Genomic DNA, 72,089 nt, shown 5'->3' on the forward strand with positions numbered 1-72,089 from the left:
TAATATTTTTACAATGATAATGACTATATTTTGTGAATATACAATTGAAATATTTTATATTAAAAATTAAGCAACAAAATAAAAAAGAAGTCAAAATACTATTCTGAAAAAAAAACATAATGGGTATTTTGCGAATCTTTATTTAAAGACTTTAAAAACCTTTTTTAAAATTTCAATGTCATCCTAACCTCTGAGAAAAGATTCTAAATTAGCCTTTGTCTTTTTTGAAGAATCTTTGTCCCAACTGTAGTATGCAAACTAGTCTGAAGCCCTCCCTTTGTGAAATGATTTAATGTATTCATCAAACAAAATTAAGGAAATTCCAACTTTAGTAATAAAAGTAACTAGGAGTAACTGGGAGGAAAAAATTCTATTTTTCTTTTTTTTTTTTTTGGTGAATTACTTCTCTTCTGGGCAACCCGGGTGGCTCAGCGGTTTAGTGCTGCCTTCGGCCTAGGGTATGATCCTGGGGTCTCGGTATCGAGACCACACACTGCCTGTGTCTCTTCATCTGTGTGTGTGTGTGTGTGTGTGTGTGTGTGTGTCTCATGGGAAATAAATAAAATCTTTAAAAAAATTACTTCTCTTCTTAAGTTTTTGTTCTCAGAGCCTATAGGGGCAAAGAGAATCTTTATACCTTGTTTTTTTTTTTTAATTTTATTTATTCATAGAGACAGAGAGAGAGAAGCAGAGACACGGGCAGAGGGAGAAGCAGGCTCCACACAGAGAGCCCAACGTGGGACTCGACCCAGGGTCTCCAAGATCATGCCCCAGGCTGCAGGTGGCGCTAAACCGCTGCCTCTCTGGGGCTGCCCCGGCAAGGGAATCTTAAGCAGGCTCCACTCCCGTTGTGAGCCTTAGGCAGGGCTCAGTCTCACAACCCAGAGATTATGATCTGAGCTGAAATTAAGAGTCAGAAGCCTAAAAGACTGAGCCACCCAGGCACCCCTACCTACTTCTGAAGTTAATTCAAATTCAGGATTAGCCATCAGTATGTTTTAATTTTCATGGGAACTACTAACAAATATTAGAAATATAGTTATTAAGTAGAGAGTAATGTGGAATAATAAAAATAATAAATATAGAAAAGAAAATTTAACTGACAACTTAAAATATAAAATCAAAATGGCAAAAGCAAATCAAGCATCTAAACAATTACTTTCAATGTCAAAGACTATAATTATAAATAAGATTTAATATATACTGTACAAAAGTAGTAAAAAGATCATGCAGAGATGTTGAAGTATATGAAGGGGGAAACCTAATACTATATAAACTTTTTAAGGATAGTAATATATTATTTTTCAGATCATAATTAGCACTTAACTCAGTACAGATATTCATTGGTATCTGTTCAAATTTATCCAAAATTATTTTGGAAGTGTGAGTTCTAAGGTGTTTCTTTGGTCACAAATGTTAAATAGGTCCCATACGTGGGACTTGCCATTTAAAAAATTTCACTTTTAATGTTTCATAGTATATCTTTGTTTATTATGTATGACCATGCTTAAAATGATGTGCTCTTTTTAATTTTATGTATTTAAAATGTACAGCTTGGTGATTTGATGTACATGTATATTGTGAAATAATTGCTACAAGCAAGCTAATTAGCATTTCCATCACTTCACATATTTACCTTTCTTTTGTATGTGGTGAGAATACTTAGGATCTATCCTTTCAGCAGATCTCAAGAGTACAGTACAGTATTGTTATCCATAGCCATCATGCTATATAGTAGATCTCACAATGTATTCATTTTGCATAACTGAAATTTTTTACCCCTTGACCAACATCTCTCCATTTTCCTTTTCCCTCGGCCCCTGGTAACTACCATTCTCTACTTTCATTTTATTTAACTTTATTGAGGAGTAATTGGCAAATATAATTGTATATATTTAAAGTGTTAACATGATTTGGTACATGTATACATTATGCAATGATTAACAAGATGAAGATAACTAACACATCCAACACCTCACATAATTAATGTGTGTATATGTAGTGATCTTGAGTAGATCTTAAGATCTACTCTCAGTAAGTTTCAAGCCTATAATGCCATATTATTAACTATATTATTAAACATATTCTTAACTATAGTCGCCATGCTGTACATTAGATCCTCAGAACTTATTCTTCTTAGCTGAAACTTTGTACAATTTGACCTACTGCACCTGATTTTCCCTTCCCCTCTGCTTCTGGAAGCCACCATTGTATTTTCTATTTCTATTAAGTCAGCTTTTTTTTTTTTTTTTAGATTCCATACATGAATCTAAAAGTATTCATTGTTCTGGAACCTGCCATTTTGTTCTCATGAATAGTATCCTTGATACTCAGCATAAGTGGATATCCTTATTTTCAGTGCAAATTAGTAAAAATGTTACTATTTTAACATTCCTGTGCTACATAGGAGTTTATAATTCTTATTCACATCAATATTTTAGAAGAGAAATGTAAGAACTTTTTTTATTTTATTTTATTTTTGTCAGAACTTTTTAAACTGCAGATTTCCGAAGTGAAGCATTATTTGTCTTACAGATGACATTCTCATTATTATTTGATACATCAATATATTATCAGTGAACATGTTTCAGTAATAACCTGATGAGCACACTTCACATTATTCCAGAATCACATAGTACAGTGTTTCACAGTTCTTATTTTTTTTAAGATTTTTAATTTAATTTTTTTTTTTTTAATCGTGAGAGACACAGAGAGAGGCAAAGACATAGGCAGAGGGAGAAGCAGGCTTCCTGGGGGGAACCCTATGGGAGACATGACCTGGGCCAAAGACAGAAGCTCAACCACTGAACCACCCAGGCGTCCCTTCTAGGGTATTTTAAATGATTTATTCTTTCCTTTCATTCATTCAACCATTCAACAACATTTTAATATATCAATGGTACAAAATAAGATATAGTTTCCATTCTGTAAGTCCAGAGGGATCATTCATATCATCTTTATGAGATCAATGTCCCTAAGGTTATACAGATTATGACCTGCATGACTATATAATAAACACCTAGAGTAGCATCATAGTCATTTAATAGATATTTACTAATATGACAAATAAGAGAGTGGAAGAATACAAGATGCAATAGAAATGAAACGCTTAAACATAACTTTATTTTTAAAAAAATAAGTCTAGTGATACTCCTGGGGAACTTTAAAATGAGTAGGAAATGAGAAAGCATGGAGAGAGAGATGGAGAAAACTTTAGAGGCAGAAACAAAAACTTTGAAAGAGAATCTTAAAGGAAACATGAAAAATAAAGTCTAGTTTGGCTGAGACTCAAGGAAATTCAAAGGTGAGTTCTTTAGCACAAGATGATACCAAAAGGCTAACAGGGACCAAATTAGAAAGGCATTTGCTTTTGGCACTTTGCAAAGGCACTTTGGACATTGCATTTACTATTTTCTATAAGAGATAATATAGATCTTAATTCAGGCATACTTTATTTTCAAATCTTGGTGATATAGTAGTTAAGTGAATGAAACATGGAGCCAGAGATGTCTAGATTCAGATCCTGATGTTACTCTTCATTGACTATAAATTTTTACAGAAATTATTTAATGTCTCAGTCTCTCTGTTTCCTTATATGTTTAGTGATTATTTTCTGTTTCCAGAAGCTGTTTTGGAGATCAGTGGGAGAAGGAATTTTTATGCACAAAGTCTAGGTTCTAGAAAATGATGATCTCTCAGGGCATAAACATAATACTTTTCCTTAGTTCTGTGGTTTTATAATATTTTTCCTAATAAATTCTACAAATATATTCCATGTCAAAGCACTCAGCAGACCTTTGGGAAATAATAATGTTCTTTTTTATTATCCTAAGGGATAGTAAATAGTAATTGGTATACCTAAAAGTAATTTTGGTCTTGTAATTTGGGAAAAGGCCCTGTATCCCAGAGGACCACTGATTTCCCTGTAATCTACACCTTTAATCCAGTAGGATTTAGAGTTGGATGTAATTCCAGCTCATGTTCACTGAGCACACTTCTCTCCTAGAATCTACTCCCTATAGAAGCTGACTCTTTGGATGACTCTCAGCTTTCAATTTGAATGAGCCAAAGATAGAGATACAGGGCAGAGAAAGAGAGGAGAGGGCTACATTCAAACATCTGCATTTATAGAATTATGAAATCCTTGAAAAGGTAATGTTTACCTCTTTAATACACTTAGTAAAATTAAGAATAAGGTTATTTAAGTTAAGAATAAAGAATAAAATAAGAATCATAGACATGTGATATACTTAGAAGGAGGAATGGACTTTTTTTTCCTCCATAGATGATATAAATACAGTTACTATTCATTAGCTCTAAAGTATAGGGAGCATAAGATCATAGATATTCCAAATTAAAATTAAAATAGCATTAAAACCTGATTGAACAGGACCAGGCTTTGAGGTCAGAGACAGTTGTGAGCAAAGAACAGCCAGTGTCCACTCACTCAACATTAGACATTGATCAGTCATGGCAACTCTTGTGGGAGGAAAAATATTTTGGGGTAAGGTTAAAACAGTCTGTTTATTGAAGTGATCAACTGGGCAAAAACAAGCCATAACTAACTTTTCTCTATATATCCTTTATTTTCGAAACACTACAGACCTTTACATCCTCTTAGTCACATTAACTACTGTAATATTTGGTGTACTTAATCCTCACACTAGTTAATCTGCACAGATAAGAGAGAGCACAAAGTATAGAAAGACTTCCACAGTAAAACTTTGTGGGACATAAAATTTTCTCCTAGTGGATTTTTTTAAAAGAAGAGAGCTGACATTTCTGTGTACTTAGATTTTGATTTCTAGCCTAATAATTCTCAGAAAAAAATGCAGGGTGTGTTTTAGTAGGTATAATAGCATTTTGTTTGTGCTTTAAAATATAAGTTTATTTAAATATATCCATGCATATTTGAAAGCACTTATTTGAGCATTAATGTGGTAAGCTTGAAGGAATCTTTATGTTGTATTCAAAAAATTAAAGAGTCCTGTGTATCTGCATCTCTGGCTATAGTATACCATAACTTATGACTACACAAGAGAAAACTTAGATGTACAAGACACTGCTTGTTCACCTGTTTAGGCATATGTGAGTACAGATATCTAGGTCTTCTCTCAATGAATTTTTAGTTGAAAAAGTGTTAGGGTCCAGTAGAGAATGTGCCTAGCTTTATATATTTCTTGGGAAGTGGAAATGTAAGTAATCAAGATCTTCAAGCCCTCAGATGAAGCAGTAATTAAATTGAAGTCCACTTTTCATTAGTTGCCCTATCTCTCTATACCTGGAGTCCTGTCTTACAATCATGGAAGTGCAAAGCAGTAAAAAGATCTACCAAAAAGCAAGGATATTTCTTTTGTCCTAACTCTGATATCTAGGTATTTTGTGGAAATCTCAATAAATATCTCATTATTGGGCTTTACTTACATCAAAATTATACTTCAGTTGTTTCTATGTAGATGTATGTATGTAGATAAATGCTTAATAATAATAAAAGAAATGCACTATAATGATTATTTTAAAGTGTTATCTGTAATAATACAATACAGATTATCAAGTTTAAATGAAGGGGCTAATTTTTTAGTCACTTGTCTAAAATCATCTTGAGAAATTTGAGTTAAAATCATGAAAAATATTAGTAGGTTATAGTTGATGACTTTAACATCTGTGACAAGAAATATTGAGTGTAATATTGTGAAAATAGTGTGAACTTGTCACTCATGCTGAGTTGTGTCAAAATTCTGGTGTCTTGGCACTCCTTCCGTTATGCCATTGCACTGTTAACACTCTGGGCTTCTATTTCCTAATTAGTAAAATGGGCAAAACAGTATTTAGTTTGCATTGCCCTCCCAACAAAAATAAACATTTATAAGGATTCCAAGATAATGCCTTTTTCTTGTTAGGATCAACAAAGTATTACATTTCTTCCATACTTCACATTAAAAAATGATACAAACTGAAATCACACTAATAGTGTATAAATCAAAAGAGATACCAAGTGCATGGATCTCTGTAATGACTGGTATGTTCAAATACAAATGATAAAAGTTCAGAATAGGATACAATGCATACAGAACAGAGAACCTACAGGAGGCATGAGTGTTAAACCCCAGACTTCTTGAAAACTATGCAGAAGACAAGTGAGTCTGTAACGCTCCAGTGGGAAGACTCACACCATCCGGCAGCTTCTATGACAGGACTAGAAAAACATGGAATTGACTGCCTGATAAATGAGTAACTATACTTGAGAAAAACTCAGACATCAGCTAGAAAAATATATTTCAGGATCACGTTAAGAAGGAAGTTGGCATAGATGAATTCTAAGATCTGTTTTCCCTATAATACCTGACATTGCTAATCTGGCCCTATGAGTGAGTCAGATGGGAAATTCAGGTGATATTGAATTTTCTTGCACAGAGATGTTTCAAAGTTGGGTTTTCGCTGTTTTCTTTGGAACAAATTTGTGGAATTCATGACTTGTTTGAGAATAAGTGCTTTGTGTTGGGTTGCATAGCTTTGCCCAGTGTCACTAAGCTTTTTTTTTTTTTTTTTACTCTAAATTACAACCTTGGTGTTTTCTAATGTGATGTTTTGGGGTCTTCTAGATTTGCTTTTCATTTGTTGCCAGATTTGGTTGTGATGAACTTGCCAGAAAACTTTTGCCCTAAAAAGGAGGATTACTTCCATAAAAGACAGAGAGCAATAGCACAATGGGACTAGCCAATAAATCTCAAACATCTCCAGACACCTTCTTGCTGATGGGCATCCCAGGACTAGAGCACCTGCATGTATGGATTGGGATCCCCTTCTGCTCCATGTACGTGGTGGCTGTGGTGGGGAATGTGACCATCCTGGCTGTGGTGAGGGCAGAGCGAAGTCTCCATGAGCCTATGTTCTTCTTTCTCTGCATGCTCTCCATCACCGACCTGGTCCTCTCCACATCCACGCTGCCCCGCATGCTCTGTCTCTTCTGGCTTGGAGCCCATGACATTGCCTTCGATGCCTGCCTGGCTCAAATGTTCTTCATTCATAGCTTTACTGCGATGGAATCGGGCTTTTTCCTAGCCATGGCCTTTGACCGTTATGTGGCCATTTGTCATCCACTGCGCCATACCACGATTCTCACCCATGCTCGCATTGCCAAAATGGGAGCTTCTGTGGTACTCCGGGGAGTGGCCTTCTTTTCCCCACATCCCATCCTGCTCAAACAGCTGCCCTACTGCAGAACACGAATCATTGCCCACACCTACTGTGAGTTCATGGCTGTGGTGAAGCTGGCGTGTGTGGACACAGGAGCTACCAAACGTTACAGCCTCAGTGTGGCCTCTGTCATTGGTTCCTGTGATGGCTTTTTCATCGCTGTCTCTTATGTCTTAATCCTCCGTGCAGTCTTTCGCCTTCCATCACGGGAAGCAAGTTTTAAAGCTCTAGGCACCTGTGGCTCCCATGTCTGTGTCATCCTTGTTTTCTACTCTACAGCTGTCTTTACCTTCCTCACTCACCGCTTTGGCCACAATGTGGCTCCCCAAATTCATATCTTTATTGCCAATATGTACCTCCTGGTACCACCTTTCCTTAATCCCATTGTTTATGGTATTAGGACCAAAAAAATTCGAGACCATGTCCTTAGTTCTCTAAAGGTAAAAGGCACTTGATTATCCTGAAATTGTTTGCAAAGATGATATCTATCATAATAGGAAGTATGGAAATAATTGATTCCATTTTTGTAACTGACATGAAAATCATCCCTCCCTCTGATATCAGATATTTTGGTGGGGAAGAGTGACCACATATAATAGAAATTCCCTAACTGTAATGAAACTAGAGGGCATGAGATATTTTGTGCACACCTGGATTGAAGGGAACTTACTCAAACCTTGCTGATTGGAAAAAGATTCCATTCTGCTGCTTTTTTTTTTTCCATTTTTTTTCCATTATCCTTCTTGCTGCTACTGATCTTCTGTGTTGTAACTGAGGCTAGCAGTTTCTTTTCACATAGGGAGTGATTAAAAACATGAAGAAACCCATGGAACCTCAGAAAATTCCATATGAAGTATCTGCAATTGAAAAATTAATGATCATGGGCAGCCCCAGTGGAGCAGCAGTTTAGCGCCGCCTGCAGCCTGGGGTGTGATCCTGGAGACCTAGAATCGAGTCCCATGTCCAGCTCCCTGCACGGAGCCTGCTTCTCCCTCTGCCTGTGTCTCTGCCTCTCTCTCTCTCTCTCTCTCTGAATAAATAAATAAATAAATCTTAAAAAAAAGAAAAATTAATGATCACTGTCAATATTCTACAGAAGAGGCAATATAACAGGGCTGGTGTCCTTTTAATACAACAAATAATTATGTTTTATTCACAAGAATGGACACATAGGACAAGTTGTCAAACAGAAATGTGGAAAAGTTCAATATTGCAATAATCAAGACCACAGAAGTTTAAACATTGTATCGCTCATGGAATATTGTGTCTCCACAAAGAATGACTTGTCCATGCTATTTTGTTACCTGGACTAACACTAATTATCTTTAAAAATATTCTCTTTACCTTCATCACAGAGTGTCCTGAAAATAGAAACAACATTATGCTTGATGCTACATACTTGGGAATTTTCCCAGAGTTTAGGAACAAGCCCACTGAGCTAGACTCAGCTATGCTGGTTTTCAGATATTATGTCCTTGCTAAAGAAGGGAATCTATTATTAAAATAACTCAATTTCCACAATAGCCAAACTGTGGAAGGAGCCTCGGTGTCCATCGAAAGATGAATGGATAAAGAAGATGTGGTCTATGTATACAATGGAATATTAGTCAGCCATTAGAAACAACAAATGCCCACCATTTGCTTCAACGTGGATGGAACTGGAGGGTATTATGCTGAGTGAAGTAAGTCAATCCGAGAAGGACAAACATTATATGGTCTCATTCATTTGGGGAATATAAATAATAGTGAAAAGGAATAAAGGGAAAAGGAGAAAAAATGAGTGGGAAATATCAGGGAGGGAGACAGAACATGAGAGACTCCTAACTCTGGGAAATGAACAAGTGGTGGTAGAAAGGGAGGTAGGCGGGGGGGGGGGGGGTGACTGGGTGACGGACACTGAGGGGGGCACTTGATGGGATGAGCACTGGGTGTTATGCTATATGTTGGCAAATTGAACTCCAACTAAAAAAGTAAAAAAAAAAAAAAAAACGTAAAATAAAATAAAATAAAATAAAAACTCAATTTAATAAAAGTGATTATGCTACTAGTGATAATTAAAAATAAAATTATTAAAAATGATACAAGTATTTTATTGGAAAAAATATGAGTATTTTCTCTTTAAAAATATGACTCTTTCCTTCACTTCTTTGCTTATACAAAATGGAAATTACTCCAGAGTCAATAAATAATATCCTGAATTTCATTGAATTGATGTTCTCTTTTTGTGATTTGTTACTTGTAAAGTATTATTTGTGTCTTCTTTCTTTTCTCTGTAATTTCCTTCTATTTAGTATAAGAGATTCTTAGAGGTAAATATTGGGGCTGCTTCTCCCCATTCCTCTTCCTTAGACTCTACTAAAACATGATTGTTCAAGGTTTTATCATTTCCCAGTTGGGCTATTTCAACAGTTGCCACTGACATTTTCAAGGCATTAGCTTTTAATTACTATGCCCAACACACCCTTCACATTGAGATCATAGTTATCCTCCTAAAAGTTAAAAAACAAACAGAATTGATATGTCAGACCCATGGAAGCACCAGGATAGCAAAGCAAAGCTTAATGAAATTCTTTCTGCTATTTCTCATTCTTATATATCCCTTGAACTCATTGCCAGTTCATGAAGACTCCCACCTTCATTGAAATAATAGATCTTTGGGGTGCTTGAGTGGCTCAGTTGATTAAGCATCCAGCTCTTGATTTTGGTTCAGGTCATGGTCTCGGGGGCTCTGCATTCAGCAGGGAGTCTGCTTCTCTCTCTCTCTCTCTCTCTCTCTGCCCACTCCTCCAAAAAAAAAAATAAATAAATAAATCTTAAAAAAAAAAACAGAAAACTCTCAAATAATAGGTCTCTCCATATCTTTATGTTTTGCTCAAAATATTTCTCTCTGACTCATCCTCTTTTTTACCTGGGAAGAGTTTAATTATCCTTCAAGATATAGGTCTTATTTAAACTCCCCTACTTTATCAGAAAGATTAAGTTTCTTTTCTTTTATTTTGCTTAAAATTTTATTTATGTATTTGACAGAGAGAGACAGAGAACACAAGCAGGGGCAGCAATAGGTAGAGGGAGAGGAAGAAGCAGGCTACCTGATGATCAGGGATCCTGATGCAGGGCTAGATCCCAGGATCCTGGGGAATCTTGATCCCAAACTCCTGGGATTAAGACCTGAGCTGAAGGCAGTTGCTTAACCCATTGATCCACCCAGAAACCCCAGAAAGATTAAGTTTTTTCCCTCAGGGCAAACTAACTAAAAATTCTCCCTACCTTTATTGTAGAAAATGTCATGATACATTTTAGTTAAATTCTTAATATGCCTTTTGCCAAGTAAACTCAGTATGGTTTGAAGTTAAGTGCACTGGCTCTAGAAGCAGAGTGTCTGAGTTCATTATTCATCTCTTCCACTTTCTGCTTTTGTGTGCTCAAACAAGTTGCTGAAACTTTCCGGGCCTTGTTGTCAAAAATCAATAAAATAAGGATCATATGATTTCCTGCCTCAGAGAGCTTAAAGGATTAAATAAATGAAAACATATAAGACACTTACAATAGTGCCACACACACACACATATAAGACACTTATAATAGCATTTATTAGTTAACACATGGATTATCATAACAATTTTGTGTATTTATTATAAGTCAGACTTTGTAAGACATAGGTATACATTTGCATATATATGTGCATAATGCATAGCTCTATATATACACATGCAAATAAAATTTTATAATTATCACCATAATCACTGGATTGTTGGTCTTGATCTAACATGTAAGTAATTTAGATTCAGAGAGATTAAATAATATGCTCAATGTCATATATTGACTAAGTGGTAGTATCTGGATTTAAATAAAAATAAAAATAATTAATCCCATGTTTAAGTCCCCATTTACTTTTATTATTTATGTTTTAATTTAATTTATTTTTTTAAAGATTTGCTTATTTTAGAGTGGGGGAAGTAGCAGAGGGAGAGAGGAGAATCTTTAAGCAGACTGTTCTCCATCACATGACCCATGCGATCGTGACCTGAGCAAAAACCAAAAGCTGATGCTCAGCCCACTGAGCCACCCAGGTGCTCCTTTTATTTTATTTTAAATTCTAGTATAGTTAATATGCAGAGTTATCTCAGTTTCAGGTGTACAATATAGTAATTAAACACTTCCATACATCACCCAGTGCTTAATTCTGAAGAATTAAGAAGGGTGGGCAAAACAAAGTCCACGTCTCAGGGACTTTACATTCTGGTGGAGGTGAAATAATCAAGTGATGCCCAAATGCATAATTACACTGGCTATTATGTGCTGTCAAGTGGAAACAAAGATGTCTAGTCTAGGGCAATCAAGGAAAGCTTCCCTAAAAATGACATTTACTTGAGTCCCAGAAGGCACATAAGCAGCTGAGAAAAGAGACAGAGGTCATGAAATGGGACTGGTGATGTTACAGGGAGAGAGAACAGGATGCGTGAACATGTGTGGATCTTAAGGTAGGAAAACTGGACCAGAATCCATTTTGTGGCTGGAGGACAGAGAAGGAGGTGAAAAGTGGGTGCCTCAGACTGGGACAGTAGCACGCAAAAGTGCATAGGCCATTTTTTGGGTTCTCAATTTTATCCTAAAAATAAGAGGGAGACTGTGAATGTTTTATGCACAGGAGTGACATACTAGGTTTGTGTTTTTAAAAAGATCATTGTGGAGTGCCTGGGTGGCCCAGTCAGTAAAGTAGCTGCCTTCCACTTATGATCCCAGGGTCCTGGGATCCAACTGCATAGGGCTTACTGATGAGCAAGGAGTCTACTTTGCCCTCTCCCACCCCTTACCCCCCACCCCCACTCACACATGCACTGCCTGAGCTCTCTCGTTCTCTCTCTCAAATAAATAAAATCTTTTTTTAAGTGAAAAGATCATTATGGCTGCAGTGAAGAAAATGGGATGAGACAAGAATGGAATGAATAAATGAATGCAGAAGACCTTTTAGGATGTTATAAAAGTTACCTAGAACAATATGATAACAATCTGATCCAAGTTGGTAGAAATCACAAGAGAATTAAATTGATTTGAGTACCCTGAATATACTTTAGGCTGGGGGAACATGGCTTACTGAAGACTTAGATAAGCTCATTGGAGTATGACCATTGCTTCCCCTTGCAGTGTTATTATTGGCCTAAAGTCTAGAGTGGATGCTTGATGAAGACCTGTGTAGGGGCAGGGTGTAGGGGCAGAGATACACATTTATTCATATAAAAATATTTGAAGACCTACAACTTACCAGGCACTGGGGAAATAATAGTGAACAAACAAGCAAGGGCCAGTCACTATCATTAGAATGTTCACATTTGACCACTGGCAAAATAGCCTGCAGTTCAGATCCCCTTTTACCATTTACTTTCAAATTGAGCTTGTCACTCCCACCAACAGTTTTCTGAAACTCAGTCTCTCCTAAACCTAATATTTTACAATATTTTCTTTCTAGAATTCCTCTCTTGTTCCTACTTTTATCTCACCTCTTGATGTTTCTTTTTATATATCTTACCTACCATACTATGGTCTTAATTTAATCAATTAAGATTTTTCATACTTTTTTGAAGTATAATTAATGTTCAGTGTTAATTGGTTTCAGGTGTACAATATGATGATTCTTTACATTTTTCAGTTCTCATCAAGATAAGTATGGTCTTAATTTCCCTTTTTTTCATGCTTTTTATTTTTTTATTTATTTTTTTATTTTTTGGTTTTTGGTATATGTTTTATTATAGTTTGGTTTAATATATTAAGGCCAACATATTTAATCTCCCTTTTTGCCAGCTTCTTGTGGATTTTGATTATATCTAGGAAATCAAGATTCTTTTTTTTTTAACATTTTACTTGTTTATTTGAGAGAGAGAACAAGACGACAAGCAGAGGGAGTGGCAGATAGAGGAAGGGGAGAAGCAGGCTCCCCACTGAGCAGAGAGCCTGACATGGGGCTCCATGCCAAGACCCTGGAACCATGACTTGAGCCAAAGTCAGATGCTTAACTGAGCCACCCAGGCACCCCAGAAATCAAGATTCTTAATTTCAGCTTAAGTTTTGTACATGGAGTCTCCAAAAGTCACTGGAACTGAAAATGGTTTATACTATTGGTTCTTAACAAGGGAAATCAATTTTTATACAACTATAGCTGTAGCAGCTCTGCTACCTGTTACTCCAGGTGTTCTTTAATTTCCATCCTAAATGAGTCTCCAGTCCTTACTCTTTCTCCCTAGGGCTCCTACACCATACCAACACTTAGATCTATAGTGTTCCTTAATATCTGCTCTTATCCTCAGGTGGTATCATCAATGATTGTCTCTATGATTTGTTTCCCGAATATCCAGGCTAGTAAGTCACTTTGCCCAATATAGAGGCCACTAGGGACCCAGAAAGATCAGAACAAACCAGCATAAATCTGCCTCCAACTTAGACACTCCATCTTATTCTGGTCGTCAACAGATCTTCCTCATACCTCAAGCAAATGGGTGCTCTGCTGGCCCCAGCCCTACTGTGACCAGATTCAAAAACCATATACAGGTAATACTCTAGGAAAAGGGAGAAATAGGAGAGAAAAAATCAGAAAATCCTGGGATGCACAGTCATGTAAGGAAAAAGAGATTTTCAAATCTTTTTAATCCACATACTACCATCACCAACACTTATAGAACTGTGGTTGGGTCTTCAATCTTGAGAATTCCCAGTAACATTCTGTAGAAAAATAAGTACATTTCTAATTTTTATGTTTAAACTGATGGTCTTTACTTATAATTAATGTTGATATACTTGTTCCTGGCAACTGTTCCAGGATCACTCAGACAAAACTTTACAATGTTGCTTAAAACTCTAATGTCCTAATATCCCCATCACTTGGAGAATTTTCATCTACATTATTCCTCATAGATCATTATTCAGTTTCTACCTGGAATCTCCCACTGGTAGTGAGCTTTTGGTTTCACAGGGTAGTCCTTTCTGTTTGAATTTGTGAAGGATCATTTCCCCTATTGAACTAAAATGTACTTTTAAAAAAATTTTAGTGTCCTTTATTAGGCCAGATGTCTATTTCTGGTGACACTAAGTATTTTTTTGCTCTCTAGTATCTAATGAGTCTAAAAATATTTGAGGATAAAATTACAAGGGCCATCAAATATTCCTCTTTATAGTGTCAATTCAAGACTGTTCATCATCTTAGAGTTCTTTCCAAGAAAAAAACAAAAAGAACATCACTTTTTGAGTATCACAAATAAAAGTTAAACTTCAAAGAAAAAGAAAAAGATTTACTATTATAGGACACCAAAGCATGTTGCATATTTTATACAATGTTGGAATTTAATAATGGATTCTATCCTCACTGCAAGCTTTGAAAGGTAAACCTCATCCCATTTTTGAGATGAGGAAATGAGACTTCAAGTCTTAAGCAGCTTGGTCAAGTCACTTAAGTGGCAGGACTGAGATTGTATCCCCAACATGTGTTATCTCAATGAGTTGACTGTTTTCATTGTATCATGTAATCTTCCAGGATCTGCCTATCATTGGGCTATGGTGTGTTTTTGCCAAATGCAGTTGATATATTAAATACTTAGATCTAAATGACTCAATTTATGATATATAAATGATACAGTAGTATTTTGGCAGATATGCCACTCTATTTTGGGCTCCTAAATATTTAGAATAAGTTAATTAGCAAAAAAAAAAAATACAAATAATCCAAATCCATTGACAACTAAAAACATAAAAGGAGGGATGCCTTGATGGCTCAGTGGTTGAGTGCCTGCCTTCAGCCCAGGGCATGATCCTGGAGTCCTGGGAAGGAGTCCTGCATCAGGCTCCCTTCATGGAGCCTGCTTCTCTTTCTGCCTATGTCTCTGCCTCTTTGTGTGTGTGTGTGTGTCTCTCATGAATAAATAAATAAAATCTTAAAAAAAAATACAGAAAAGGACACAGAGTTAATATTACTGCAATTCTCCTTTTAGAGCAACTTTATATGAGTTTTTTATCTCTTTGCTTTTATAGAAACTTTATTTCTTCTGTGATTATCTTTTATAAATATATAGGTGGAATGTTTCTAACAAAATATGGAATCTAAACCTTAATAGTGGAATTTAATTTCAATCATAGTAATAAGAAAAAAGTCTTATTCCTTTGTTATTTTTGTATGTATTATACATTTGTTTGGCTTCTACTTCTAATGTATTAAGTATACTCTTTATAACTTTCGTCAAATTATTTATAAATTTTTAAATATGTATTTTATAGAGACTTTATTTATTCATGAATGAGAGACACAGAGATAGAGAGAGGCAGAGACACAGGCAGAGGGAGCAGCAGGCTCCAAGCAGAGAGTCTGACGTGGGACTCGATCCTGGGTCTCCAGGATCACACTCTGGGCCAAAGGCAGTGCTGAACCACTGAACCACCCAGGCTCCCCAATTTTTAAATATGTATTTTGATTCAAAACAGTTGTAGGTTAAAATATTTAGCAAATGCGATAGTCTTAATTTATATAGAAATATGTATTACCATTAATCTTAACTATATTCCTTACATAAATACACATATATACAGAGGATTAATAATTTACCTTTACTTTTGTCCACTCACCAACCATGCTTTATTGAATAATCTGGAATCTTAATACTAAATTATTATCAACTGAGGCATTTTGGATTCCACATTTATCATCCAAAATATCAGTTATTTCTCCAGAATAACATAATGCTTTCCAGGTATTAACTCAGCAGAATTTCTAGGTTCTCTGTCAAAATCAACAGAGTCCAGAAAAGAATCCTAAGCACCAAGGTCAGTCTCAAGAACTAAAAAGTAGGATGAAGAAATTCAACTTCCTCAATTTTGAATGAAAACCATGCTTTATAGCTTGTTCTTACCCCCACCTTTTGCCTATAATGTTGAAAATGTTTGGTCTCTTGTCAAATCTTGTATTTCGGAAAAAATCCCACAGGACTGCACACATTGATTATTAAATTGGATCAGGGCCACAGGAGAATCTCAAGTATGCAGTTGATATGTCTTTATTGAGCATTTATCCCTAAGACTGCTTCTGCAGAGAGAGTAGCCTAGGATTATCTCCCTCCACACTCTAAGTAGCTGAAGCATTCATTTGATCATTAGTTTGTATCATATAATTATGCTTATCACCATACGCTACTAGAATACCCAGCATTTTAGTTGCAAATGATTCAGTGACTTCAAAATGTCCCTGTTTCTTTCTCCCTAGGAATCAGACTTTGAAGAGCTCAGGTTAGGGATGACCTCTTGCAACAACTCCATTCCTCAACCTTTGATATTTGTTCTGGCTGGAATTCCTGGCCTGGAATCTTCCCATGGCTGGTTCTCTGTGCCTTTTTTCTTGGTCTTTGTTGTTACAATTTTTGGGAATACCGCCATCTTATGCATCATCCGAGTAGAGAAGAGTCTTCATGAGCCCATGTTTCTCCTCCTGGCCATGCTATCTGTTGTTGACCTGTCCCTGGTCAGTGTCACTGTGCCCCGCATGCTGGATATCTTCTGGATGAATGCCAAAGAAATCAGCTTCAGTGCCTGCCTCACACAAATGTTTTTCATCCCTTCCTTTTACGTCATGGAGTCTGGGATCCTCCTAGCCATGGCTTTTGACAGATTTGTGGCTATCTGGTTTCCTCTGAGATATACAACCATCCTTGCTAACAAGGTACTTGTGAAGATGGCACTGACTGTCCTGGCAAGGGCAGTGGCAGTGCTGACTCCAGCACCCATCCTGGCAGAAAGACTGGAAAGGTTCCAAACCCACATCATCGCTTACTCCTACTGTGCCTATATGGCTGTGGTGAAGATAGCCTGTGGAGACATCTCCAACCACATTTTCTATGGCCTCATGGTTCTTGTAGCATCCGTGGGACTTGATCTATTTTTCATCATTCTGTCATATGGGCTGATCCTTCATGCTGTCTTTCAGATACCCTCTTGGGAGGCACGGGGCAAAGCTCTCAATACATGTGGCTCCCACCTTTGTGTCATAGCTCTTTTTTATTCTCCTGTTGTCTTCTCTGTCCTGGCCCAGATTTTAGGCTACCATATGGCTCCTCATCTACAAATTATCATTGACAATCTCTACTTCCTAGTGCCTCCCATGGTCAATCCCTTGATTTATGGGGCCCGAACTAAGCAAATGCGGGAGCGGATGCTGCGGATCTTCCACTGTCATAGAAACTGAGAGTGAATCCGAGGTGGACAGGAAATCTGTGATACAGAGCTGGAAATCTTGTTAGGTTGGAGGAAGAGATAATGTCAGGCAGATCAGGGGCTTCATGGAAATAGGAATAGCCAAGACAAGAGAAGGACTAGTCAGTGTGGGAATGTAACTGGGGCATGTTCTCTCCATCAGAATGTGGTTATCATTGTAAAACCTACATGAGCAGAACCTTCCCCAAATGTTTATGCAAGTAAATAAAATAGGAGAATATTTTATCATTAATTTTATTATTTAATTCCTTCAAATAAATTGTAAGCACATTTTTTCAAATGATATAAAGTGAAATCAGTCATAGTCTCAAGACCTATCAGCAAAAATAATTATCCAAATTTTTTATTGATTTCATCATTTTCCTTCCACAGTTATTTTTCAGATATTTCACCAACATGGAATCATATAATGGAAAATAATCCTAATGAGAATAAACATGTGTAAATATCTATGATCATGTCTATGAGTAATGAGCTCCTTTTTGGTCTGATGGGTTTAATAGAGAAGAGTCATCTTTAGGGAGGTAGTATGGATATGGTTACAGACTATGGAACTGATATACAGTGGATTAGGCGTGATAGGTAAGCATTTTACAAAGGAAAAAAAAAGACCTAGTAAAGATACTTTCTTCACTAGCTTTGCTTTTCCTTTCCACCTATCTGACCTCATATGCTTTCACATATTTACAAATTTACAAATCTGTATCTTAAACTCTGAATCATCTCTGTATTCCAGAATGTTTTAATTATTTTATTCATTTCTGTATTCCAGAATAATAGCCTTAGGAACCAGTCTACATATACACCTTAAATTCAAACCTTCCCAAACTAAACCCTTAGTCTCCTTGCCAGCTTGATTACCCTCTGCATTCCCTATTTTTTTTCTTTTGACTTGAATTAAGATAAGTTAAAAATCTTGAAATTACTTATTTTTATTTTCCTTCATCCATCCTATGACCCAAACTTTCCTGCACATTTCCACTCCCTTCTTTCTATCTCATACTTTTATCACTGTCAGTCTCTATACTGCAGATTCTAACTTTTCCATGCCCAGTATATCTCATATTCAAAGTTGTCATTAACACTGCAACATTATTGTCTTTCCCAAGCAAATATATCATTTTGTCCACCTAAATCTTCACACCCTATTCCTCAAGATAAAGTCTTCACTCTACAGCATGGCACAAAAGTTATTGCATGACTTGACTCCAGTCTGCCTGGCCAGGTGCTTTATGATCACTAAATCATAGAATAGGCAGCAATCCAATTAAACCTAGCTGCTTTACTTGCCAAAAAACCCTCCACATTCCTTGTTATGTTAGCTGATTCTTCATGCTATTTGGGAGCCATTTTCCTTTGATCTTTCTTACTCAAAATTCTTCCCACCTCAAGAGACCATTTCTTCAATTTGTTTTCCTTAATACCTGTCTTCAAATGATATAAACCAGTCATTTTCCGTATTGCCAGGCACTTTAGGTTTCTTTGACATTCATTTGTCTGTGATCTGTCCTGTACTTCATTTTTTTAAAGATTTTATTTATTTATTCATGAGAGACACACACAGAGAGAGGCAGAGACACAGGCAGAGGGAGAAGCAGGCTCCATGCAGGGAGCCCGATGCAAGACTAGATCCTGGGACCCCAGGATCACACCCTGAGCTGAAAGCAGGCACTTCACCACTGAGCCACCCAGTCATCCCTTCCCTGTGCTTCAGATGCCAGTCTGCACATCTTGCCATTATTCTTACACCAACATTCCTTTAAGGACATGCTGAGAAATTGAATTTTGCACTGCCCATAAGCAGGTTGTAATTCTCCTTGTCTTAGTTTTTCACAAATGGTATTAAAACATCAACTCATAAACCAATGGATGACTATACATGTAAATCAGACCCATCTTTCTATCTCTAATGTTCATAATCTAAATTATCCCTAAGTCTACCCAGAACAAACATCACATACGTGATATTTATTTTGCACAAACATATACAAATATATATATTCTTTCATATACATGCTTCCAATCATCTTACTTGCCTATAAACATCTCTTTCTGTCTGTCTCTCTCTGTAACGTGCTATCATATTCATATTTACATAATTCATATATCGTACCTAAAATACACAAGCATTCACAAGAACATGTATGTGCATGTATACATTATGTACATTTCATTACCTCTATAAATATGTAAAATCAGGGCAGCCCGGTGGCTCAGCGGTTTAGTGCCGCCTTCAGCCCAGGGCATGATCCTGGAGACCTGGGATCGAGTCCCACATCGGGCTCCCTGCATAGAGCCTGCTTCTCCCTCTGCCTGTGTCTCTGCCTCTCTTTCTCTGTGACTCATGAATAAATAAATAAAATATTTAAAAAAAATGTAAAATCACTATTACTCTCACACTATTACTCACCTCACAATTGCCTGCACCAGTTTTCAAAAACCTAAGTTTGCTCAAGCAAATTAATGACTCCTCTCAGAATGACTACCTCTCACTACCACATGCTCTTTATCAACTTTTGGGACTTATCTTATGCAGTACTTTCTCTGTGAGTTTTTCCTCACCTCTCTACTCTTTTCCTCCACTTTATATTGGGCTCATTTTCAGTGGCTGTCAATGTTACTCGATCCTTTCTCAATCATAACACATATCACTGAATATGATAATTGCCTCTTTAGTAATCTTTTTCTATACTGAAATGAATGTTTTTCTCTAAACTTGTTTCCATAGTATCTAGAATTTCCATGTTAGTTTAATAAATATCTATCTAATAAATTAAGTCTTATTTCAAAAACTGTCTTTGATGAAGCAACAAGATCATAAAATAATGCATAGATGTATGCATTCAGCCCATGACTAAAAATTAAATAAAGGAAGGGACGTTGAAAGGAGGAAAAGAAAGAAGGTAGAGAAAAGGGGCAGGAAGTGGATAATGATTAAGAATGGAAGGGTAGGAGAAAAGGAGGGAGGAAGGAAAAAAGCATTTCGTTTGCCTGGCCAGGATTCTTCTTCATTGAGGATCCTTTCATAGTCAAATCTCTTTGACTCTAGTTCTGAATATTATTTAGAGCATGTTCTTTCACCTCAGTGGATGGACATCCAATATGGCTTCACTGACAAGGCTGGTACCACCATGCTCTTCCTCCTGGGCTCTCCATAAAATTAGCCTGCTATTTTTACCTGGTGTTTCAGGGCTTCAGGAGGTAAAAAGCAGAAGTTGCAAGGCCAGGTATGTTCTATACCCAAGTCTTACACAACATCATTTTTGTAGTATTTTATTGCTTGAAACAGTCAAAGGATTTGACCAAGTCAAGGGGTTGGAAAGTAGACTTACTCCTCATGATTATATTGCAGAGGAACAGGGAGTTTAGAAAATACTATTATAGCCATCTTTGACAGGTCCAGTATGGTACAGTTTCCTCTCTAGTTACAATAGTTCACATTCCTTTCATTTGCAACATATACTTAACACCTCCTCCAAACTTCCAGGTCTCATCTTGTTTTGATATCTATCCAGAATTTCATCATGTAAATCATATCCAGTTATAGGTGAGGCTTCATAGACCTGGTTCCTTAGATATAGTTGAGTATGGTTCCTCCTTCTCTGAACACCTATTAAATAAAGAGATACGTCTTCTGCCTCCTACACTGCCAGTGTATAATGTTAATACAGTAATAGGATAACTGCAAAACCATTCCCATTCCAAAAGAGGAAGAAATATGGAGCATGGTAGTTGCTGGTCCATGGCACACTGAAATCTTTTTCTTTTTTCTTTCTTTCTTTTTTTTTGTAGATTATTTATTTATTTATTCATGAGAGACAAAGGGACAGAGAGAGGCAGAGACACAGGCAGAGGGAAAAGCAGTCTCCATGCAGGGACCCTGACATGGGACTTGATCCCAGGTCTACAGGATCACACTCTGGGTTGAAGGCAGCACTAAACTGCTGAGCCACCCGGCCTGCCAGACATACTGAAATCTAAGTACATGTTCCCAGCTTCTTGATTAAGGCATTTTCCTGCTCCATGTGGATAATTCCATTTCTTTGTGGTTCTTGGATTTACTTTCAGAAACCTAAGGTCTGTACTCTGCATAATCATTCATTTTCTAAAAGAAGTAGGCCAAGTTTTCATTTATCTTTCTAAGCCTATAGGTTGGGGACTCCAATGGTACTTTTCATTTTGAGCTGTCTTTGTTCTTTTCAGTCTAACCAGGCAGTTCTTCTAATAAAGGATTTTAAAACTGCACACTGTTATTTAGAAGCTAGCTCTTACTTTAGGAGTATATAATGTATAGAGAAAACATGAATGAGAAAAAATTTTGTGTTCAAGATCATAAATATCCAAAGCTTTTATGGTTTTTATAAGTACTATTTGAAAGTTAGACCCTTATTTAACTCCTTTTTCTCTATATATATTTTACTACAGGTGGCACTTTCAACATTAGCTGAAAGCTCCTTCATGAAACCCATAAATTCATTATGTATATTTTTTTAATTTTCTACCTTAACAAAAGTGACAGTTTTGTCAGTTTTTCCACCATCACAAAGCAAAAACCCTCTCTTCTCTGGTACACAGTAACAACTCTGTCATTCTATTTAAAGCTGTTACTAGAGACGCCTGGGTGGCTCAGTGGTTGAGCATCTGCCTTTGGCTCAGGGCATGATCTCAGGGTCCTGGGATCTAATTCTACACTGGGGTCTCCACAGGGAGCCTGCTGCTCCCTCTGCCTATGCCTCTGCCTCTCTCTCTGTATCTCTCATGAATAAATAAACAAAATCTAAAAATAAATAAATACATAATAAATAAATAAAGCCTTCATTAACAGTATTACGAGTACCTTCAAGCTTCTGTCCATGCACTCAGAGCCAGTGCTTCACGTTTTGGGTTTTTATTACTGCAGAATCCAACTTTTAATGCCATTTTTTTCTTATATTTTAGCTAGTGTTTTATAATATAATACTCTAACACTCAGTGGCTTTAAATAATATTTTATGATTTTTTCTCAAATTTCTGTTGATTGCCTGGACTCAGCTGTGTAGTTTTCACTTGGTACCCTCAAGCAATTGCAGATAGGAATCTAGGACTAGATATTCAAGCCTTCTTCTTCACTCAGATGTTATGCACCTCAGTCTACCTCCACACTGAATCCTATTCCATCAGATTAGAACTCAGGGGGTTCTTACACATCATAAAAATAGGAAAAGTTGTGATATCAGTTAAGGACTCTGCCAAGACCTGACACAGTTTGACTTCTATTGTGCTCATGGCTGTTGAAGGGTCTCAAACATATTCAAAGGTTTTAGGAAGAGTCCATTCTTGACTGACGAATGGCAAAATCATATAGTAGAAAAATGTGTGAAATAGAAGATACAGTTATTAGCCATTCTTGGAAAATAGAATTTACTATACTCAACTTTCTTTCATTTCCATCATAAATGTTTCTTCAGTTTCTACTTCCTCTCAAAAGTTCTATATTATGTTCCCAAACATTTCTATCATTTCTCATTCATAACTATTTTCCAGTGCTTCCCATGTTAACTTTCATACACCTAGTTAGTCTATCCTCAATTTTGTGAATTAGTTTTATTCTCTAGATATTCCATGGTAGCCAAAACACTTTGGCTTATGTATACAGAAATTTATAGGGATTCATGAAAGCCAGCACACAGCAACACACATCTCTTTCTGAGATAGCATGCCTTACTCTGCACTACAGCAGTCTTCTTCCCATAACTCAAGAGGTTAGCTTCTCTCCCTGCTCCACTGTGAAAAGATTTACAATCAACTTTAGGTTCTATTCCAGAAAAAAAAGTTGGATTGAATATAGATACAGAATGTAAAGTCATATAGAAGAAAGAAGTACTCAGATATTCTCACTAATTAAATATCCCAACAACCATTCATTCCCAGTGCAAATAATCATCATTCCTTGTAGCTCTGACTCAACTCATCCAGTGGCTCTTAGAGCTTAGAGCTACTGTGATTTTCTTCCAATTCCATCTACCACATGAACAATGTCCATTCTTATAGAGGATTATTCACTTGCTATTTGAAAATCTCCGTTGATAGATTTTTTTCCCTCACACAATGGCACTATGTGGCACAATTTACATTATTTACATAATTCACACTCTGGTTGTGTGTTTCCATGGTGTTTGTAGCAATGGAGACCTAAAATTTACCTCTTTTTATCATCCACTCCTGAAATAGATAAATTCTGGTGGCCACAAAAGAAATATAAACTTTGTCCAGCAGATTCTTTTATTAATTGAATAGACAGTTGCCAGAGCCTTCAAATTCTGCTTTCATAATGTTAAGAATTCTAAGTTGTTTAGTAACATTAATCACTTTCAATTCCAGTTTATTTAGTTTGTTTAGCTTGCACGTTACACAAAGTTTTCCACCTCAAAGGGAAGAAATAACGTTTGTACTTTTTAGTACCATTAAGGGACAAGACTAAGTTATGCCATTTAGCTGTCTTATCATGATTGCAAGATTTGTATTATTTTTTTCATCAGATGAGGAAATTAAAGCATACAGCTTAAAACAACATGTCCAAGGTCATATCTAATAAGCTCTGAATGTATCTCAAACATGCAATATTTCAAAGCCTTTTATCTGGGCTATCCCTACAACCTTCTTACCTGCATTATCATTTAGCTATGATTTCCCTTGTACAAAGTACAACTAGCATGTAAAGCACCTTTATCTGACTGATGTCATCAACCTAGAATAATATTGTATTAATCCTCAAACATCTGGGACAAATAAAGTTTGATTCTCAAGCAGTTTGAAATCAACTAGAGAGAAAAAAGACATGTTTTTACCAAAATATGTATAATATGATGCAACTTTTGTTATTTTTAAATGAAAACATGGTGGGGGGGGCGGGGTGCCTGAGTGGCTCAGTCAGTTAAGTGTCTGGCTCTTGATTTCACATCAAGTCATGATTTCAGGTGGGATTGAACCATGTTGGGCTCTGCACTTAGTGGGGAGTCTGCATGGGATTCTCTATCTGCTTCTCCCTCTGTGCCTCCCTCTCATTCTTTCTGTATCTCTCTAAAATAAATAAATAAATCTAAAAAACAATAAGAGAATAAAAATGAAAACATGGACTGTCGGTGGGAATGTAAATTGATATAGCCACCATAGAAAACAGTATGGAGATTCCTCAAAAAATTAAAGAGAACTACCATATAATCCAGTAATCATACTTCAGGATATATAACCAAAGGCAATGAAAACAGAATATCAAAGAGATATCTCTACTCCTATGTACCTCTTTGAATCTATATTTTTATATCCATTGGGTAAAAACCTAGTAGTACAATTGCTGGATCATAAGGTCTATTTTTTAACTTCTTGAGGAACCTCCAATCTGTTTTCTAGAGTTGTTACACCAGTTTACATTCTAACCAACAGTGCAAGAGGGTTCCCCTCTCTCTGGATCCTTGCCAACATCTGTTCCTTATGTTGTTAATTGTAGCCATTCTGACAGGTGTGAGGTGGTTTTGATTAGTATTTCCCTAATGATGAGTGATATTGAGCATCTTTTCACATGTCTCTTAGCCATTTGTATGTTTTCTTTGAAAATGTTTCCATTCATGTCTTCTGCCCATTTCTTAACTGAGTTATTTGTTTTTTGGGTGTTGAGTTTGGCAAGTTCTTTATAGATTTTGGATACTAACCCTCTATCAGATATGTTCTTTGCAAATGTCTTCTTCTATTTCATGGGTTGCCTTTTAGTTTTGTTGATTGTTTCCTTAAAATGTTTTTAAATAATAAAAAATAAACAAATTTGCATTACTTTAAGTATTCTTTAAAAATAGTATTCTTATTTTAATTAAGAACAAGAAGCTATATATCAAGACTAGAAAAGGAATATAATTTTTTTAAGATTTTATTTATTCATGAGAAACACATAGAGAGGCAGAGACAGGCAGAGGGAGAAACAGGCTCAGTGGGGAGCCTGATGTAGGAATCGATCCCAGGACCCTGGGATCACTACCTGAGCGAAGGCAGACGCTCGACCACTGAGCCACTCAGGTGCCTCCAGATTTTAATATAGCAAGATTTTCTTTAAAACATTAAAATTTTTCAATGAAAGCAACAAAAAATACACAGTGTTTCCCTATTCCCTCTAATTTTTTTTAAAGATTTTATTTATTTATTCATGGGAGACACAGAGAAAGAGAGAGGCAGAGACACAGGCAGAGGGAGAAGCAGGCTCCATGCAGGGAGCCCGATGGGGGGACTCGATCCCAGGTGTCCAGGATCACACCCTGGGCCGAAGGCAGGCGCCAAACTGCTGAGCCACCTGGGCTGCCCTCCCTCTAATTTTTCTTTTTTCACACAGCTATTGTAGAAATTACTCTATTGTATTTTATTTTATTATTTTTTTAAGAGTTTATTTATTCAGGAGAGACACAGAGACACAGGCAGAGGGAGAAGCAGGCTCCATGCAGGAGCCCAACGCAGGACTCGATCCTGGGTCTCCAGGATCATGCCATGGGTCAGAGGCAGGCGCCAAACCTCTGAGCTACACAGGGGTCCCTATTGCATTTTATATTGCATTTTTAATGCCTGCCTCATTAGTATTGTTAACAATTTTAATAATGATAATAACTATCTTTTAAGCACCTTATCATTATGTGCTATACTTAAAACACATCTTAAATTGCTATGTTCATACAATAGTCCTTTTAGGCAATTGTTATTGTCCCAATTATAAAGATGAGGAAAACGATGCTCACTTTAAATATTTTAGCTTTCTTTTTGAAACACACAGTTAATAGTTGAGTCAGAAGTTAAGCCTAGATCTGTCCTATCACAATATACATGTTTTTAATCTTTTTATCATACTATTTTCCTTAAGAGAATTTCTTGTTGGCAGAGACTGCATGAACATTATTTTAGTCTTTCAGAGCTTTTCATACTATGTGCACAATATAGATACTGAGTTAAAGCAAAGTGAATGAACCAATAATTGGAGAAATGATAAATAGCTCTTATACCCATTTTGGGTGTTGATCAGAGAGGGGGAGGAGGATTGAAAGTTTCCTTCAGTCTTATATTGCATACTTTTGTTTGAAGACAGCTACTTTACCTTATTTGGCAATCTTACTCTTTTGGTCTATCTTTTGTATATTTTTTCTTTTAAAAGGCTGTAGATGGAATTCTAGTCCCATAAAAGGTATACAAGAATCACAAAATTACTATAGGATAAGAATTTAATGCAATATATATCAGTATTTATGGTGAAGACAAGCATTATAAAAAAAAATAAAAATAAAAATCATCCAGTGAGCACTATGTTGTCTGCCTAGGAAACTAAGGATGCCCCCTCCCTCCTAGTAGAAAAGGCTATATTAACCAAACTCAATTTCTCACTGAATCAGATAATGGGGAAATTCTCCATGTATTGGAAAGCTGCTGTTTCCAGTTGCTCTTCTAAACAGTTGATACTTCAATTAGAATCCTTGTCATGAATATGAGACTGCCTGGTACTTGATGCCAATGTATTAATTCTCCCACAAGTCTATTTCATAGGGATTCTTTCTCTGGACTATAGTCCATGCAGCATCCATCAGTGTTCCATTCCCTGCCTACCTCTCTGACATCATGAGGGGACTTAGAACTTAGAATGTCTTCTGTGCTTTATTTATTTTTTTGCATGCTTATCCAAGAAAACTTTTTTTGGCTACATTTAAAAAGACTACACACATACTCTAACCTGTCCCATAAATCGCCTATAAATAGTCTCTGTTCATCCAGTTGATTCCCATGATTCTGTCTGAGACCTGGGAGCATGCTCTGTCCATGAGTGCTACATGTGAGAAATGTCAGAAGGTGATATTTCAGGAGTTACCATCTAATAAGAGATGGAGATTGCTAGATAAATACACTGTTTCTAGCCCCTCAATGGGACAGTTTTGAGGTGTGATCCTTACCTTTTTCTAAGTACCTCCAACAGGAAAGAGCTCTGTAGTCCATAGCAGTAATTGTTTAGCCATGCACACATTATTGGCTTTCTTCCCTTCACTATGTTTCTTGCTCAGTCCCTTACAAAATTTTTTCTTGAATCAATTCCCAAATATACCACATACACTAATATTATTGCTTTGGTTTGCTTTTGGGGGAACCCCTGATAGGACCTCTTATATCATATTCACCTGTTTAAAAATTGAGATGATCATAGGGTAAACTTTAATCTTCTCTTCGTACTGTAAGTAATATTATAAGTCATTAGCTGGAACATCAAGAGGAGGGGGTTAAAACACTGTGGTAAATAGAGAAACGGACTGAATTAAGATTATTGGTGTCCACGTGGTAATAATGATGGTCCATATGCTCTCAAGACAAAAAGACATTGAACAAAAAGGTATGATATGAAGAGGGAACTAAAGGAGATTTGGCTAAACATTTTTAAAAAAAATTTTATTGGAGTTCAATTTGCCAACATATAGCATAACACCCAGTGCTCATCCCACCAAGTGCCCCCCTCAGTGCCCATCACCCAGTCACCCCAACCCCCCACCCACTTCCCCTTACACTACCCCTTGTTCATTTCCCACAGTTAGGTGTCTCTCATGTTTTGTCACCCTCACTGATATTTTCACTCATTTTCTCTCCTTTCCCTTTATTCCCTTTCACTAAATTTTTTATTCCCCAAATGAATGAGACCATTAAAATATTTGTCCTTTTCTGATCAACTTATTTCACTCAGCATAATACCCTCCAGGTCCCTCCACGTAGAAGCAAATAGTGGGTATTTGTCATTTCTAATGGCTGAGTAATATTCCATTGTATATATATACCACATCTTCTCTCAGTGTCCATCGAAAGGTGAATAGATTTGGCTAAACTTAAAGCCTATGGATTTTCTATGCTAGCTTGTCAGACCTTTTGAAAGGTAAGGATAAGAATGGGATGCAAGAAGCTGTTTTATGTCCTCATTAGAGAACTTGCTCAAATTGATGGGTTATGCTTCAACACTTTCCAAAGTATCTCCTAATGACCTTTTTGGGGAAAAAAAAGTTCATAATGAGTTGCCACACTATACAGAAAATGAACTCCTTCCAAGGCCATCACTAGCAATGCTAGCTTATCAGTGGTAACTCTGAGAGTGGAGTTATTTATTTACCCAATAAAAGGACTACATTTATGCAAATAAATAAAACCATGTATCAGATATTGATATGTTGATATAGTATTCCCTACTTTAGAATGATTTGTATATTTTGATCACTGATGAAGGCACAGATGAGCCTGCTTTTTCCTGAATCCATTGCTTAAGGAGATTAGATTCACACACATCTGCATATACTTCTCTACACCTACATGAGTTCTAATGGTAGTGTTTTAAAAACTTGAAATCTTGGTTAATAACATTTCATCATTTTAAGTAAAATGCATTATTCAAACCTCACATTTTCCATAACTTCTTATACAAGGTCTTCCCTGATTTTTTTTTCTAAAATCTAAATTAGTTGCTTTTCACATGTGAAAATAAATCTTTTTCTATTTTATTACCATGGCTTAAATAACATTAAATTATATTTACTCAGTATTTTTATATCATCACTATATTGTGAGCTTTTTTTTGTGAGCTTTCTGACATCATGGAATATGTCTTTGTCACTGTTACACATCAAAAGATAAACTACCTCTTCGTATTACAGAAAGATATAAGAGATCTGTAAACAAGGAAGGATTAAAAAAAACAAGAAAGAATGATGAAAGGAAGGAAGACAATAAGAAAATATAAAGAGAGAAATGGGAGAGATGATAGGAATTTATGAGATATGTTTATACTTTTCATTCAAGTTTTTCTCACATTTTGAGTTCTTTGGAGAATATAAATTCTTAAAAAAAAAGAATATAAATTCTTTAGAAGAGATCCTTATTAGGTAAAAGTTTCACCAGCATAGACATAGTACAAGGAGTTTGCATCTTAAATGGGTAAATACACATTTTTCCTGTGTCATAGAACTTTTGGATCACTACTCGTTGTCAGACCTCAGAATACAAATCTGAGCAACCCGCATGCGGATCTCCTTGGTCTTCACACCATAGATAATGGGGTTAAGGGCAGGCGGCACAAGCAGATAGATAGTAGACAAGAGAATATGAACATAGGGTGATACATGTCCAAAACGGTGGCTGAAGAAGGAAAAAAAGGCAAGGATATAAAACTCCAGGAAGACAGCAATATGGGCAGTACAAGTATTGAATGCTTTGAGTCTTGCCTCTTTCTGGGGAAGACGAAAAACAGCCTGAAAAATCAAAATGTAGGAGATGAAGACAAAGATCATATCAAAACCTAGAATTGCAAAGGCTACAAAGAGCCCATATGATTTGTTAATATGGACATCTTCTGCAACCAGCTTGACCACAGCCATGTGTTCACAGTAGGAATGAACAATAACCACAGAATGGAAAAGTTGCAAGCGTTTAAGTAGAATGGGTAAAATTCCAACTAGCACCGTTGCCCGGATGGCCACCATCAGTACCATTTGAACTAGAAAGAGAGGTGTAAGAATGGATGTGTGTCTCAAGGGATCACAGATGGCAACATAGCGGTCAAAGGCCATGGCCAACAGGATACCAGATTCCATGCCCTGCAAGGCATGGATGAAGAAGAGCTGGGTGAGGCAAGCATCAAAAGCCATGGAGTAAGAGCCAAACCAGAAGATGGCCAACATCTTGGGAGCAATGGCTACACAGAGGCCTAGGTCAGTGGCTGCCAAAACTGCCAGGAAGATGTACATGGGTTGGTGAAGACGACGTTCTGTAGGGATGATGATTAACAAGAAGATGTTCCCCAGCAGAGCCACCAGGCACACTCCAAGGAAAGGAAATCCAATCCAAAACTGCACATGCTCTAGTCCAGGGATCCCAATCAGGGTCACTGTCTTTGGGTTCAAATACGACATGTTTATAGATCCCATCAGGTCAATAAATCCTTTCCTCACCACTGATTCTGATATCAATTCAGAGAAAAATTATAGATGAAAGGGAACAAGGAAATTTTTATCACTTCTTCTATAACATGTAAAACATGGATGAAAATGTGGTCACATGACTTTGAATCTTTGGTAATCAACTTAAGTCAGTATTAAATAGGATATTTCCTATTTTGAATATCTTTTCCCAGAGCCAATGTGAGTAATTGTGCATGAGAAAATTGTAGAAATGGAATTTATGATTCTAAAAGCATTGATCTTGCTACATTCTGAAGTGTCCTCAGATGGTGCTACAGATGACAGCATCAACGTTTTTGTCTATATCCATCTCCAAATTCCAGGAACATTTCAGATTAGGAGAAATCCTTTGGGGCACTTGAAGTCATATAATCCATTCTCAATCCTGTAGCCCTGTCCATTTTGTTAAAGCTCAGAATCTCCAGAAAGTGGCAGCCCTTCCCAGTCTTCTCATTTTCTCTGGTTTAGGGAGTAAAATACCTCCCTACAAATCTTAGAAAGTTATTCTCAGATGGGGGAGTGAAAGGATTTGTTCTCTCGGCAAATGTTGATTGAGTTGATTATGTACAGACCCATTATCCAGTTCTTGGAACTGAAGTGGAGTAGCTGTTCTTTTATCAGTAGAGGCAGAGTGCTCGCTTTGGTAGCACATATATATATATATATATCAGTAGAGGCAGAGCATATTTGACTTCCTGGGATAATTCTGGATAGTTAGCTTTCAAAGTGGATATGTAAGCAGGATGAGATAGATGGTGATGTAAGTATTCACAGATCTTAGAGGAGACAGAAAGTTGAGAAGACTGAAAGGAAGTCAATTTAATAAAGAAGTACCATAAATTAGAATAGGATGGTAACATACAAATACAGATGTATTGGAAAACCAGTGTAGCTTAAATGTTTCAATGTTTTAATGTTTTAAATGTTTTGATGACATTAATGTGTTTCAGATGCAAAAAGTCAATGAGCCACTATACTGTCCATAATGGAGCTTGACCTAAACCTAGGTGCTTTCATTCATTATACTGGTGTCAGTTGACCAATAAAATAATTTTCTACTTTTGATTACAGTATCCCACCTCACTCTCACCCCAAACTTCTGAAATTTTATAATTTAGCTGCTCTCTCTCTTTATAAATTTATTCAGTAAACTCTGAGATAACTTTATGTACCTTTTTTTTTTTAACTTTTTCATTAACCATTCGAGTTTAAAGTCATCACAAAGTTTCATTTTGTTTTCCTTATGATTTTGTCATAGCCAAATTGTCAAATAGGGAATATCACTCTGACTAGGATTTTATGTATTTTTCTTTGAAGGGAAGCTGGACGGATTACTGCTGTAAAATTATAGAAAAAACTAGGTTGGTTCATAGTCAGTAGGAATATGTATATGGATATAAGTAGGAAGTCCCTAATGCAGTAAAATCTAGAATACTAGTTGATTGAGAGTAGAAGATAGTTATATGATCTGTAGCTACATATATCAATGGACTATGACCAAGGGAATAAAGAGCTGTATATTAAAATAATTAGAAATTTTATGAAAAGAAATTCCCTATAATGCCTAAATAAATAAGATTAGGTGAGCAAGTGGATTCCCTAGAAATGATTGCTGATAAACATGAATATATCTTATTAAGGTGGCATGGGAAGATAAAGGCAGACTCTAAAGGAACTGTAAAAGATAATATATCCTAGATATATTTATAAGTGTCTGACAATGTAAGGATAAATGTATATATACATTTGTATATCATATATATTTTATATAAATATATGGATGTCCAAATATATAATATATATATAGTAAAAATAAAATTTGAGGCATTTGGGTGGCTCAGTGGTTGAGTGTCTGCCTTTGGTTCAGGTCATGATCCCAGGGTCCCGGGATGGAATCCCACCTCAGGCTCCCTGCAAGGAGCCTGCTTCTCCCTCTGCCTATGTCTCTGCCTCTCTCTCTGTGTGTCTCATGAATATATAAATAAAACCTTTAAATAAAATAAAGTAAAATTTATACAGTACAATATATATTATATATAGTGCTTTATATATATTACTATATATAGGTAAATTTTTGCGTATAATGATGCTTTGGCATTTTACAAAACCCTTCTAGCCGGGGGATACCCACCCCTCTCAGGGTGGGCCAGTTAATTCTGAAAGATAACAAAGGGCCCAGTCAAGAGCATGCCTCTGATAGACAAACTAAGCAGTCCTCACCTCTTTTCTCTGGCCCTTTTATACCTGAAAGCAACATTCCTATGCCTTAATCATCATGGGGCTAAATAGCAGGAAACTAGACGTATACTTCTACCTGAAGATCCACCAGAATTTTTCAAAGTAGCCAATTCTAAACTGTTCATACCTCCCTGACTTCCTTTCCTATGGAGATCCCAATAAAGGCCACAGCATAAGCACCTAAAGGCTCTGCCCCACCCTCCCCACCTTCTGCTCTCCTCTGCCTCCTGATCACCCTGGTGATTTTCTGTGTGGCCATGTAAGGTATCTGTGTCTCCTGTCTGTAGGACCTATTGATATGATTACCTCTGTTTTCCTTAGCTCTCCTCTGTTTCTTTTTGTCACTGCTTCAGACTGATAACCTCACAAAAAGATTTTTTAAAAAACTATGTAAAATCATCGGATAGGAATTTAGAAATATGACATATCATCTATTGCTGGCTCAAGGACTAACCTTACATGGAATCTCACCCCAGTTCCTTAAGTTTACTCTACTATAAATGGGAGTAATAATAGCAGTTAACTCATTGAATTATTGGGAGGACTGTGTTACTTTATATGTGAAAAACTCAACACCAAGTATGGAAGAAAGTAGTCACTCAATGTTTGGTAGTTAGTGCCTTTCAGAACCTGTAGAGAACTTCTTTAAAGTCAGACACATCACTGTCTTCTTGAAAAAGACAAAACAAAATGTAAAACAAAAATAGAGAAATGCGAAAATTTCCTGAAGAAAGAATTGATTAAAAATTCATGAGATGTTGAATTTTCTGGAGTGGAATGACCTTCCCCAATTGGATCCACAAGACTGGACATTTATGGAAGCAGATGAGATGACCACTGTTACAAAAGAAAAATAACTTTGCAATCAGGTGCAGACTTTGGTGGAGCCATACATCTCACTGATTTAAATTGATTTGCCCACTTCACTGAGGAATAATCATGGTCTGCTTTAAAGTCTTATTAGGTCATTGAAAAACACATGAGTAGGAAAGCCAGTCTCTAATAGCTTCTAAGACCAGAGACGTATATCTTATGCAAGATATGCATATGCGTATGTTTTTCTATAATAATCAGATCAGAAAATGTTCATTCCTGGTCACTGAGTGAAATAGGAGTGACAAAGGAAAGATACCTTATATGGAGGCAGGGTAAAGTATAAGAGAGAAGAGACAAAAATATAAGATTTTGATGCCCCAAATAAAGAGAAAACTATATTTCAGGGAATGGGATATGAGCTGTAATTACAGTGGCAATAAGCCCAAATAGCAAAACTAGTAAAGGCAATAAATAGGATGGTCCTATCTTTGATCTTCTCTCCCACATCTTATAGGTTCTCCGGCTCCAACTGCACACACACACACACACACACACACCCCATTCCAAAACACAGAACTGTCGTCTTTTTGACAAACCAAGCAATGTTAGGACTACTTTGTAGACAGCATTTGAGTAGGAGCCTGAAAACCTTATTTTCCTTGCCCTGCATCAAATTAACTGGGATGTCAGTTCATAATTTCACTCACATGTGATTAAAAAGATGCTATTATCCTTGCATCTCTTCCACCTCTAAATGACTGGATCTAGTCCATCCCTCATATTATTGATAAATATACTTGGGTCAGAAAAAATAAAGTGACGTGCCAAAGGGAAAGCATGTTACTGAGAGATGCAAGATGTAATTCACTATCCTTTCCTTATGTCTTAAAATGTGTTGCAATTAGAAACACAGAGCCATACCCAGGTCCCAATGCATGGAGGAGTAACTCACTCTGAGAAACAGATAGCTGGGATCCCTGGGTGGCGCAGCGGTTTAGCGCCTGCCTTTGGCCCAGGGCGCGATCCTGGAGACGCGGGATCGAATCCCACGTCGGGTTCCCAGTGCATGGAGCCTGCTTCTCCCTCTGCCTGTGTCTCTGCCTCTCTCTCTCTCACTGTGTGCCTATTATAAATAAATAAAAAAAATTAAAAAAAAAGAAACAGATAGCTGATAGAATGTGAGATCAATGGATGGAACAGTTTTTGTTTTTCCTGCCAGACTTCGGATTTGAAACGGTGGTGCTAATAGCTAAGTGTCTTTTATCATATGTCTTTAGCTGTTGCTTTTCTCGGCCTTTGAATCTGAGGGATCCCAAGGCAATTTTCAGACATGGCCCTGGAGAGCTCATCACATGTCTGAAACTCAGCTCTGTTTTGGAGAAGAAACTATCCCTTGCCTGAGGCACAAAGCCAGAAAGCACTGTTGCTGCACACAAAGTTATTTTCAAGGAATGAAAACAGGAAATCTCAAATTACAGGTCACTTTCAGATCATGGTAAATCTGAGATCATTAGGAATGTGAGGGAAAAAAAACATCTAAGAAATGGAGGCACTTGGGTGGCTCAGTTGATTGCCTTTGGCAGAGGTCCTGAACTTGGCGTCCTGGGGTCCAGCCCTATGTGGGGCTTTGCATTCAGTGGAGAGTCTGCTTCCCTCTCAGCCCCTACCCCGTATTCTCTCAAATAAATAAGTAAAATATTTTTTAAAAATCTAAGAAATGGAAAATTTGTAAATTGAAGACAAAAGACAGCAATTTAGTTCACTTTCTGGCCTATGGCTAGACTTGTGGCTTAAAGGAACAGAAAAGATGTTTATCTTTATAAATACAATGTTACTACAGCTGAAAACAGTTTCCTCTTCTTTACTCTGTCAGCCTTAGACATAAAATAGCCAGTTATCTTACTAGCAAAATAAATTTATTCAGGAATAGCAGAGGACCTTTGATTCAGGACAAGCAAACTATGGTAAACCATTGACAAGTTTGAAGAGACAAAGGGAAGGTTAGCTATTATTAATTTTTTAGGAGAAAATTGGGGAGGGTTGTTTTGAACAAAAGTTGTTGGAGAAGAACAAGAGTTCGAGGTTGTGATGGTTTCTCATTGGCTGAGAATGGAGTGTGTTGTTGCCACGTCAGGGAGAGATCTTCCTTCTTTCTCTTAAAAGTGGGAAATAAAATTCCTATGTGAAGTGTCCTCCCTTATTAAGATTTGTCTTCCTTCCATGCTGCATGTTTGATAATGTGGTGTTTATTATACCTAAGGTCATGTAACACTATATTGTGTAAATGAAATTTGCCAAGAGAGTAGAATTTCAATGTCCTCAACAACAACAACAACAAGAAAGTGTATATCTGAGATGATAGATGTGTATTAATTTGATGGGCAAAATCCTTTCACAACATATACATATATCAAATCATCATGTTGTACATCACATTGTACTTACAATTTCATTTGCAAATTATACCTCAACCAATCTGGGAAAATGTAAAAAAAGAAAATTGTTCTAGAAGATGTTCGACTGGGTATGAGCCAACTCCCTAACTATAACCACCAGGTTGATGTCTCAGTTGTTGGGTATATGATCAGACTTCTGGGATTGTGTAAGTAATCTATGGCAGTATATCTCAGAAAAAAATATACTCAATATTTACTAGAAGTAAAATAGATGGGTAAAATATTTTCATATATTTTATGTCCTTATTTTCCCCCTACCAGACCTGTGGCCAATCAGTTTCCACAAATTTGACTTTTAAGTTTATTGCATTTGTTTTCCTTCTTACTCACCTTTTAAATTCTGTTCTGCAAATATCATCTTTATTTTGTCCCCATGATATCTTCTTCTTCCTTAATTTTCATTTTCTCTTTATGAATTACTTCATGGTCAGTTCCCCATCAACTGCATCTTCTTCTGTATCTTCAAGTAATTCTTCTCTATTTGTTCCTTCCTTAAGCAGGCAAGTCTATCCAACTCTTATAGAAGAAAATAACCTCTTTGGAAACTAAAAGGTCTCCAGAGAATAAAAGTTTTCATTTCCCAATTGCTCTTGTTTTCATCACAGCATTATATTGTCTCCTTTCTAGTAAATATTCTACCTTACTTTGTTAAAGGCATCCATGTTTATATTAGCAACCTGAGCAAGTACCTCCTTGTCTCCACAGAAGTTAACATGCTCATATTTTTTTACATGGATAACACCTAAATTTGAAATTATTTATTATGTTTATTTTATGCCCACATTGTCAAATGCTTCACTTTTTAATTCTCTCACCATTCCTTCATTTGTGAATTAATTTTCAAAATATATGTTAGGTTCTCCTAGTGCTGAGGGTTAAAACTCTAGGAACAACTCTTCTGAATCTCTCTCTTTTTGAATCATATGTGGGTGTACACACATGTGTAAATAAGAATATACACAGGGATTAGAGCACATGTAAGTTGCAATAGTGTGTTCCAGTATAGGGTAAGTAAGGGCCTCATGGATATTGGCTATGGTGTTGCAGTCAAGGAAAAGAAAATCCAAAGACACTGAAGTTGAACATACTAAGTGTAGGTAACTGGAAAGGAGTAAGCAAGAATAAGCTTATAAAAGACAATTTCTTTTTTTTCTTTTTCTTTTTCTTTTTTTTTTTAGATTTTATTTATTTACTCATGAGAGATACAGAAAGAAAGGCAGAGACACAGGCAGAGAGAGAAGCAGGCTCCATGCAGGGAGCCTAATGGAGGACTTGATCCCAGGCACTCTGGATCACAACCTGAGTCAAAGGTAAATGCTCAACCACTGAGCCACCCAACTGTTCCCGAGAGATAATTTCTGAAAGATCGTAGTGGTACAGAGAATATATGCCCTTGTAGCAATTGTAACACTTAGGTTCAAGAGAGAGGGAGGGACGGAGGAACGGAGGGAAGGAGGGAGGGAGAGAAATTTAGGTTGGTTTTCTAGTAGAGGAGTATTAATGTTCTGAACTGTATTTAAGTAAGATGTCTGGCTATTCCTTTGGTAATTAGCCTAAATGGAAAATGGTTGAGACAGGGAACAATGTATAATCTGTATCAATTAACACAGACTACATAATGTTGTAATAATATAAATTCCCTAAACCTCAGGAACTCATAATAACAAAAGTATATTCTTGCTTATGTGTCAGTTTTGCCACTTTAACCTGAGGTTTCAGCTAAAAGTGGAGCCCCTTTGTGAACCACTGCTATTGTTCTGTCACTGAGAAAAAGACACTATGAAAGTAAATAATGAATTTTAAATCATTAGTTCACAAGTGACACAAGTCTATTTACATCTCCTTGACAAAAGAAAGTCACATGATGTGATTAATATGGAATAATAATGCTCACAATAGTCCTCACAGGGAGAGGACAAATATGGATGACATTATTTGGAAAGTTTAGTAAACATTAGGAAATGATAATACAACGTTCTACATTGTGACTGCAAATGTCCAGAGAAAACGAATGGTTTGTAGTAGGTAGTATATGAGGTGGCAAGAAGAACTTGCTCTGGATATTTTAATAAGAGATTTAACCAGAAGGAAAAATTCCTATCAATATGTGCAGAAAAAGAGGTTTAAAAGTTCTGTACACAACCTTCATTAAAAAAAATAAATATCCAGTAATTAGCAAGGTAGGAGTATCATTCACATCAACCCACAAGTTTAATTTTCATAGTGGATAGCCAATTAGAAATATAGCTGGCCTATAGCCCTTGGCATCTCAGCTCTTAAAAATACTTTCATGTTTGACTTTAGGAGAGCTTAGTATTTACACTGGTCTGTGCTTTCTTACCCTACTTCTGTCAACAATATCAGAGTCAGGTGAACTTCTGTTTGCTCATCTTGTCCTATGGTATTGTTTTCTTCTTTAGCAGATGTCAAAGAGAATATATATTTGTCAGCTCTATAGGTGAGGACTGTTGTGGGAACTAACACTGAAGATGAATGGCCGACTGGTCCTATTTGCATATTGTGTTCCCAGTACATGTACCAACAACTTTATTTATTATTTGCCATGCAAGTTGTGCTGGTTAATGAATGATTGCCTCTCAGCTCCAAGTTCACTTTTTGCCTTCTCTCTGAATATACACCTTGGCCCTCTGAGTACTTTTACTCTCTGAGATGGTTGCAATGCTGAACTTTGTCAATGGAGGGCACTGGTAAGGCACTGCAAGAGGAGAGGGTTTTGCTTCCTGGTTCCTAGTGGCTGGTCAGTCCCTAGACTCCGTGCATTTTGTATGCCATCTCTAGTCTACAGTGGGCTTCTGCAACTCTTGCAAATTTTCTAGGGCCCAAAGCTGTAGTAAATGAAGCAAGCAGCATCCAGTGGCTAGCGGTCCTTCAGAAACCCATGAACAGCTTTTTCTGGCATCTTGGAAGGTGGATCTCTGGCAAGTTCCACTGGAGCAGTATCACAGCCACTTTCCTGTCTTTCAGTAATCCAAGGCTGTTCCTTTTCTAATGAGGCCTGGTTTGCAGACCTGAGTTTTATAGTTTTTTTCTGTATTGCTTAGGTCTATGATTCATCTTAAGTTAATTTTGCTCTGGAATATAGGTAGTCATTAAAGTTCATTTTCTCATACAATTATTTAGTTGTTACAGCTTTCCATTTCAGGAAGACTTTCTAATTCCCATTGCATTGCTTACATATCATCTTCAAAAATCAATTGACCATATATGTATGACTTTATCTCAGTGTTTGATGGGTAACATAGAAACATAATGAATATTAGTCTTATTCTTAATTGAACAAATGAAAACACAGAATATCAAAATGTATGGAATACAAAAAAAAAAGCAATGGTTAAAATAAATCCATACTTGAAAATACATTTATTCCAAAAGGGAAAAGCTTGAAACCAATAATCAAAGCTTCCTTAATGAAGGAGTAAAAAGAACTGCAAATGAAACACAAAAGAAAGTAAAGGAAGGAAATGATAAAGATTGGATTAGAAGTCAAATGCATTACAGTTAAAGAACAAGTGTCATCACTGTTAATTTGGATGACTTTTATGTCAACCTAGCTGTGGTTTTGAAAATAAAAGCCTTTAAGATAGAGCATGTGAATTCCCAACGATTAATACACAGAGTCCAAACTCCATCTCTACGAAACGAAAGTATTGTCTACATGACCACAAACATTTGATAGATCACTGGTGGGATATATGACTCAGAAGAAAAATCTGTGCCACACGCTTACGAATTACCTTGTTTTTTACACCATAGACAATAGGGTTGAGTGCAGGTGGCACAAGGAGGTAGATAGTAGACAGAAGAATGTGGGTAGGGGGAGCAACATGTCCAAAACGGTGGCTGAAGAAGGAGAAGAAGGCAAGAATATAAAACTCAAGAAAAACAAAAATATGAGCTGTACATGTGTTAAATGCTTTGAGCCGTGCCTCCTTTTGGCGTAGATGAAAAACTGCCTGGAAAATAAGGATATAGGAAATGAGGATAAAAATCATGTCAAATCCCAGTATGGTAAAACCCACAAAAAGACCACATGCTTTATTGACTTGGGCATCTTCTGCAGCTAGCTTGACTACAGCCATGTGCTCACAGTAAGAGTGAGCAATCACAATGGAATGAAAAACATGCAATCTTTTGATTAGAATGGGTAACAGACCAACCAGCACTGTAGCTCGAATTGCCACTATTACTATCATGCGACACAGAATGGAAGATGTGAGGATGGATGTGTGTCTCAGTGGATCACAGATGGCAACATAGCGGTCAAAAGCCATGGCCAACAGAATGCCAGACTCCATGCACTGCAAGGCATGAATGAAGAACAACTGGGCTAGGCAGGTGTCAAAGGCCATGGAGCAAGATCTGAACCAGAAGATGGCCAACATCTTGGGAGCAATGGCTGCACAGAGTCCTATGTCGGTGGCTGCCAGCACTGCCAGGAAGATGTACATGGGCTGATGCAGGCTGTGTTCTGTAGGAATGATGATTAGTAAAACGATATTTCCCAAAAGAGCCACTAGGCACACAGCAAGGAAAGGAAACCCAATCCAAAACTGCACATGTTCTAGTCCAGGAATTCCAATCAAGATTACTGTTTCGGGGTTCAAATATGATGTATTGATAGATGCCATGGAGGTTGGTATTGTCTTCTTGCTGCAGGTTCTGACACCTTCAGAAGAAAATTTGAATGAGAAGTGGAAAGGCTTCATCCTTTACTATCATTCTACTATACTGAGCATTGGACGGGTAAGTTCAGGTCTTAGGACAGCAGATGGCCAGAATGTTATGATGAAGTTCAAAAGTACACGTTTGAATGGCAGAAGCAAACAATCCTGTAGACCATAACCAGAGCTAAAAAATGGGAAAATTTTGGAATCCCTGCCTTAACTCTTGTGGAAATGAAAACCATGAAACTGAGAAGACTGATTTTATATTTCTTAAGTTCTAGCCCCGTTTGCCTGAAAAGCCATCATTAGGTGTTCCTTCTTTACCTAGAGGCAAACTCAAATTCATTGCAGTTGGAAATTCTTCTGGTGTTGATGCCCAGAAGAAATCCTATTTATGTCACCGTGTGTGCATTAGTTTATAATCCTATGAGAGCCTTCAGTTTTAACCACATTACTCCTGGTGTAAGGGAGGGCATTATTTATCTCAGAGTTGTTGGCATTGGTTCTCAAAGAGGTTTGTTAGAAGAGTTTGTCTTCCTTATATTTTTTTTTTATCAAATATTTATTTTTATTTATCAAAATATTGAACAAACTACTGATTTTCAGGGCACAAAAAGTGGACCTTAGAGGAAATTTGAAGAGGGTGTTTGTCTTACAGATATGGCCAGATGAAATTCATTCTCTAAATTATTAGTGCTCACTTATTTAGGTAGATTTGTGGATTAGGAAGTATGAAATAGGAGAAAAGAGAAGATTGCAGAGGTACCAAATTCAAGAAGAATGTACAGTTTAAAAAAGGATGGTGTATTAAAAAAAAAAAAGCAGAATCTGGTTAGTTTAGACCTGCTCTGAAGCTAGGTTACCATAATTATATTTTCTTCCCAGTGGTTAAATATCAGCAGATCATTAAACTCCTTGAGCTTTTGTTAAGATTACATATCCTATTTTGCATGGTAGACTCCTTACTTTTGCTTTTTGATATTTTTATGCTGTACAATGAGTGATTAGCTATGATTTGGATCCCGAAGCACCTTTAGGTACAATGCCCAGCTCTTAATACCTCCCTAGTCCTACAGTCTTTCCAGATTTGACTCATTTTCCTTTTAGGGGAATTCAAATCAATTTGACAAAACCTTTCTTTTTTCTCCCTTTGGTCTCAGTTTCATTAATTGCTCCCTAATATTTTAAACGTTTCACATTTTGCTTTAGTCTGTCCATGCCTCAACACTGATCCCAGCTGCTCCCACAGAGATTTCCTCAGATCTAAACTTCCATACATGCTGGAAAAAAGAAATCCTTTATGAAGTAGTAGAAGTCTCTATTTCTTTTTTTCTCTCAATGCCAATTTCTTGAAAAATATCAGATAAGTAGCTGTTTCATGGTCCCATGGAATACATGTATGTGGGTATAAAAAGGAGTTTTTGGTGAGATAATTCTTATATGAAAGAAAAAAAATAATGGAAGGACATATCTCATTACCAGTGATGCTGCAACAATACTAATAAGTGGACTACAGTCACAATAGATAACTGTGAAAGCAATAAACATTGTTGTGAAAAATAATTTCCATTGACACCTCCCTGTGGTATCCGGGAGTATGTCATGGTGAAAATAGTGAAATATGTGAACATTATTGCTAATACTTATGTGCACAAGTTGCCAGAAATAATAGAAGCTGAGAGGGAAAAAGATCTTATAAGTTAGAAATATCAGCATTTCCTTAAAAATCATTCAGAATGGATAAAGAAGATGTGGTATATGTATATAATGAAATATTACTCAGCCATTAAAAGGAATGAAATTTTGCCATTTGCAACAATGTAAATGAAGCTACAGAGCATTTTGCTAAGTGAGATAAGTCAGAGAAAGACAAATACCATATGATTTCCCTCATATGTGGAATTTAAGAAACAAAACCAATGATCATAGGGGAAAAAAGAGTGAGAGAAACCAAGTTCTCTTAACTACAGAGAATTGATGGTTACCAGAGTGGAGGTAGGTGGAAGAGATGGGTTAAGTAGGTGATAGGGAGTAAGGAGAGTGCTTGCTGTGATGAGTCAACAGGTGTTGTACAGAAGTGTTGAATCACTGTATTGTACACCTGAAACTAACATTACACTGCATGTTAACTGGAATTGAAATAAAAACTTTTAAAAAACATTCAGTGATTGATAGAAAGCAAATATAAATGTTATACTTTACTTACTTGATGATAACTCCTTTATCATATTACTTTTCTTGTGTGATATTGTGACTTATAAAAAGAAATATATATTTAGTCTCCATCCCCTTTCCTGGCACTGGGCTTCTAAAACTCTTGTCATTTTCTAAGTGATAAGAGCAATGGGACCATCTTTTGTTGTAATAGTTGATCTTTTGTCCTCAGTTCTTGAAATAGCCCCAGAGCAATAAAGGTAAAAGGAGTGTCTTTTATTATTCCTATTAAGCACCTTTTAACCACACCTGAGTTTGTGTTAATAAGGAGATTTTTGGAAAGCTACTAGATAACCACAAGATGGGGCTAGTTGCCATAGTAACGAAACTTGTGATTAGTGGTTGAAACTTTCAGTCCTTCCCTGAACTTCTGGAGAAGTAGGGGGGGCTGGAGACTGACTCAATCACTGATGATTTAATCAACCACACTTCTGTTTGAAGCTTCCATAAAAATCCCTAAGGTATGAGGTCTGGGAACTTCCAGTTTGCTGAACATGTAGAGTTTATGAGAGTGTGACATGCCCAGAGAGGTTATGTAAGCTCCATACTCCTTCCCATAGCTGGCCCTATGCAAAATCTTCCATCTGGCTGTTAAGTATACCATTTACCTGAGTTCTGTAAGCCACTTTAACAAATTATTAAACTCGAGAAGGAGGTTATGGGAACCCCAGATTTTGTAGCCAAACTGGACATAAGTTCCCAGTATTCCAGTAGCCTAAGAGTCCACTACTTTTAGGTAATCTAAAGTTAGTCTCTGAGATGGAAGGCAGTCTTACAGGACTGAGCTCTTAACCTGAGAAATCTGATGCTAATTTCAGGTAGTGTCAGAATTGAATTGAATATATAGGACACCCAATTGGTGTCTGCAGAAAATTGGAGAATTACTTATATGGAATCCACTACCACCGCCACTGCAAACATGCACATCTAGTGTGAGAAGTGCTGGTGTGATTGTAGAGAGAAAAACAATGTGTATGTTTTCCTTTCACCTAGTATTCAGCAAGTAGTTAAAATAAAGGACCAGAAAGTCAGATGACCTGTCTACCTATTCTGGATCCTTTACCATTTATGGACTCTTGCTAAAGAGCCATACTTATTACTCACAGTTTACTTATAAGTTAAGGACACTAGCCTCATTTGGCTCAGTGTTAAACGAGCTCATATCGTATCAGGAATAATTCAAATGCTCGAAATATGATAGCTAATAAAAAGTCTAGTATTTTTGTCACAGCAGAAACAGGCTGTGGAATAGAGAAGAGAAGTTAAACAAAACACAGAGATATGAAAATTTTCTTATAATAGAAATGAAAACTCCACGAAAAAAGGAAATTTCTAGACTCTAAGAGCTTTCTTCCATCATCTCATATTAAGATTGGTCATTACTTCGAGTAGTCATCAAATAACACAATTGAAATAATAAAATGATAATCTAACTAGTTTACAGACTTTTTCTGCAATTAAAGTCATATGATTTTAAGTATTTAAGTATTATAAGTATTTGAAATACTTGTAATAATTACTTCCTCTTCACTGGATTTGAGTACATGGAACAAAAGTGGGAAAAATGAATGCATCTAGATTTCATTAAGTCCAATTTCTATGAAAGACAACAAGTCATGAGCTCGATTATCCTTAGCTATTAAAAAGTAATCTAACTCTCATCACATAAGGAGTTTTCTTCTTCCTATTTTTTGAATGGAAGAAGAAGAAGAAAAGGTAATAATTGGTGATCTCCGAAAGGCAAGAGGGTAAAAAGGAGATTGCAGTGTCCTTTTTATTTTGTCAAAGAAGACTGAGCTGCTGGGATCAGATACTAAATATTTTCAAAGCATATGATTCTCCTATCTTTCCTTTACTTTCTACATTCCTCAAATACCTACCACATGGCAGTTTACTTCTAAATTACCATTTTTTGTTTTCAAATAACCAGGAAACATTAGAATTAACAAGGAGCTAGTCAGTCAGAACCCAGAAATCTTGGGAACAACCTTGCTTATGCCTTTGATTGGTGGGATTCAGAAATAAAAACTATGACTTAATTGCCTACAAAAATCTTTCAACTCTAAATTATGTTAATGTAGCCCCTCATGTTTTTAAAATAATTTTAATTACAGAGAAAATATGGAAAGAGAAATTATTGAGTAAAACAAGATTTAAAACCCCTACTGTAGGGATCCCTGGGTGGCGCAGCGGTTTGGCGCCTGCCTTTGGCCCAGGGCGTGATCCTGGAGACCCGGGATCGAATCCCACATCAGGCTCCCAGTGCATGGAGCCTGCTTCTCCCTCTGCCTGTGTCTCTGCCTCTCTCTCTCTCTCTGTGACTATCATAAATAAATAAAAAAAAATTAAAATAAAAAAAAAATAAAACCCCTACTGTATCAGTTTTTACTAAAAGAAGGTGCCATCAAAACCCAGCTACCAGTTCCCAATTTGTAGGGAAAACAACTTACCTGGAAGGAGCCAAGAGTTGGCCTGGCATATGAATGAGATGGTTGCATCAATTTGTTTTCATCAAAATTTGCAGTACATATTAATAGAAGAGTGGCTTGATATTCCCATGTGCCTGGGTTGATTGCAAAGCATCACTATTCTTCTGATGCCCCTAGAGTATGATTATTCTTCTCATCCCAGTTGGCCATCCCAGTAGGCCAGGTGGTATCAAACCTAAAAAACAGTGTCAGAAAGTGCTGTGTTTTCTAGAAAAAGGAGCTTCCTCAGGATGAGAATTGGGTAATATCTGGTCTTGGATCACATTTAGAGCAAGTTAATCCTGCCATGAGGGGTTATATAATATAATTGTATTGTGCTTACAAATAGAGTTATGGCACCACCATCACCACCATCACCACTACTTTAATGAATGTCAGCCAACTCTGTTTCCCAAAAATTTATAGCAGCTTTCAGATATGAATGAAATTTGAATACATTTTTTCAGGAATTTTTTTTCAGGAAATTTTCCAATTTCCCTCTGTTAATTGACATATTAGATAATTTACCAATATCACCTCTATGTCTCCATAGCAGTTGAGATCAATTGCAATGACAGTGCTTATCTGATGGCATTCATGATCCATTCAAAATCCCCAGATAATAAGTTGCATAGAATATTATCCATAATATGTTTTCCCTTTCAGCAGTCTGGGGATATTTTAAATGTAGACTATTCTTCTAACTTCAGAGTTTCAGTAGTTCACTCCCTTGCCATAGAAAGCCAATAATTCCCTGATTGCAGTGTGAGGCGAGCAAACTGCTTTCCTCTAGCAGACTCCCAGATAACAGAATTTTAGATCATAATGATCAGAATGTGGGCATGACTCTCCTGTAGATATTTTTTCCTCTGTATATGGCTCAACTGCCTGACATATTCCAGCTTCATGTGAAAATATCACTAGTTAGTTTATGTTCAGTGCTTTTAAGACAAGAGCCACTGTCCAGCTTCAGAATCATTCTTCCAGCCTCGGTATTTGTGCAAAAATCTATTTAATTGGAGAAGAAAATACTTGCAGACAGAGCAGTTGCCATCTTTAATCTTTTCTTTTTTCCTCTCAGTTTTTTCCTCAAGAATCTGTTTATGCGTTGTTTATCTTTTCGGCTAGTCTAGCTCAGTTTCCACAGAATCATGTCTCATCAGTCCTCTATTGCTTCTTGGACAACAACTTAACCCCTGTCATTTCTCATACATGCATATGCAAATACTAAATTATTATAAAAATAATACATCCTCTCTTTTACCCAAAAATATTCAAGAGACTTTGCCCATTATATTTTATGACTAAGTTTGTCAGATAATAGTTTATATTCATTTATTCTTTTTTATAAACCACATTAATATGGATTCATGTTCATCTTTTTTATCTCTAGTGAAACCTGACCTGCAAAGAAACACATGTGCTTTTGGGCCAGGCAGTTCCACTATTTGGTATGCACTCAAGAGAAACAAATACATAAGTCCATAAGAAGATTTATGTTACAATTTTTATAGCAGCTTTTGCATACTGGCCATTATCTAACATAGCCCATAAAAAGGACAATGGATCCTGAGCATTCAATTTGATGATATCTGGTATGTGTATACTGTTGTGTAACCATCATCTAGAATAAGATTGAAAACTTCTGCTAGCCCAGAAAGCTTGCTCATGCCTCATTCCAGTCATTCTCCAATTCTGTTCTTTCCCTCCAGGAAAATATTTCCTGATTTTTAACAAAGATAAGATTTACTTTTTCTTGGATTTCTTTTACATTGAATCTTAAATTATAATTTGGATCAAATTAAGTAGAAAATGTAATGAAGAATTTAAGCAGAGGAATAGAATTGACAAAAGAAGGGAGTCATGAAACAAGAAGGGATATATATACATGCTTTGATGTTATTTCAGTTCAAATATTGAGTGGAATCTTGTAGGAGATGCATTCAGAAAAAGAAATTGGTGGTAGAGTGTGCAATTATTATGTATATGTATGTGTACATATAATGACAAGTTTTAGTCTTATTCTTTATAGAAGAGATAGCCTTTGAATGATTGTTAACAGAACAAATATAATCACATTTTATTTTTTTAATTTTTTTTAATTTAATTTAATTTAATTTAATTTAATTTAATTTAATTTATTTAATTTATTTATGATAGGCACACAGTGAGAGAGAGAGAGGCAGAGACACAGGCAGAGGGAGAAGCAGGCTCCATGCACCAGGAGCCCAACGTGGGATTCGATCCCGGGTCTCCAGGATCACGCCCTGGGCCAAAGGCAGGCACTAAACCGCTGTGCCACCCAGGGATCCCTATAATCACATTTTAATTGCATTATATTTTATTTAATTTTTTCCTAACTATATTGAAGGATAATTGGCAAATGTAATTGTATATATTTAAAGTGCACAATGTGATGATTTGATATACATATAATCATTGTGGAATGATTACCAAGATTAAGATAATTAACATATTAATTACCTCAGATAGTTAAATGTGTATGTAGTAAGATTGTTTAATTTCTACTCAGCAAATTTCAAGTATAAATACCATGTTAGTAACTAGCTACCACGTTGTCCATTAGATCCTCAGAGCTTATTTATCTCACAATTGAAAGTTTAAACCCATTGACATATATCTACCATTTTCCCCTTCCCCAGGCCTGACATCTATTCTTTGTTTCCATGAACTTTTTTTTTTTTTTTAAGATTCTAAATATAAGTGATACCATGCAATATTTATCTTTCTCTGTCTGGCTTCATTTAGCATAATGCCCTCCAAATTCATTCATGTTGTTGCAAATGTCAGGATTTCTTTTTATGGTTGTATAATATTACATTGCACATATTCTTTATCCAATCACTCATTGACAAATACTTAGATTGTTTCCATATCTTGGCTATTGTAAATAATGCTACAATAGACATAGAACTACAGATAACTCTTTGAGATACTACTTTTGGTTCCTTTGGACATATACCCAGGAGTGTGATTGCTGAATCAAAAGGTAGTTCTCTTTTTAATTTATTACAACCTTCAGATTTTTTCTTTTTTCTTTTTTTAGATTTTATTTAAATTCAAGTTAGTTAACATACCGTGTGATAGTTTGAGGTGTGGAATTTAGTGATTCATCACTTACATACAACACTTACATCACCACACAAGCCCTCCTTAATCGCCATCAGCTATTTACCTATAGTCCCACCCAAGTCCCTTCCAGCAACTCGCAATTTGTTCTCTATAGTTAAAACTTTGTGTCCTGATTTGCCTCTCTTTTTCCCCCTTGTTCATATGTTTTGTTTCTTAAATTCAGATGTAAGTGAAATCATATAGTATTTGTCTTTCTCTGAGTTATTTCACTTGGGATAATACTCTCTACCTCCATCCATATCAGTGCAAATGGCAAGATTTCATTATTTTTTATGGCTGAGTAATATTCTAGTGTGTGTGTGTGTGTGTGTGTGTGTGTGTGTGTGTGTGTACATCTTTATCCATTCATCAATCGTTGCACATTTGGGCTCTTTCCATAATTTGGCTATTGGTAATAATGCTGCTGTAAACATTGGGGTATATGCACCCCTTCAAAGCTATATTTTTGTATCCTTTGGGTAAATATCCAGTAGTGAAATTGCTGGATCATAGGGTAGTTCTGTTTTTAACTTTTTGAGTAACTTTCATCATGTTTTTCAGAGTGGCTGCACCAGTTTGTATTCCCACCAACCATGTAAGAGAGCTCCCCTTTCTCCACACCCTCATCAATACCTGTTGTTTCCTATGTTGTTAATTTTAGCCATTCTGACTAGTGTGAGGTGATATCTCATTGTAGTTTTGATTTGCATTTCCCTGATGGTAAGTGATGTTAAGCATCTACTCATATGTCTGTGGGCCATCTGGATGTCTTCTTTGGAGAAATGTCTATCCATGTCTTCTGCCCATTTCTTAGCTGGATTATTTGATTTTTGGGTGGTGAGTTTGATAAGTTTTGTATAGATTTTGGACACTAACTATCAGATATGCCATTTGCAAATATCTTCTCCCATTCCAAAAATTTCCTTTCCATTGTTTTTTTTCTTTTCAGTTTTGTTTATTGCTTTCTTCTCTATGCAGAAGTTTTTTTATCTTGATGAAGTCCCAATAGTTTCCTTTTGCTTTTGTTTCTCTTGTCTCTGGAGACATGTTTAGTAAGAAGTTGCCCTGGCCAACGTCAAAGAGATTGCTGCCTGTGTCCTTCTCTAAGATTTTGATGATTTCCTCTCTCACATTTGTCTTTTATCCATTTTTATTTTATTTTTGTGTATGGTTTAAGAAAGTGGTCCAGTTTCATTCTTCTGCATGTCACTGTCCAGTTTTCCCAACACCATTTGTTGAAGAAACTTTTTTCCATTGGATTTTCTTTCCTGCTTTGTCAAAGATTAGGTGATCATATAATTGTGGGCCTATTTCTAGGTTTCCTCTTCTGTTCCATTGATGTATGTTCCTATTTTTGTGTCAGTACCATACTGTCTTGATGACTATAGCTTTGTTACATGCCTTGAGGTCTGTAATTGTGACGCCTCCAGCTTTGCTTTGCTTTTTCAAGATTTCTTTGACTATTCGGGGTCTTTAATGAAAGGTTGTTTGAAAAGACAAACAACAATTTGGGGATTGTTTGTTCTATCTCTGAAAAATGCTGGGGGTATATTGATAAAGATTTAATTAAATGTGTAGATATTTTAACAATATTTATTCTTCTAATCCATGATCATGGAATTTTTTTTCATTTCTTTATATCATCTTCAATTTCTCTCATTAAGACTTTATAGTATTTCAGAGTACAGATTTTCTACCTAATTGGTTAGGTTCATTCCTAGGTAATTTATGGCTTTTCATGCAATTGCAAATGGGATTCATTCCTTGATTTCTATTGGTATATAGAAATGCAACAGATTTCTGTACATTGATTTTGTATACTGAGACTTGCTGAATTTGTATATCAGTTCTAGCAATTTTTTGATGGAGTCTTTTGGGTTTTCTATATAGAGTATCAAGTAATCTACAACTAGTGTAGATTCAATATTTGCAAATCAATCAACATGATGCACCACATTAATAAAAGAGAGTAAGAAACATATAGTCCCCTCAATAGATGCAAAAAAAAAAAAAAAAAAAAGCATTTGACAAAGTACAACATCCCTTCATGACAAAAAACCCTCAACAAAGTAGGGATAGAGGGAACATACCCCACCATGATAAAGGCCATATATGAAAACCCACAGTTAATATCATCCACAATGGGGAAAAACTGAGAGCTTCCCTGCTAAGGTCAGTAGCACAACAGGGATGTCCACTCTCACCAACTGTTGTTCAACATAGTTCTAGAAGTCCTAGCCTCAGCAATCAGACAACAAAAAGAAAAGGCATCTGTACTGGCAAGGAAGAATTCAAATTTTAATTAAAGGCACATTTGTTTTAAAAATAATTTTTATTTATTCACTTGAGAAGGAGAGAGACAGAGAGAGTACAAGCAGGGAGAGAGGCAGAGGGAAAAGGAGAAGTGGATTCCCGGCAGAGTAGGGAGCCTGACATTGAGCTTGATCCTAGGACCAGAGGATCATGACTTGAGCCAAAGGCAGATGCTTCACCATCTGAGCCACCCGATGCCCCTAATGGCATACTTTTTAATTATTACTTTATCATTTGTGCTATATGTTGGTTTATTTTATATAGTTATTAACTTACGACATTCTTGAAGAATTTTTACTTTACTCTGTAAATTTTACTTTTAGATTGTTTTCTGTGTTATCAAAGTTTAAGATTGCCTTATGCCAGTGTTCTCTTCTAAGCTGCCACTCCCAAAAAATGCTAGGATTTTTCATCCCTCCACTGGTAAGATTTTATAGTATATGTGTAGCTGAATTTATTAAGTATAAGACTGTATCGTATTTTCAGGACTTTTCTACTGAGTCATTTTTTTGTCTTGAATGCAAATGAAAATAAATTGGATGGAACTGGAAGGTAGTATGTGAGCCAAATAAGTCAATCAGAGAAAGATAATTATCACATGGTTTTACACATATGTGAAATATAAGAAATAGCACAGTTGCTCATAGGGAAAGGGAGGGAAAATTGAATGGGAAGTCATCAGAGAGGGAGAAAAACCATGAGAGACTCTTAACTCTGGGAAACAAACTAAGGGATGCTGGAGGGGAGGTGGGGTGAGGGGGTAACAACTGGATGATGGGCATTAAGGAGGGCATGTGATGCGATGAACACTTGGTGTTATATGGAATATAAATTATTGAACTCTACATCTGAAACTAATAATGTACTATATGTTGACTAATTGAATTTAAACAAACAAACAAAAAAAAGAAAATAAATTTGGAGTGGAGATGAGAAATCTATTCCACAGTCAGGCCAATACATGTCTTTATAGTAAGAGCTTCAGTTTTTCTTGAAGAGTTTTTTTTTTTTTTTTAACTACATTTAGGTAGAGGTGAAATTTCCAAAACTACCAGAAAGGAGGTGTAAATGCTTCTAATACATGAGAATATTTTGAGGGAGGTTGTACTATACTGAAGTATTAAGCTTAAAAATTGAAATACATCACGTACTAATGTAAAGAATCACCACACATTATGTGTACCTTATCTTGATATATTATTGTACATTCCTTCTTCTTAAATTATTATAATTCATTTTGCTTAAAGTGAAATCTAAAAAACAACGAGGTGATATTCATTATGTTCTCTTACAAACACATTGAAAAATACATTACAGCCTTTGTCAAAGCATTCGGGAGGAACTGGGGACAATTAAAACTTTAAAGTCTCAAAAAAAAAAAAAAAAACTTTAAAGTCTCTAAGAAAATGGGCAGTTTGGGTAGCCTAGGTGGCTCAGCGATTTAGTGTCGCCTTCAGCCCAGGGGCTGATCCTGGAGACCTGGGATTGAGTCCCACGTCAGGCTCCCTGCATGGAGCCTACTTCTTCCTTTGCCTGTGTCTCTGCCTCTCTCTCTCTCTTTCTCTCTCTATCTCTTTCTCTGTGTATTCTCATGAATAAATAAATAAATCTTGGAAACTAGCCTTTTATCTGATAGGTCATTTGCAAATATCTTCTCCCATTCTGTCGGTTGTCTTTTAGTTTTGTTGACTTTCTTTTGCTGTGCAGAAGCTTCTTATCTTGAAGAAGTCCCAATAATCCATTTTTGCTTTTGTTTCTCTTGCCTTCATGGATGTATCTTGCAAGAAGTGGCTGTAGCCAAGTTCAAAAAGGGTGTTGCCCGTGTTCTTCTCTAGGATTTTGATGGAATCTTATCTCATATTTAGATCTTTCATCCATTTTGAGTTTATCTTCGTGTATGGTGTAAGAGAAATTTCACAGAGGAAGACATAGACATGGCCAACAAGCACATGAGAAAATGCTCCACATCACTGGCCATCAGGGAAATACAAATCAAAACCACAATGAGATACCACCTCACACCAGTGAGAATGGGGAAAATTAACAAGGCAGGAAACCGCAAATGTTGGAGAGGATGTGGAGAAAGGGGAACCCTCTTACACTGTTGGTGGGAATGTGAACTGGTGCAGCCACTCTGGAAAACTGTGTGGAGGTTCCTCAAAGAGTTGAAAATAGACCTGCCCTACGACCCAGCAATTGCACTTCTGGGGATTTACCCCAAAGATACAGATGCAGGGAAACTCCGGGACACCTGCACCCCGATGTTTCTAGCAGCAATGTCCACAATAGCCAAACTGTGGAAGGAGTCTCGGTGTCTATCGAAAGATGAATGGATAAAGAAGCTGTGGTCTATGTATACAATGGAATATTACTCAGCCATTAGAAACGGCAAATACCCACCATTTGTTTCGACATGGAGGGACCTGGAGGGTATTATGCTGAGTGAAATATGTCAATTGGAAAAGGACAAACATTTGGGGAATATAAAAATTAGTGAAAGGGAATAAAGGGAAAGGAGAGAAAATGAGTGAAAATATCAGTGAGGGTGACAAAAAATGAGAGACACCTAACTCTGGGAAATGAACAAGGGGTAGTGGAAGGGGAGGTGGGCGGGGGTTGGGGTGACTGGTGATGGGCACTGGCACTGAGGGGGCAATTGGCGGGATGAGTACTGGGTGTTATTCTGTATGTTGGCAAATTGAACACCAATAAAAAATAAAATTATTATTGTTAAAAAAAATTTTTTAAATGAATAAATAAATAAAATCTTAAAAATAAAAGAAAATGGCAGTGAAAGGCTCCACATGCTTATGTATATCACCGTATTATTAGATAACTGATTCCCACTTTTTAATTTTAGGTAGGAGATAAACTACATGAACCATGCAGTGATGGTCACATTGTATCTGGTTTCTAGCCACTTGGAGCCTGACCATTATTGTTCACTAAAGTAGGAGACCAAACAAAACATGAGACAGCCCCATGGCAATTAGTTCAAGATATTCAATATATCTACTTATATTATTACCAGAGGAGCAAAGAAGGAAAATGAACTGATTCCTGCTTACCAATCTTCATTGGAAAAGAAAGGGTTGGCTTACACTAAAAACTGCCAAAAAATTCCAACAAATCACTAATCAAAGCAGACTCTAAAAAATTATTTCCCAGGTTCTTATCTACCATGGTATGACATTCACTTCTATTAGAAACCCATTATGTTCACAACAGAATGGTGTTGGTAAACAAGATGAAGGCTCATGTGGAGGCTGTACAGATAACTGCCAAAACTTAAAATAACTCCAACAGATGGGATGATTTTGGATTTGAATATATAACATCAGTTTTCCTTTATTAAGAATAAAAATTGCACTCTCAAGGCTCTTTATTTAATTATAATTTACCTGTGAGTGGGCTGACATTTAATACTTAGATCATCTTTGGGGGAGAGTTGGGGGAAGGGTTGATTGTTTTTTAAAACTTTGAGCTATTTCCCTAAGATTATCTTCATTAGGTAAAATGGGGAAATTAGGAAATTTGAAAATAAATTTGAAAAAAAGATTTGACTATATATTCTGGAAAAGGATATTATAGTACTGTTATATACTCCAAAATTTATCTGGATGTTTACAATAGATAATTGGAATAAGCTTAGACTTACCAGTAGATGCTTTATGCAGAATTCTGTTATGTTATACGAACACCAAGGTTAATTAGAGAAACTTGCAAACATTAAATTATAGGGACCCGCCTGCCAGTCTCCTGATGTCTCTTTTCCTCAAGAATAATGAGCTACCACAGTCAGAGGCTGCAGCCTTTCAACAAAACTAATGAGAACTTAAAAACGGATTTAAAAAATAATATCAAGTATTAATATGGAGGTGGGGTTAATATTGTCCCTGGATGCAGCTCTTTATCCCTAAAGATCAAGGAGTATAGTGTTCCTTACTTGCCAGTAAATACTCGGATCACACACTCTCTGATTTGCTTAGTCCTTACTCCATAGATGATAGGATTGAGAGCTGGTGGAAGGACCACATAGATATTGGCAACAAGAATGTGGATATAAGGGGATATTTTTCGGCCAAATCGGTGAGTAAGGAAGGAGAAGAGAGAGGGTGTATAGAAAACAAACATGACTGCAGCATGAGAGGTACAAGTGCTCAGTGTCTTGTGACGGGCCTCTTGTGATTTGAGGCGGAATACGGCACACAGAATGTAGCCATAGGAGATTCCAACCAGTACCAGGACAAGAACGAGGAAAGAAGCAACAAAGAGACCATAGATAGCATTGATTTGAATGCTGGCACAAGCCAACTTGGCAATGCCCATGTGCTCACAGTAGGTGTGGGCAATAATGTGGGCATTGCAGAAGGGTAGACGGTAGATTAGATAGATCATGGGCAATGTGAGCACAACTGTACTCAGGACAACACCCACTCCAATTCCTGACAGCACTCGGACTGTCAGGATGGTTGTGTAGTGGAGGGGGACGCAGATAGCAACATAGCGGTCAAAGGCCATAGCCAGCAGAACAGCAGACTCCATTCCTGTGAAGGTGTGTATCAGAAACATCTGGGCCACGCAAGCTCCAAAGCCAATTTCATGAGCATTAAACCAAAAGATACCCAACATTCGTGGTACTGAGGTTGTGGAGAGGGCCAGGTCTATGGCTGATAGAATGACAAGGAAGAAGAACATTGGATCCCGGAGGGTTCTTTCTGTCCATATGACTATCAAGATTGTGACATTGCCTATGAGAGCAATAAAGTAAATACAACAGAAGGGCAATGAAATCCAGGCATGGGCAGTTGCAAGCCCTGGAATGCCTAAAAGAAAAAATGTGGGTGGATGAAACATGGTTGTATTTTGATGGGTCATTCTGGATTTGGCTGGAATAGGAGGAGATATGTATGGTCTGTTCCTAGAAGAAGAAGAAGAAGAAGAAAAGCACAAGAAAACTCTCAAATTGTTAGTTTTTGTTTTCTTGCAGTGCAAGAGAAGGCAGTGATATTGTTTTTTACCCATTTTCTTAAACTGAATTTACCAAAAGGAAGATCCCTAATACTGGACACAATTAAATTCAAGGGATGTATCATTTATGATGATTACTAGCATAGTCAATGCTTAAAGATAATATGACATCTTATGCAGTTCTGAAGCAAAATATTTTATATTCTGGTACTTTATTTCATGAGTAAAGAATGGTATCTGGCTTAATACAAAATGTAATGACTTCCCAGATTGAGGATGTTGAGGACAAACAACAAATAAAAGCAAAGACAAAAATGTGTAGATACACACTTTATGTAAGTGGCCACACTTACATAAACAGATAAAAAAAGCTATACATATATAATGATACCTTACATGTCAAATGCCTTCAGTATGTTTTATTTAATACTACTTTTGACATGCATTCAAATATATAAAGTCACCATCCAAACCAACAGGTATTTCTCACTAAAGCATCCAGTAAACATTTGTAGATAAACACCATTAAACAAAGCTTAAATGGAGACAAGCACAGGCATTCGACAAGAACAACTTAGACCCCAGACATTTCTTACTAGAACAATGTGAATCCCTTTGTTGCTTAGATCATAGTAAATAAAGCATGAGGTAACAAAGATAACTTGAGCATAAGGCAACAAAGGTTTTGCCCTATTCTATACAAGGGGAACATCCAAGAGAAATAAGAGTCAGGTAAGTTGAAATAAAGGTGTTTGAGGGAAGAACTGATCATGGACATACCTCTCCCAGGTCAGGAATAATTAATACAGTTTTAACTTTACCCTGAGCAAATATCCAGGGGATTTTTACCCTATCTCTGATAATACATGCTTAACAGAGAAAATCAGATGAAACCAGGAAAGAGGTGGATATTTGGGGGAAGCAGTAAGGCTTGGGGGTGGGGGGAAATAAAAGAGGGAAGAAACATGGGAGGCTAGATGGAAAATAGGAAAGAGTAAATGCAAGAAAGAGTAATAAAAATTTCAGTCCTTCTTTAAATTTACGGTAACTGGAGAAAATAAAAACCCCAAATTATGATAAATCTATCTTCTTGAAGATCCTTAGGAATACTGACAAACTGGCTAACTGAGGTCTTCTGACAGTAGTAAGAAGATGCTGAAGTCCCTCTTCCAAGACTCTTTGTTCCCTGCTGCCTCCTTTGGTGTTTGCTGTTTGAGCTTACTTTCAGCCACAGTCCTATTCTAACTTGGATTTTTCTCCTGCAAGAAGGGCCCTTATCTTTACTATCCTGCAGTTGTCAGAGAGAATAAGAATTACAAAGTACTAAAACAGTCTCCATGTTTCCTATTACTGAGTACTGAGTGAATAATGTAGTAGAGGTCGTCATCCAAGACCTCACTCTTGGTCAGTAGCCTATAGAGCAGAGCCCTGGTAGATGCACAATATTCCTTTATAAAAATTAATTAAAACCTCCTCCTTACCTATGAGCAAAGAGATTCTGGCTAAGGCTCACTTAGATTCCTTGGTCAACATATAACCTATCGCCAGCAGGAATGAAAACTACAGCTCCTATTATGCCTATCAAATAGAGTTTGAACCTTCCTGCCTTTCGTCTCCTAAGGGACAGCTCTGAAAATAAACCCAAATCATTATCACCTTATGGCCATGGCTTTTAGAACCATGATCTCAAAGTCTCCTTGGTAAGGGCTGACATTATTCTCCAGGAAGCAAACTAAAGAGAAACACACAAAAAGACAGAGATACTATCAAAATATATACACATATACGTACACAAAATATACACACAATAAATACTGAGTATATTCAAGTGTTTGTAAATTTGCATGTAGTGTTTTTAAACATTACTCTTCTCTAAAATCAGGGCAAGATATTTCTGATGTCTATGCTTCCCCTTCAAACATGCTTATATTTGTGTAGAAAAAGAAAGTTCCTGATTTCCCAAGTTATTGAATTGTTAATATTTTTCTTAAGAAGTTATCTTGCCTTATTTACTGTTACTTCTATCTACACATGCAGGGGTCTTAGAAGGTCTAAGGTCTTAAAGTAGTTTCTGTCTCATAACATTTAAAATGCATCCTATCTCCAAATTATGATCACCCATCTACTTTACCACACCCTGTTTCTCTTTGCTGTTTCATATATAAACATGTTTCTGTGAATAATATTCCCTCATTCTGTTTTCATAATAGCTGGACTATACTTGTTCTTTTCCTCCCATCCCTTCCTTCTGGTCTTCTTCCTTCCTTTCCCCTTCCTTCTTTCCTTTCTTTTTTTGGATTATAGCCACTGTAATGGTGTGAAGTCATCTCATTGGGATTTTAATCAAAGATATTGAGCATCTTTTTTACATGTTAATTGGCCACTTGTAGATCTACTTGTAGAGAGGACTAATATAAGCAGGTACCTTAACAATATCATGTCTTCCAATCTGTGACCTGGGACATCTTCCTATTTATTGGTGTCTTTTTAAATTTCTCTCAGCAAAGTTTTCCAGATTTTAGTATGCAAATCTCTCACTTACTTGATTAAGTTTATACCTAAATATTTTATTCTTTTTGATCCTATCTCCAAACTGTTACCACCATCTACTTTACCACACTATTTGGGTATTTTATTTTTCCATAAACTGCATTATTTTCTAATTTCCTTTTTGGTATGTTATTTTTTAGTGTTTAAAAATGCAGTTGGGGGCACCAGGGTGGCTCAGTGGTTGAGCATCTGCCTTTGACTCAGGTCTTGATCCTGGGGTCCTGGGATCTTGCTTCTCCCTCTGCCTATGTCTCTGCCTCTCTGTGGGTCTCTCATGAATAAATAAATAAAAATCCTTAAAAAAATGCAACTAAAATTTTGATGATTGAGTTTGTATCCTGAATTTTTACTGAATTTGTTTGTTATTTCTAAACTTTTTTTGGTGAAATGTTCAAGGTTTTTGCATATAAGTTCATGTCATGTGAGAACAGATACTTTTACACTTTCCTTTCCAATTTGGATGTCTTTAATTCCTTTTCCAATTTTTTAAAAGTAGACTCTATGCAGGGCTTGAATTTACTACCCTAATTACTGTAGTTTTAACTGAGCATTTTTTAGATGATTCTATTTTATAACATATCAATTGTACTTCTTTTTCTTTTCTTTTCTTTTCTTTTTTTAACTTTTCTGTTTTTAACTCTTTTTAGTTATTGCCCTAGACTTTGTATTATACATTTACAACCAGTCCAAGTCTACTTTCAAATAACACTATACCACTTCACTATGCAAGCACCTTATAATAAAAAGTAACCTTAATACCTCTCTCCGTGCCTTGTATCACTGCTGGCATTCATTTTGTTTACACATGTATATGGGTATGTATTTATCTAACAGGTGATACTTTGCTCAAAATAATTATAACAACTATGTGTAAATATAGTTGTCCCACAGTCGTTGGACATTGCTTGCATGTTTTCTTTCTTCTTTCTTTCTTTCTTTCTTTCTTTCTTTCTTTCTTTCTTTCTTTCTTTCTTTCTTTCTTTCTTTCCTTTCTTTCTTTCTTTCTTTCTTTCTTTCTTTCTTTCTTTCTTTCTTTCTTTCTTTCTTTCTTCCTTCTTTCTTTCTTTCTTCTTTCATTTTGTCTCATTTCTTTTTGGTTCTTTCCCTTTTTTTGTTCTCATTCTTTCTGGTTTTGGATGTTTCTATTGAGGTATTCTCATGATTAGAGATTCTTTATTTAGCTTTGTCTAGTCTACTAATAATTGTTTTTCTTCGTTTCTCCTACTATTTTTGAACTTTAGCATTTATTTTTGGTTCTTTCTTAGGATTTCCATCTGTCTGCTTTCATGGCCCATTTGTTCTTACATGTTGTGTGTTTTGTCCAATAGAGCCTCTAGTATATTAATAATAGTTTTTAAAATTCATGGTCTGATAATTCCAACATCTCTGCCATACCTAAGTTTGGTTCTGACTTTTGCTCTTTCTCTACAAACTGTGTTTTTTGACTTTTAGTATGTCTTGTAATTTCTTCCTGATAGCAGGACTTGATGTCTTCAGTTAGAAAACTGCCATAAAGGGATGCCTGGATAGCTCAATAGTTGGGAGTCTGCCTTAGGCTCAGGGCGGGACTCCAGGTTAGGGGACTGAGTCCCACATTGGGCTCCCTGTGAGAAGCCTACTTCTCCATCTTTCTGTATCCCTGCCTCTCTCTGTGTGTATCTCATAAATAAATAAATAAATAAATAAATAAATAAATCTTTCAAAAGAAAGAAAGAAAGAAAAAGAAAACGCCTTTAGTAATGTGATAGTCGGATGTAGGGAGAGGGGAGATATTCTGCTGATACATGATTAGGTCTCAGTTTTTTAGTAAACCTTTGCATCTCAATACTAAAATTTCTGTGTTATACTTAGTTTCTCCCTCATTCTCCTTAGGAAGAACCAGGTGTCTAGGCTGGACTGAAGATGGCTATTTTCCTTTTCCCACCTGGAAGGCGAGAACCAGCTAGAATATTGTGTTTCCCTTTGTCCAAGCAAGTTTAACCCTGATAAAATCCTAGCATGTTAGGGTTTGGTTAACTAGTTTTTCTTAAAGGCAGACCTTGTTAAGAACAGAATGCTCTAGTATATTCAAAATGGTTTGCTTTCCCCTCCCCCTGCTGGAAGCATGAGAGAATTTTTCTTTTGTGACACTGTGAGGACCTGCTGAGCTCCTGAAGTAGAACTCACAAAAGAGTAGGGACCCATCAATGACTGGCTTCCCCTGGAGTTATCTCTCAGGCTTGCCTATACTAAGTCTCCAGCCATTAGTCAATTATAGTTTATATTTTCTTATCCTGGCTGCTTCCCATGGAGATTCTGCTCTGGTGTATTAGGATTTTTCTGTCTTAACTTACTGGATTCTTTAATGTTGGGGGCAACAGTTTGCCCTGTAACCTTGCTTCTCTTATGGGTCTAATAAGAATTGCTGACTTTCCAATTAATTCAGCTTTTTACTTGTTAGGTCAAAGTGTGAACTTCAGCTTCTTACATATCAGACTGGAAAACTGAAGCCTGGACCCAGTTGTTTTTTTTTTTGTTTGTTTGTTTGTTGGTTGGTTGGTTGGTTGGTTTTGTTTTGTTTTTTTAATTTTTTTTTATTGGAAAAACATTTTTATTGGAGTTCAATTTGCCAACATATAGCATAACACCCAGTGCTCATCCTACCAAGTGCCCCCCTCAGTGCCCATCACCCAGTCACCCCAAACCCCCACCCACCTCCCCTTCCACTACCCCTTGTTCATTTCCCAGAGTTAGGTGTCAGTGAGGGTGACAAAACATGAGAGACACCTAACTCTGGACCCAATTGTTTTAATCCACTCTACGACTCTTTGGTTTGACTGGGGATTTTAAAACAGTTACATTTAAAATAACTATTTATAATGAAGGATTTACTATTATCATTTTATTGTTTTCTGTATTTCTTATAACTTTTTTTGTCCCTTGTTTCTTCTCTTACTGCCTTCTTTTGTGTTTACTTAATTTATAATGACACTTTTTGATTCCTTGACATTTCCTTTTGTGTATATTTGACAAATATTTTCTTTGTGATTGCCAGAGGGATTACATGTAACATCCTAAAGTTATAATAATGTATTTTAAACTGATTACAACTAAACTTCGATCACATACAAAAATTCTACTCCTCCTTTTAGATCTCTACTGGCTACATTTTATTTTATTAATGTTACAAGGTACATCCTTATATATTGTGTACCCATTAACTTAGATTTATAATTATGTTTGTGCTTTTGGCTTTTATATCCTGTAAAAGAATAAAAGTGGAGTTTTGAACTAAAATTGTGATATATATATATATTTTTTTAGATTTTGTATATTCATTTATTCATGAGAGACACACAGAGAGAGGCAGGGACATAGGTAGAGGGAGAAACAGGCTCCCTGTGGGGAATCTGATACAGAACTCTATCCCAGGACCCAGGGATCATGCCCTGAGCAGAAGACAGACGCTCAACCACTGAGCTACCCAGGCACCCTGATACTGGTTTTTATATCTCTATCTGTTTTATCTTTACTGAAGAACTTTCTATTTTTTGTTTGGTTGGAGTTATTCTCTAGCTTTCTTAAATTTCAAGAAAGGACTCCCTTTAGCACTCCTTGTAGGGTAAGGAATAATGAACTCTCTCAGCTTTTGTGTATCTGGGAATGTCCTAATTTTCTCCTCATTTTTAAGGGCAATTTTGCTAGATAAGGAATTCTTGATTACTTTTTCTAATAATTTAAATATACCATCTCCCTCTCTTTTTATTTATTTATTTATTCATAGAGACACAGAGAGAGACAGAGTGAGGCAGAGACACAGGCAGAGGGAGAAGCAGGCACCACACAGAGAGCCTAACGTGGGACTCCATCCCGGGTCTCCAGGATCACGCCCTGGGCTGCAGGTGGCGCTAAACCGCTGCGCCACCGGGGCTGCCCTCTCCCTCTCTTTTGAACTGCAAGGTATATGTTCCAAGTTGACATTGGAATGAAGATGATGTATGAAAGGAATAAGGGATGTGTTCTGTATCTTTTCAGTTCCCTTCAGGTCCTATTAAGTGGTTTATAAGTTATATCAAAATACTAAAAGATGACTACATCTGCAACTATAAACCTAAGACAGTGTACAGGTATACTACTATCCCTAAAATTAGGAAGATAACAGAAATTTTATGAAGAGTAAAAATACTCCACCTCTCCCAACAATTGCACGAGGACCTGTTTGTGTCAGATGTAATTTCTGCTTATCCTCTGAGATTAATGTGTTAAAACTGCTAAATATAGAAACTAGATGTTTAGGTTCCTTTTTGGTTCTGAATCAGTTTCTTTATGAGCTAATTAAGCTTGTGAAACAAGAGAAGGATGGAAAGAAAGAGATAGTCTGGGTGATCTAAGGAAAACTTTTAAGGATATGGGATTTTCTTTACATCTTTTTACTTTCCAAATGTCTTAGATTCAAGAAAGAAGATATAATTCTTTGAAGTAGAGGGAATACATATTTTTCACTCTCTTAAGATGAAAGGAAGAAAAAGATAGATTCCAGGAAACAAAGATTTTTTAAGGATATCATAGACCATATTTCATATTGTATGAACCTATTGAAAGAACAAAAATAAGATTACCTTATGCTCTCCATACTCAACAACAGGTTTCATTTCCAGGGACATGATATCACAAAGATTATACCATGTATTTGTTAAAAAAAAATATGTTTTAGAAACCAGTGTGCATATTTTGAGTGTGTACACTTTCTATTTCTGCTCTTGCAGTGCTCTGTATTGTACCTGTAACTCCAACATGCACTTAGCACCTAAATGAGTGACAGCCCCTGCATTGGTCTAGATTATAACGTTTCCTGTTATGTGCTTACCCATGAATGTCTGGGGATACTTGTTTACCCATAGAATTTTATTTCACTTTTAATCTCTTGGTAACCTTTGAGTCCCAACTACACTAGATTTAATTCATTATATCATAATTCTACTCCTTAAAAAAAAAAGATTTTATTTATTTATTCATCAGAAACAGAGAGAGAGACAGAGACATAAGCAGAGGGAGAAGCAGGCTCCATGCAGGGAGCCTGATGTGGGACTCCATCCCAGGACTCCAGGATCAGCCCTGAGCTGAAGGTAGATGCTCACAATTGTACTTCTAATGAAAACTTGTTTATGCTTCTTTCCTTTTCCTTTGCTTATATGTGTGTGCATGTGAGTGTACATAGGTAGATATTCCATTATCTATTTCTATATCAAAATATCTATATTCAGATCCTATGGAACAAAGTCATATAATCATCACATTCCAGCATAAGTAGAAGGCTTTTCTTGACTCACTAAACTTAATTTGCTGTCATATCTGTATAACTCATCCTTATTTTTCCTTTGGGATAATTTTTTTGCCTTATAAATTACCTGTTTAAAATTAGAATGCAATTACTTGTTTAAAGCTAAATCATGAAAAAAGCCATATTTGTGTTCTTCAACTGTTTTTAACAATAATAAACCCAGATTCTAGTAAATGTAAAAGTCTAGAAAAAAAAGTGTTTTGGCATGATTTAGGAAAGCATATATAGAGGTAACAGTTTAAGGTCTTATTAGAACGTATGATATTGGGATCCCTGGGTGGCGCAGCGGTTTGGCGCCTGCCTTTGGCGCAGGTGCGCGATCCTGGGGCCGCGCGATCGAATCCCACGTTGGGCTCCCGGTGCAGGGAGCCTGCTTCTCCCTCTCCCTCTGCCTCTCTCTCTCTCTCTCTGTGTGTGACTAACAAAAGTAAATAAATTAATTAATTAAAAAAAAGAACGTATGATATTTAAAAGGATTTGTTTGAGACATAAGGAAGGCAGATTCTCCTTCAAAACTGATGGCAGTACTATATACATACTAAGTACTATCTTAATAGGAGATAGGAAAAGCAGAAAACTATTAACCAAGGGTTGCTCTACAGCTGAAGAATTTGTCTTGACTTAAAAAAGTAGTTCTTGGAGAGGCGGGGCAAGATGGGGGAGGAGTAGGGTCCCCAAGTCACCTGTCCCCACCAACTTACCTAGATAACTTTCAAATCATCCTGAAAGCCTATGAATTCGGTCTGAGATTTAAAGAGAGAACAGCTGGAATGCTACAGTGAGAAGAGTTCGGCTTCTATCAAGGTAGGAAGATGGAAAAAAGAAAGAAATAGATAAAAAAGCATCCAGGGGGGAGGGGCCACGAGGAGCCTGGCTAAGGCCACAGGGCGAGTGTCCCCAGGACAGGAGAGCCCATCCAAGAGAAACAAGAGCTTCACCAATCTTCCCAGACAGAGAGGCCCTTGCAGAAAGATGCGGCAGGATCCTAGGAGGCGGGGTGATGCTCCCAGGCACCCAGGGGCACGAACAGAGGAGGTGCGCCCCAGGGAGAGCGTGCCACACCCCTTGGCCGAGCTCCCTAAAGGGCTACAGCAGGCACAGGGCTGGACCGGGAGCAGCTAGAAGGCGGCTGCGTGGAGGTGGCTCTGCGGGTGAGGCTGCAGCGGGGGAGCGCGATTCCAGCCGTGCAGGCCCCAGAGCCCAGGGCGCAGGCCCCGGAACCCAGGGCGCTGGGGGACACCGCCCAGGATCCAGCACTCCCCCTGGGACAAGCGGGGGCCCGGAGGGCACCGGACAGCAAGGACACTCCTGCCCCCGTAGAGCCCTGAGCTGTGCAGATCGGTGCACCCCGTCCCCGGAGCGCCAGGCCCCTGCGGACTGAAAGCTGTGGTAGTTACTGCCAGAGCTGACTCTAGGGCTGGAGAGCTGGATGCCACCACTGTTGTTCCTCCTCCTGGTTTCACCTTGTACCTGGGACAGAGCAAGGGCCTCACAGGATAAACAGCTCCCACTGAGCCCTGCACCAGGCAGGGGGCTGGGCAGCTGTCCTAGGTGCACACACCTGAGAATCAGCACAGCAGACCCCTCCCACAGAAGACCAGCTAGAAGGACAGGGGCAAAGCAAGTTCTTGACCAAGCAGCACTGGAAAGTTCCAGGGGAAATCGAGGAATTTACAGTATATAGAATCAGAAGGTACTCCCCCTTGATTTTTGTTTTGTTTGTTCCCCACCCCGTTTTTTCTTTTTTTTTTTCTTTTTTCCTTTTTTTTCTCTTGTTTTCTCCTTTTTCCAGTACAACGTGTTTTTGGCCACTCTGCACTGAGCAAAATGACTAGAAGGAAAAACTCACCACAAAAGAAAGAATCAAAAACAGTCCTCCCTCCCACAGAGTTACAAAATTTGGATTACAATTTGGTGTCAGAAAGCCAATTCAGAAGCACTATTATAAAGCTACTGGTGGCTCTAGAAAAAAGCATAAAGGATTCAAGAGACTTCATGACTGCATAATTTAGATATAATAGGGCCGAAATTAAAAATCAATTAAATGAGATGCAATCCGGGGGGGATCCCTGGGTGGCTCAGCGGTTTCGCGCCTGCCTTTGGCCCAGGGCGCGATCCTGGAGTCCCGGGATCGAGTCCCGCGTCGGGCTCCCGGCATGGAGCCTGCTTCTCCCTCTCCTCTGCCTGTGTCTCCGCCTCTCTCTCTCTCTCTCTCTCTCATAAATAAATAAAAATAAATTTAAAAAAAAAAAATGAGATGCAATCCAAACTGGAGGTCCTAACGACAAGGGGTAACGAGGTAGAAGAACGAGTAAGTGTTATAGAAGACAAGTTGATGGCAAGGAAGGAAACTGAGGAAAAAAGAGAAAAACGATTAAAAGATCATGAGGATTGGTTAAGGGAAATAAATGACAGCCTCAGAAGGAAAAATCTACGTTTAATTGGGGTTCCCCAGGGCACCGAATGGGACAGGGGTCCATAAAGTGTATTTGAACCAATCAGAGCTGAGAACTTCCCTAACTTGGGAAGGGAAACAGGCATTCAAATCCAGGAGATAGAGAGATCCCCCCCTAAAATCAAGAAAAACTGCTCAACACCTCAACATTTAATAGTGAAACTTGCAAATTCCAAAGACAAAGAGAAGATCCTTAAAGCATCAAGAGACAAGAATCTATAACCTTTATGAGAAGTATCAGAATAAAAGCAGACCTCTCCACAGACCTGGCAGTCCAGAAACAGTGGGCAAGATATATTCAGGGTCATAAATGAGAAGAACCTGCAGCCAAGAATACTTTATCCGGCAAGGCTCTAATTCATAATAGAAAAAAATAGAAGCCCACAGCAAATATCCTTCTCAATGGGGAAGCACTGGAGCCTTTCCCCTAAGATCAGGAGCAAGACAGGGATGTCCACTCTCACCACTGCTATTCAGTATAGTATTGGAAGTCCTAGCCTCAACAATCAGACAACAAAAAGACATTAAAGGCATTCAAATTGGCAAAGAAGAAGTCAAACTCTCCCTCTTTGCAGATGGCATGATACAGTACGTAGAAAACCCAAAAGACTCCACCCTAAGACTGCTAGAACTCATACAGCAATATGGCAGTGTGGCAGGATACAAAATCAATGCCCAGAAATTAGTGGCATTTCTATACACTAACAATGATACAGAAGAAAGAGAATTTAAGGAGTCAATCCCATTTACAATTGTACCCAAAAGCATAAGATATCTAGGAATACACCTAACCAAAGAGGTAAAGGATCTATACCCTAAAAACTATAGAACACTTCTTCTAAAAGAAATTGAGGAAGACACAAAGAGATGGAAAAATATTCCTTGCTCATGGATTGGAAGAATTAATACTGTGAAAAGGTCAATGTTACCCATGGCAATTTACACGTTTAATGCAATCCCTATCAAAATACCATGGACTTTCTTCAGAGAGTTGGAACAAATTATCTTAAGGTTTGTGTGGAATCAGAAAAGACCCCTAATAGCCAGGGGAATATTGAAAAAGAAAACTATAGCTGGGGGCATCACAATGCCAGGTTTCAGGTTATACTACAAAGCTGTGGTCATCAAGACAGTGTGGTACTGGCAGAAAAACAGACACATAGATCAATGGAACAGAATAGCGAATCCAGAAGTGGACCCTCAACTTTATGGTCAACTAATATTCAATAAAGGAGGAAAGACTATCCATTGGAAAAAAGTCTCTTCAATAAATGGTGCTGGGAAAATTGGACATCCACATGCAAAAGAATGAAACTAGACCATTCTCTTGCACCATACGAAAGATAAACTCAAAATGGATGAAAGATCTAAATGTGAGACAAGATTCCATCAAAATCCTAAAGGAGAACACAGGCAACACCCTTTTGGAACTTGGCCACAGCAACTTCTTGCAAGATACATCCATGAAGGCAAGAGAAACAAAAGCAAAAATGAATTATTGGGACTTCATCAAGATAAAAAGCTTCTGTCCACCAAAGGAAACAGTCAACAAAACTAAAAGACAACCTACAGAATGGGAGAAGATATTTGCAAATGACCTATCAGATAAAGGGCTAGTTTCCAAGATCTATAAAGAACTTATTAAACTCAACAGCAAAAGAAACAAACAATCCAATCATGAAATGGGCAAAAGACATGAACAGAAATCTCACAGAGGAAGACATAGTCATGGCCAACAAGCACATGAGAAAATGCTCTGCATCACTTGCCATCAGGGAAATACAAATCAAAACCACAATGATATACCACCTCACACCAGTGCGAATGGGGAAAATTAACAAGGCAGGAAACAGCAAATGTTGGAGAGGATGTGGAGAAAGGGAACTCTCTTACACTGTTGGTGGGAATGTGAACTGGTGCAGCCACTCTGGAAAACTGTGTGGAGGTTCCTCAAAGAGTTAAAAATAGACCTGCCCTACGACCCAGCAATTGCACTGTTGAGGATTTACCCCAAAGATACAGATGCAGTGAAACAGCAGGACACCTGCACCCCAATGTTTATAGCAGCAATGTCCACAATAGCCAAACTGGAAGGAGTCTCGGTGTCCATCGAAAGATGAATGGATAAAGAAGATGTGGTTTATGTATACAATGGAATATTACTCAGCCATTAGAAACGACAAATACCCACCATTTGCTTCGACATGGAGGAACCTGGAGGGTATTATGCTGAGTGAAATAAGTCAATCGGAAAAGGACAAATGTTATATGGTCTCATTCATTTGGGAATATAAAAATTAGTGAAAGGGAATAAAGGGAAAGAAGAGAAAATGAGTGGAAGTATTAGTGAGGGTGACAAAACATGAGAGATACCTAACTCCGGGAAATGAACAAGGGGTAGTGGAAGGGGAGGTGGGAGGGGGGTTGGGGTGACTGGGTGATGGGCACTGAGGGGGGCATTGGTGGGATGAGCACTGGGTGTTATGCTATATGTTGGCAAATTGAACTCCAATAAAAAAAAAAAAATTTAAAGTCAGGTGCTTAACTGAGCCACCCAGGAGCCCTTATCTATCGAGATTTATGTTTCAGAGCTAGATTGACATTCTAGGGTTATGTTTACAGTTAATATTGCCATAGCTAATAACAAATCTCCATAAATTACAATGCACTAAAATATATGAATGATTTTCCTATTAATATAACATGAAAAAAACGATATGTAATTAGAAAATGTCCTAAAATGCTAGAAGCCTTATACACTAACTAGTATTTTGTAACTAAGATTAATGTTTTATTTTACAGAGAAATATGAAGATTTTTCAGATTATTGCAGTGGAAGTAGAATGGAAATTAAAATTTAATCCATACCTTTTAATTAGTTTAATATAAGAACTAGACTACGTCTACTAATGTGGCAGGACTGTGAAATAATCAGCAAGCAATAAAATAAATTTTAAAAATGCATAATTAGAAAGCAATAATAAATAATGTTTACTTTGTTTTGAATAATCTATGAACTATAATTGCTTTTTCTGTTTATTCAAATCTGGCTCAAAACATAAATCATCTTAAGGCCAAGGAGGCTGCTGTTTTTGTCTTTTGATATTTTGTTTCTTTCAAAAATATTTGCAGAGGGGCAAGATTTCTACTTTACTCTGAAGTTGGAGGAAGCCCCTGCTGAACTCATGAATAGAAAACTTAATTTAAAACGTAATGGCATCATTTACCATATGAATTATTATAATTAAGCATGTTAAGTGGGCTATGGCTCTCATGTCTGTGTTCTGAATACTCAAATATGAATACTGAAGATATTGTTCTTCATTGAGCCAATAAAAGTATCATCAAAGGAAGCAAATGACTGAAAGGAACTATGGTCACTACAAATGTCAATGAAGCCAGAAATAGTCCTTTAAAAATCAGCTATGCTGCCAGTGAATGCAGGAAGGGCAAAGCTTATGAGTCATTGACATAATCAAAGTAATACTTGAATGGGCTACTAATCAATTAAAAATACAAACTGAAATATTCCAGCGTTTTAATTCACATGGATATATTTAATTTAAAAGACCATATTTCATATGTAAAGAGATATGACATTTATATTTCCAAAAAAATGTTTTTCTACATTTTTAAAAAAGAAAATAAAAGTGATCTAAAATAAAATAATAAAAAAAAAGTAGTTCTTTTCTTCATCCTTCTCAATTCCTGCTCATGCTCAACCACTTTATCCCAGGGCTTTTCTGCCATGGAGGTTTGACTGTCCTTTGGAACTGCAGGAAGAAGTATAAAGAAACCTACTTAGTCAGAAACTGATATCTCAAGCATCATGAGGTAAATTTAACAATCCAGTATATAAACTGTTATGCATGTTTGAGAATTTGGGTTTCTGGATCAAGAAATGAAGGAAATAATCTAACTCTGAAAAAAAATGACAATAAAAAGTAGTCAGTAGGGTTAATGTTAAGAAATACCATATCTTAACCAATGGATATCTGTTGGTTCAAAAGTACGTAATATATGCCATTCTTAAGTGAGACTTGATAGAAAGAAACAATAGGAAAAATGTGACATCATTGTTAAATTTTGTCAGATTAGTTACACATGCAGAGCAGCAAATGAAAGGATAAAGATACAGATTGAGATGATTTTACTTCAAAATCTGTGCCAAAGACTTCAATTTCATGTCCAGAAAGGGACAAAGACCACATATTTCTATTCCCCAAGAGAATGGCAGAGTGGATTGTAAGGGTCCTTTCAATAACTCCTTGATATTTTCACAAGGCCTCTGCTGATCACTTCCAGTTATGGAAAACTCATTGACCTGAGGGAAATACTGAATGAAAGCTCAAGAAAGAAATTCATTAACCTCACAGTAAACATTTGTTGAATTAAGTATCAGTCGGACTAAAGATGAAATCTTACTGCAAATGAAGAGATGAGGTGACATATAGACCCCAAAGATAATATGAGTATTATCTTCTAAACAGTCATTTAGTATGTTATTACTAAATTTAGTATTATGATCCTAGTGAATTTAAATACACCTACTTATGAATTTGAATTGTTTTTAGCAACAGATCATTAAGGATCTTCTTGAATCAGATTTCCATGTTTTCTGCATCTGGTTGTAATCATCTATCATAGCAACTTTATTTTTAAAAGTACTGATAAGCACAGGAAAAAAAGTCATGCCTCCTTTCAACACCTCTTCTGTCACCTTCTTATTGATGAGCATCCCAGGACTAGAGGACCTGCATATCTGGATTGGGATCCCCTTCTGCTCCATTTACATGGTGGCTGTGGTGGGGAACGAGACCATACTGGCCGTGGTGAGAGCAGAGTGAAGTCTCCATGAGCCTATGTTCTTCTTTCTCAGCATGCTCTCCATCACTGACCTGGTCTTCTCCTCATCCACGCTTCCCTGCATGCTCTGTGTCTTTTGGCTTGGAGCCCATGACATTGCCTTTGATGTTTTCCTGGCTCAAATGCTTTTTATTCACAGTTTTACTGCTATGGAATCGGGCTTTTTCCTGGCCATGGCCTTTGACTGTCATGTGGTTATTTGTCATCCACTGTGCCATACCACCATTCTCACCCATGCTCACATCACCATAATGGGCATTATTGTGGTGATTCGAGGTGTAGCCTTCTTTTCTCCACATCCCATCCTGCTCAAACAGCTGCCTTACTGCAGAACACGAATCATTGCCCACACTTACTATGAGTTCATGGCTATAGTGAAGCTGGTGTGTGTGGACATAGGGGCCACCAAGAGTTATAGCCTCAGTATGGCTTCTATCATTGGCTCATCTGATGCCATTCTCATTGCTATATCCTATGCCTTCATCCTCCGCTCTGTGTTCAGCCTGACATCCCGGGAAGCTGGCTTTAAGGCTTTGGGCACATGTGGGTCACATGTCTGTGTTATTCCTGTTCTATTCCACAGCTGGTTTTTCCATTTTCACTCACCATTTTGGGAAGAATGTGCCTGCACACATCCATATTTTTGTTGCAAACATATACCTTTTGGTGCCCCCTTTTCTCAACCCCATTGTGTATGGGGTAAGGGCCAAAAAGATGCGGGAATGTGTTCTTAGGACATTAAAGGTCAAAGTTGCTTGATTTTAGTTGGATTGGCAAAGTAAATGGAAATAAAAGAGTTGATATAAGTAAAATAACTAGCTGCTCTTAATCCTGCAAGCTGAATTGCATTTACTGCCTGAAAGTTCTCTATTATTACTATGTCTGTGAATTCCAAAAACTGTAATCCAACAAGTTATTTAGACTTATTCATTTATTAAATATTGAAGGACAAATTGTTAATCTTCTTCTAAGTGTGTTTTGGAGGATAATTACAAATAGTGAGTGAACAGCTGAAGAAGGAGAAAAAGATATAGAGTAAACAAAATAAGATTTCTCTAGAGAACTAAATGATGGATGGTTTCCTATTCTTATTTATGGAACAGCTCAGGTACAACGGAAAGATGCTTCTGATGTTTCTCTTTGATAATATATATTTGTATGTAATGTTATAAAGAAAAAAAGC

At 36.9% G+C, this 72,089-nt stretch overlaps 5 protein-coding genes and 1 pseudogene across 5 annotated transcripts; 3 read left to right on the forward strand and 3 right to left on the reverse strand.

The window, feature by feature from the left end:
* Window positions 1-6,707: 6,707 nt before the first annotated feature.
* On the forward strand, window positions 6,708-7,652 carry LOC144295418 (olfactory receptor 52D1-like). Its single transcript, XM_077867812.1, has one exon. The coding sequence runs from the start codon at window positions 6,708-6,710 to the stop codon at window positions 7,650-7,652; it is 945 nt and encodes a 314-aa protein (XP_077723938.1).
* Window positions 7,653-16,465: 8,813 nt separating this feature from the next.
* LOC144295419 (olfactory receptor 52D1-like) lies at window positions 16,466-17,410 on the forward strand. Its single transcript, XM_077867813.1, has one exon. The coding sequence runs from the start codon at window positions 16,466-16,468 to the stop codon at window positions 17,408-17,410; it is 945 nt and encodes a 314-aa protein (XP_077723939.1).
* A 12,031-nt stretch (window positions 17,411-29,441) lies between these two features.
* LOC144295420 (olfactory receptor 52A1-like) lies at window positions 29,442-30,389 on the reverse strand. The gene has a single exon (XM_077867814.1). The coding sequence runs from the start codon at window positions 30,387-30,389 to the stop codon at window positions 29,442-29,444; it is 948 nt and encodes a 315-aa protein (XP_077723940.1).
* A 9,241-nt stretch (window positions 30,390-39,630) lies between these two features.
* Window positions 39,631-40,581, reverse strand: LOC144295421 (olfactory receptor 52A1-like). Its single transcript, XM_077867815.1, has one exon. The coding sequence runs from the start codon at window positions 40,579-40,581 to the stop codon at window positions 39,631-39,633; it is 951 nt and encodes a 316-aa protein (XP_077723941.1).
* A 14,105-nt stretch (window positions 40,582-54,686) lies between these two features.
* Window positions 54,687-55,622, reverse strand: LOC144295422 (olfactory receptor 52J3-like). The gene has a single exon (XM_077867816.1). It carries the CDS (start codon window positions 55,620-55,622, stop codon window positions 54,687-54,689), a length of 936 nt encoding a protein of 311 aa, XP_077723942.1.
* A 15,109-nt stretch (window positions 55,623-70,731) lies between these two features.
* LOC144295423 (olfactory receptor 52D1-like) lies at window positions 70,732-71,665 on the forward strand (annotated as a pseudogene).
* The last annotated feature ends 424 nt before the right edge of the window (window positions 71,666-72,089 follow it).

The sequence above is a fragment of the Canis aureus genome, chromosome 23, assembly GCF_053574225.1.
Source record: "Canis aureus isolate CA01 chromosome 23, VMU_Caureus_v.1.0, whole genome shotgun sequence".
Lineage (NCBI taxonomy): Eukaryota > Metazoa > Chordata > Mammalia > Carnivora > Canidae > Canis > Canis aureus.

Excerpts from the sequence above, each read along its gene's own strand:
- LOC144295418 (XM_077867812.1), top strand. The coding sequence starts at position 6,708 with ATGGGACTAGCCAATAAATCTCAAACATCTCCAGACACCTTCTTGCTG.
- LOC144295419 (XM_077867813.1), top strand. The coding sequence starts at position 16,466 with ATGACCTCTTGCAACAACTCCATTCCTCAACCTTTGATATTTGTTCTG.
- LOC144295420 (XM_077867814.1), bottom strand. The coding sequence starts at position 30,389 with ATGGGATCTATAAACATGTCGTATTTGAACCCAAAGACAGTGACCCTG.
- LOC144295421 (XM_077867815.1), bottom strand. The coding sequence starts at position 40,581 with ATGGCATCTATCAATACATCATATTTGAACCCCGAAACAGTAATCTTG.
- LOC144295422 (XM_077867816.1), bottom strand. The coding sequence starts at position 55,622 with ATGACCCATCAAAATACAACCATGTTTCATCCACCCACATTTTTTCTT.